The sequence below is a fragment of the Lissotriton vulgaris genome, chromosome 1_1, assembly GCF_964263255.1.
Source record: "Lissotriton vulgaris chromosome 1_1, aLisVul1.2, whole genome shotgun sequence".
NCBI classification, from domain to species: Eukaryota; Metazoa; Chordata; class Amphibia; order Caudata; family Salamandridae; genus Lissotriton; species Lissotriton vulgaris.
Genome location: NC_141685.1, coordinates 897,475,144 through 897,547,232, shown reverse-complemented (window position 1 = coordinate 897,547,232; position 72,089 = coordinate 897,475,144). Strand labels below are relative to the sequence as shown.

General features: G+C 44.6%; 1 long non-coding RNA gene across 1 annotated transcript; it reads right to left on the bottom strand.

Moving 5' to 3' along the window:
• Nucleotides 1-33,259: 33,259 nt before the first annotated feature.
• Nucleotides 33,260-66,221, bottom strand: LOC147748135 (uncharacterized). Its single transcript, XR_015308721.1, has 3 exons — nucleotides 66,093-66,221; nucleotides 64,898-65,002; nucleotides 33,260-33,798 (listed from the first exon to the last, which is right to left on the bottom strand). It is a non-coding gene; the product is annotated as an uncharacterized LOC147748135 (long non-coding RNA).
• Between the last annotated feature and the right edge of the window lie 5,868 nt (nucleotides 66,222-72,089).

Here is a 72,089-nt window from a genome sequence, read left to right as displayed (position 1 = left end):
GGGAACCTGCCGCCATGACCCTGGTCTGTCTAGGGGAGAGGGACATGGTCCCGCGGGCGCCCATCCCCGCCAACACGCAGAAATACGGCCAGTGGGTCGCCATCAATGGACGCCGGGCTGAAGCCCTCCGGGACACAGGGGCCAGTGTGACCACAGTCCACGGCCATCTGGTGACCCCTGACCAGATCCTACCAAATGTACTTTGTCCAGTGCGGTCGGCAGACAACTCCGAAAGCCTGTGCCAGATGGCCCGCGTCCCCTTCGACTGGGGAGGGGTGTCCGGCATGCTAAAAGTAACTGTCCGCGACGATGCCCCGGTAGACTGCCTTCTAGGGAACGACCTCGAGAGCTCCCCCTGGGCAGCCGTTGAGTGGAGGGAGCACCTGGGGATGCTTGGTCTCCCTGAGTGGGTCTGTGTAACGACCCGATCCATGGCCGCCCGCGCCATCTCCAGCCCAGAAGAACAGGAGTGGCCCGAACCTCCTCCGCCGATCGCCACAGAAGAAGCCACCCCTGAGCCTGGGCCTCCGGGGGCCGGCAACGAAGAACAGGATCCACTACAAGAACTCCCGGGGCTGGCCCCGTGGCGCCAAGAAGGTGGCCCCACGCAGGAACAGTTCCGCCGGGAACAAAGAGCGTGTCCCTCCCTCGAGGGACTCCGACAACAAGCCATAGCCCAGAGCGCAGGGGATGCCTCGGGGGCCCACTGGATCTACTGGGACAACAAGCTGCTCTACAGTGAGCAAAAGATTGCCGAGCTGGGGGCCATCCGGGTGCTGGTGGCCCCCCTCCGATTCAGAGACTTCCTATTGAACTTGGCCCACGATGTGCCTCTTGCCGGGCACCTGGGGCAGGACAAGACGTACAGCCGCCTGGTGACCCACTTCTATTGGCCGAAGATGCGGAACGATGTAGCGAAACATTGCCGGGCCTGTCCCACCTGCCAGGCCAGCGGGAAAAGCGGCCGAAAGCTAAAAGTCCCCCTGCAACCCTTTCCCATCATCACCACTCCCTTTGAGCGGGTGGGAATAGATGTTGTGGGGCCCCTGGAGCCCCGGACAGCGCAGGGACACCGGTTCATCCTCGTCCTGGTGGACCATGCCACCCGCTATCCCGAAGCCATACCACTCCGGACCGTGACGGCGCCCGTGGTGGGCCGAGCCCTGATGGGGATCTTCTCGCGGGTGGGCTTCCCCCGAGAAGTTGTCAGTGACAGAGGCACGAACTTTATCTCCAGGTACATGAAGTCCCTATGGCAACAGTGCGGGGTCACCTACAAATTCACGACCCCCTATCACCCGCAAGGGAACGGACTAGTGGAACGATTTAACCGCACCCTCAAGGGGATGATCATGGGCCTGGACGAGCCCCTACGCCGCCAATGGGACGTGCTGCTCCCGTGCCTCCTATTCGCTTACAGGGAGGTCCCCCAGAAATCCCTGGGCTTCAGTCCGTTCGAACTCTTGTATGGACACCCCGTCCGGGGCCCCCTCAGCCTGGTCAAAGAAGGGTGGGAGGTGGCCCCTCAGAAGACTCCCCCTGATGTATACAATTACCTCCTGACCCTCCGTAACCAGACCCGGCGGTTCAGGGAACTTGCCAAGGCCAAACTCGAAGCCAGCCAAGAAGACATGAAGCGCTGGTACGATCAAAATGCCTCGTCCATCGAGTTCGAGCCGGGACAACAGGTCTGGGTGATGTCCCCGGTTGAACCTTGCGCCCTCCAGGACAAATGGACGGAACCCTTCAAAGTGGTGGAGCGCAAGGGCCCCGTCACCTACCTGGTAGACCTGGAGTCCCCCCGAAACCCCCTACGAGTCCTCCACGCCAACAGACTCAAGCCCCACTTTGTGCGCTCTGAACTTAGCCTCCTGATGGCTACCGACAGTGGGGCTGAAGAAGACTCCGAGCTTCTCCCCGATCTCCTGAAAACGCTCGAGAAAGACGGCTCCGTGGAGGGAGTCCACCTCTCTGATGCCCTGTCCCCAGCACAACGCCAAGACTGCCAAGAACTGCTAACACAATTTGCTGACCTATTCTCCCTCATCCCTGGGGTCACCCCCTGGTGCCTCCACGACGTTGACACCGGGGATAGCCCCCCTATCCGACACCGGGCGTACCGGGTGCCTGATCGAGTACGCACCTGCATCCAGGCGGAAGTCTCCAAGATGCTAGCTCTGGGAGTGATCGAGCCGTCCGACAGCCCCTGGGCCAGCCAGGTCGTGCTGGTCCCCAAGGCCGCCGCCCCGGGCGTCGCCCCCGAGATCAGGTTCTGTGTAGACTATCGAGGTCTGAACGCCGTCACCAGGACCGACGCTCATCCCATCCCCCGGGCGGATGAACTGATCGACCGCATGGGGGCCGCCCGCTACCTGAGCATCTTCAATTTGACGGCGGGCTATTGGCAGATCGGCCTCACCCCCGGTGCCCAGGAGCGGTCCGCCTTCTCTACCCCGGATGGCCACTACCACTTCAAGGTGATGCCATTCGGCATGAAAAACGCACCCGCCACATTCCAGAGACTCGTGAACAAGGTGCTGGCGGGGCTCGAAGATTTCAGCGCCGCCTACCTGGACGATATTGCTGTGTACAGCCGCCACTGGCCAGAACACCTCCACCACCTCCAGGAGGTCCTGAACGCCCTCCGGCAGGCCGGGCTGACCTTCAAGGCCAGCAAGTACCAGATCGGCCAAGGGTCCGTGACCTACCTGGGACACCAGGTGGGAAGTGGCCTGGTGGCCCCCTCCAGCTAAAGATTGCCGCCATCCAGGCCTGGGAGCCCCCGGTCACCCAGACAGAGGTTCGAGCCTTCCTGGGGCTCACCGGGTACTACCGGCGCTTCGTAAAAGACTATGGCAGCATTGTGGGGCCCCTCACAGAACTAACGTCCAAAAACAGCCCCAAAAGAGTCAACTGGACTCCCGAATGTCAGGCGGCCTTTGAAAAGCTGAAGTCCGCCATGTGCACCGCCCCCGTGCTCCAGGCCCCCGACTACAGCCGGGAATTCATTGTACAGATGGACGCCTCAGATCATGGCGTTGGGGCCGTCCTCTCCCAACTCAATACCCAAGGAGTCGATCAGCCAGTGCCCTTCATCAGCAGACGCCTGCTGGCCCGAGAACAGCGCTGGAGCACCATCGAGCGGGAGGCCTTCGCCGTAGTGTGGGCCCTCAAGAAGCTCCGGCCCTATCTCTTCGGCACCCACTTCCGGGTGCAAACAGATCACCGACCCCTGCAATGGCTGATGCAGATGCGGGGCGAAAACCTGAAGCCGTTGTGTTGGTCCATCTCCCTGCAGGGGATGGATTTTACTGTGGAGCATCGCCCTGGGCAAGACCACGCCAATGCAGACGGCCTGTCCCGCTTCTTCCGCCTCGGCGAGGAGAGTACCCAAGAGGATGGGTGACTCTCCCTGCCTTCAGCTGGGGGGGACGCGTGTTGGACAGGCCTCGTGGCCGGACCGTCCCCTCCCCGCATGGCGGGTCTCGGACCCCTGCTCCTCCTGTTCCCCGGACAAGAACCCCTCCGGCAACCCGCCGGGGCAACCCCCGGCCCTTCCCCGACGGAACCCTGGCTCCTGAACACCACCGCATCGGCTGGCCCGGTTCCCTTCCAGAACCCCGGTCGCCGGCCCAGCCGCCATTTTGGACACTACACGACCAGGCCTCGTGGCCTCTGGACGACCCCGGCCTCGGGCCCAGCCAGGCCCCGACATCGAGGCACCACCATCCACCCAGGGGGTGAAGAGACCACTTGGCAGGTCAATGGGAGAAGGAGTGTCGAGGGCTCCCCTCCACCAGGTGTCGATCGCCCCCAGCCTCCCCGGGCGCTGGCTCCACCCCCCTGCTGGGTGTCTGGACTCCCTCATCCCGGACCTCCCGACCTCCAAGTGCGAGGGTCCGGACATCAAAGGACGCCAGACCTATAACTGGGGCAGCTCCAGAGCAGGAGGGCAGTTGTATCCTGGAGTCGAGAGACACCGAGACAAACTCATCCTTGGAGGCCTGCTGGCGCTGCCGCGGCCCCTCTTCGTGAACCATCTTCCAGGCCTGCTGGCGCTGCCGCGGCCCTCCTCGTCGTGAACCATCTTCAAGGCCTGCTGGCGCTGCCGCGGCCCTCCTCGTCGTGAACCATCTTCAAGGCCTGCTGGCGCTGCCGCGGCCCTCCTCCTCGTGAACCATCTTCAAGGCCTGCTGGCGCTGCCGCTGCCCTCCTCCTCGTGAACCATCTTCAAGGCCTGCTGGCGCTGCTGCGGCCCTCCTCGTCGTAAACCATCTTCAAGGCCTGCTGGCGCTGCCGCGGCCCTCCTCGTAGTAAACCATCCTCAAGGCCTGCTGGCGCTGCCGCGGCCCTCCTTGCGAACCATACAGCTCGAGGATTGTGAGCTCGCCCTCTACTGCCTCGGTACCGGACCGGTACTAAGACTGTCCCGCTACCCTTTTCCCTAAAGAGACTAGAATCAACAGGACCCTCGCATCCTGGTCCTACTGTATGCCGTAATGCGTGGCTTGGTACTACGTACCCGTCGGATACCAAAGTAGCAGTTGGCGCAACCTCATACGTATATGATGTTATGCGGGACGCGGTGCCACGAACTCGTCGGATACGAAATGTGCATAATTTATGAGTTTAGCTCTGTGGGATAGGATTCGCATGGTGATGGAGCTTGGTACACTACCGCTACGGGACTCCAGTTTTCTCAAAATGTTTTGGGGAAGATATAAAACATTACATTATTTTTTAAGTTAAAAAGAGAAGGATAATAGAGTTTTTAACATTAAAATATGAAATTAACATTTAAAAAACCTTCAAAATTCACAAAAAAAACCTATAGGTTTCAGGGACTGTTGGACAGGCCTCGTGGCCGGCCCGTCCCCTCCCCGCATGGCGGGTCTCGGACCCCTGCTCCTCCTGTTCCCCGGACAAGAACCCCTCCGGCAACCCGCCGGGGCAACCCCCGGCCCTTCCCCGACGGAACCCTGGCTCCTGAACACCACCGCATCGGCTGGCCCGGGTCCCTTCCAGAACCCCGGTCGCCGGCCCAGCCGCCATTTTGGACACTTAACGACCAGGCCTCGTGGCCTGGGGTCGACCCCGGCCTCGGGCCCAGCCAGGCCCCGACATCGAGGCACCACCATCCACCCAGGGGGTGAAGAGACCACTTGGCAGGTCAATGGGAGAAGGAGTGTCGAGGGCTCCCCTCCACCAGGTGTCGATCGCCCCCAGCCTCCCCGGGTGCTGGCTCCACCCCCCTGCTGGGTGTCTGGACTCCCTCATCCCGGACCTCCCGACCTCCAAGTGCGAGGGTCCAGACATCAAAGGACGCCAGACCTATAACTGGGGCAGCTCCAGAGCAGGAGGGCAGTTGTATCCTGGAGTCGAGAGACACCGAGACAAACTCATCCTTGGAGGCCTGCTGGCGCTGCCGCGGCCCCTCCCCTCTTCGTGAACCATCTTCCAGGCCTGCTGGCGCTGCCGCGGCCCTCCTCGTCGTGAACCATCTTCAAGGCCTGCTGGCGCTGCCGCGGCCCTCCTCGTCGTGAACCATCTTCAAGGCCTGCTGGCGCTGCCGCGGCCCTCCTCCTCGTGAACCATCTTCAAGGCCTGCTGGCGCTGCCGCGGCCCTCCTCCTCGTGAACCATCTTCAAGGCCTGCTGGCGCTGCCGCGGCCCTCCTCGTCGTAAACCATCTTCAAGGCCTGCTGGCGCTGCCGCGGCCCTCCTCGTAGTAAACCATCCTCAAGGCCTGCTGGCGCTGCCGCTGCCCTCCTTGCGAACCATACAGCTCGAGGATTGTGAGCTCGCCCTCTACTGCCTCGGTACCGGACCGGTACTAAGACTGTCCCGCTACCCTTTTCCCTAAAGAGACTAGAATCAACAGGACCCTCGCATCCTGGTCCTACTGTATGCCGTAATGCGTGGCTTGGTACTACGTACCCGTCGGATACCAAAGTAGCAGTTGGCGCAACCTCATACGTATATGATGTTATGCGGGACGCGGTGCCACGAACTCGTCGGATACGAAATGTGCATAATTTATGAGTTTAGCTCTGTGGGATAGGATTCGCGTGGTGATGGAGCTTGGTACACTACCGGTACGGGACTCCAGTTTTCTCAAAATGTTTTGGGGAAGATATAAAACATTACATTATTTTTTAAGTTAAAAAGAGAAGGATAATAGAGTTTTTAACATTAAAATATGAAATTAACATTTAAAAAACCTTCAAAATTCACAAAAAAAACCTATAGGTTTCAGGGACTGTTGGACAGGCCTTGTGGCCGGCCCGTCCCCTCCCCGCATGGCGGGTCTCGGACCCCTGCTCCTCCTGTTCCCCGGACAAGAACCCCTCCGGCAACCCTCCGGGGCAACCCCCGGCCCTTCCCCGACGGAACCCTGGCTCCTGAACACCACCGCAACGGCTGGCCCGGGTCCCTTCCAGAACCCCGGTCGCCGGCCCAGCCGCCATTTTGGACACTACACGACCAGGCCTCGTGGCCTGGGGTCGACCCCGGCCTCGGGCCCAGCCAGGCCCCGACATCGAGGCACCACCATCCACCCAGGGGGTGAAGAGACCACTTGGCAGGTCAATGGGAGAAGGAGTGTCGAGGGCTCCCCTCCACCAGGTGTCGATCGCCCCCAGCCTCCCCGGGCGCTGGCTCCACCCCCCTGCTGGGTGTCTGGACTCCCTCATCCCGGACCTCCCGACCTCCAAGTGCGAGGGTCCGGACATCAAAGGGCAGTTGTATCCTGGAGTCGAGAGACACCGAGACAAACTCATCCTTGGAGGCCTGCTGGCGCTGCCGCGGCCCCTCTTCGTGAACCATCTTCCAGGCCTGCTGGCGCTGCCGCGGCCCTCCTCGTCGTGAACCATCTTCAAGGCCTGCTGGCGCTGCCGCGGCCCTCCTCCTCATGAACCATCTTCAAGGCCTGCTGGCGCTGCCGCGGCCCTCCTCCTCGTGAACCATCTTCAAGGCCTGCTGGCGCTGCCACGGCCCTCCTCGTCGTAAACCATCTTCAAGGCCTGCTGGCGCTGCCGCGGCCCTCCTCGTAGTAAACCATCCTCAAGGCCTGCTGGCGCTGCCGCGGCCCTCATTGCGAACCATACAGCTCGAGGATTGTGAGCTCGCCCTCTACTGCCTCGGTACCGGACCGGTACTAAGACTGTCCCGCTACCCTTTTCCCTAAAGAGACTAGAATCAACAGGACCCTCGCATCCTGGTCCTACTGTATCGTCAGTTACCTTGCCTAAAAGAGATACATAAAAGTGTGCAGAACTCATCTCTGTGTGGCGTCTATCTGTGGGGGGGGGGTTACTTGTCTGTACGATTCCCGGAGAGGGCCCTCACCGGAGGCCTCTCCCCCTGTACTCGGCCGACCCTCCGGGTCCCGGTCTAACAGGGACATTATAGTTAGTTGGACATTTGACTCATATAAAACCAGAGAAATGTGCCTGTTATAGTTAGTTGAGCTAACTATTACTTGTGCGCCTGCAATGCACTGCTGATGATGTCACATATTACATCACTCATGACATGGTCAGTGACATCACCGATGATATCTCAAATGACATCACTCGTGACTGGATTGTGAGGGGCCTGGACGCTTTTATTCCGGTTAAATGGACTAAGGGGCGTAGGTCCATTTCCAATCCATGGTACAGTGAGGCTTTGAGAGCACTGAGGAGGGACTATAACGAGGGGGATAAAGCAATTTATTTGACTAAAATAAAGCAAGAGCTAAAGAGCTCCAGAACCAGGGTATCTAATTTAACTTCTACACAGCAGTGCGAAGAATTGGCTACTTTCTTTGTTGAAAAAGTGCATAAGATCTACAAGACTTTTTCGCAGCACTCCCCTGGTCCTCATGTCCCCGCCGACACTAGGGCTGGGGGCCCCCCTTAGCAACTATACCAGAGATCTCTAGTGAAGAGCTAGCTAAACTATGCAGGAAAGTGAAATCGGGATCTCCATCGGACCCTATGAGGCCGGTACAGTTTATGGAGTCCCTGATGCCCCTTCAACAGCCGCTTGGCGCTATACTCAACCTGTCCTTTTCCACAGCCAAAGTTCCTAGGGCCTGGAAACAGGCGTGGGTATCCCCCATCATCAAGAAGCCCTTATTGGTTCCGTCTAAACCGGAAAACTTCAGGCCCATCTCCCTCCTCCGTGGGTGGCCAAGATAGCTGAGGCCCATGTGAACAATGTACTATCTCAATATCTGAGCCATAATGACATTCTGGATCCGTCTCAAAACTTGTTCAGGCCTGGCCATAGCACTGAGTCCGCCTTTCTTACCACAACTGAACATTTAAGGATGATCCTCGACGCCGGTCAGAGTGCAGCGCTGATTTTGTTAGATCTCAGAGCTGCCTTTGATACGGTGTCGCATGATATTCTTCTGTATCGGCTGGAGGCCGTAGGTATCACGGGATCCGCCTTAGATTCATTTCTAGAGGAAAGATCTTTTCGGGTTTCAGCACCACCGTACATCTCTCAGTCTCATTCTATCGGTCAGGGGGTTCTGCAAGGCTCTGCACTTAGCCCGTCTTTGTTCAATCTCTATGTGCAACCTCTTGCAGCTGTGGCAAAGGAGTGGGACCTAACGCTGGTATCATATGCGGATTATACCCAGCTGGTTATTACCCTAGCTGAAGGGCCTTCTGCATCAGCCACTAGGTTTAGAGATGGAATGGCAGCTGTTTCCCAGTGGATGGCAGACATTTGTCTGCAGCTCAATGCTAGCAAAACAGAGGTCTTGCTCGTAGGGAAGAACATCGCCCTTTGGAATGAGCATTGGTGGCCGACCTCGTTGGGCACAACGCCAACACCAACGCCTCTAGTTAAGAACTTAGGAGTCTGGATGGACTCCTCACTTAGCTTTCAGACCCACACTAAGAGAGTCGCAGCTACTTGTGTGGGCCTGCTGAGAGGCCTTAAACCCGTCCTGAAGTACTTTGAGTCAACAGTACGTTAGCTCATTGTTCAAACCATGATCATTTCACGTTGGGACTATGCCAGGGTGCTGCTCCTGGCTGCTAACAAAGCTGAGGTCCTGCGACTCCAACGGGTTCAAAACTTGGCAGCCAGAACTTTGATTGGACTCCCCCATCAGGTGCTCTGCCAGAGCAACGATTGGAAGGCTGCATTGGCTCCCGATCGTATCTCGGATCCAGTTTAAAGCTCTTGTCATGGCGTTTAAGATCCTTAAAATCAGGAGTCCGGTTTTACTGCGCCCTCTGTTGTCCCCGTATGTTCCCCGGCGTAGCCTGCACTCACTGGGACAACATAAGGTGAGTGTTCCACGAACTAAATTATGCCGCATGGGTGGTCGCTCCTTTCATGTCTTGGCGGCTAAACTATGGAATTCCTTGCCGGTCCACATTCGTGGTATGGAGAACCTGCTGGCTTTTCGGAAAGCCATTAAAACCTTTCTTTTTCCACCATTATAGGTTTCTTCTGTCTATGATTGGCTAGCCCTGAGTATCTGTCTCTTTTGATCTAGCAGCGCCGGGACGCCTCTTTGCTGGGGCAGCTGTTGCGCTTATAAAACTCTTAACATAACATAACATAACATCATCCACGTGATAATCCGTTGCACATACTGATGCCCTAATATAAACTTTGATACACCCATTCTAAAATGCAGACTAATATTTTTGAAACCATACACCCAAGAATGCCATATACTACATACCACTCACTATTTCCTAGGTCTACACACACACATCCAGTGACTTTTAAATGTAGTTACTCATCAACACAGGACTATAATAAGCACTCGTACATCTATACATGCAGTCACACTCTGCCACTCATCCATAAAGTAACTCACATACCTAGTCAGTAATGCAAAGAATCAATCACATACCCATTTACTCACGTATACACTTTTACACACCAACTCCGTTATTTATAGACATACCACATCACTTGTTTATCCAGATACTAACACATATTTACTGTCTTATACAATCACTGATAGAAGCAGTCACTTATTTATACACCCACTCTTCAAATAACTTAGTCTCACATATAGTCATTTATATACTCTAACACTCACATATAGTGCCTTAAAACATATGTAGTTAGTCACAGATATACCACTGAGACATTCATTCACTCACCAACACACCAATACACATACTAACTCACCCATACAGTCCTTCCCAGATGCACTTTTTAATCCATTAACCCACTCAGACATTTATGCACAGACTCATACACCCCCCACCCACCCACACAGACACTCAGGGACCCATACAGATACTCAGACAACAACTCAATAACCCATATAGACACTCATGTAGCTATTCAGCAACCCATGCAGTTGCTTACACACCAACTGAGAGACTAATACAGACTTTCACACAGTTTAGTCACTAACCCATGCATTCAGTAAGACATGTTCAATCACTCACTTATACAGTCAGTCACGCACCTACTAAATAATACCTTTAGGCACTTGTAAATGCATTCATTCTTCAATACACCTTGGCATAGATATATATGAAAAATATTTAAACTTTACAGGAACACACATTCACTGGATGATGTCATGAGTGATGTCATCAGTGATATCATTTGAGACGTCATCAGTGATGTCATCAAGTATGTCACTGACCATGTCATGAGTGATGTAATGTGTGACATCATCTGCAGTGCATTGCGGGCGCACAAGATATAGTTAGCTCAACAAACTAAAACAGGCGAATTTCTCTGATTTTATATGAGTCAAATGGCCAACTAACTATAACGTCCCTGAAACCTATGTTTTTTTTAGTGAATTTCAAAGGTTTTTTAGATGCTAATTCCTAACTATAACGTCTGTAAAACCTATGTTTTTTTCAGTGAAGATATATATATATATATATATTTATATTGAAAACCATTCCAAACTTCTTATTCAAGAAAGGCGCTGACTCCGTGAATTAATGATCCAAAGAAGATTTATTATTCTCAGTTGCTGCTCAGACGCGTTTTGGCGGTTAGCTCCCGCCTAGTTCATTTATATATGTATATATATCTATGTATTACAAATATATACGTATATGTACATGTATGTATGTATTAGGATTAGGCGGAAGCCGCGTAATCCAGTGTCGCACAATCAAAGAGAATTACCCAATACATTTTAGCCACGAATATGATCATTTCGTATTTCATGGTTTTATCAACTTTTATAAACAAGTTGCAGTGTGTTTGTTGCAGCCCCCAGATGCTTGAAGCTCCTCCTCAGAAGAAGAAGGACAAAGGTTTGGCCGAAATGCATCAGGAGCAGTGGAGCTTGCAAAGAGGAAATAAAATCTTTTAAATTCACCGCAATGTGTGCGGCTCACATTTTTTCCTTTGTGAAGAGGCTGTGGTAATATAATGCGGTTCGGTCTCACCGCGGAGCAATGCACCACCACTTAAAGCACGCCTACAACTGCCTCAAATAGACCCTCCTGTGACTCTGCTGAAAGGCATTAGGGCAGTGGCAGCCAGCAGGGACTGACCCCTGGCTTGGAACCTCGCATGCTTGAAAATGGCATGAAAGGGAATTGCGGAAGAAACCTTGTTGCAGAATTATGCAGGCATCGCACACTGAAGGAAAAAAATTATGAGGCGGGCAAACTCACTACAAGAACCAGAAGGCTCCACACTGCACTCCATCGCGACGCCCAATAGAGGGCAATCACAGACATATATGAGCCATGACTTGGTTCCGGTGTGTTTGCTGCAGCCCCCAGATGCTTGAAGCTCCTCCTCCTCAGAAGAAGGCCAAAGTTTGGCCGAAATGCATCAGGAACAGCGGAGCGTGCAAAGAGGAAATAAAATCTTTTAAATTCACCGCGATGTGTGCGGCTCATTCTTTCCTTTGTGGAGAGGCTGTGGTAATATATTTATATATGTATATATGTATGTATTACATATACATACGTATATGTATGTATGTATTAGGATTAGGCGGAAGCCGCGTAATCCGGTGTCACACAATCAAAGAGAATTACCCAATAAATTTTAGCCACTAATATGATCATTTCGTATTTCATGGTTTTATCAACTTTTATAAACATGCTTTTTACTATTCATTCATAGAGTGAAATGCACTAATTTAAAATGTTACTATGATGCATTTATAATTTACAAATATTATTAAATATGTTGTTTACAACTCCATATATCGCTTGAAACCAAGATTATGTAATACATTGTGTATTTTATGCCACAAATACCGACAGTCATGTATTGTCCAAATCAAATTGAGATATGTAACAAAAGGAAAGCAGACTTATCACTATGCAGAACGCTGTGCTAGTGTGTTTTTTATGCCTGTACACCACGTGGTTGAGTGACACAGCATATTTAAAAAAGATGGCGAATTGCGTTTTCTGATATGTCATCAAGGACAAGTGTGTCCGAAACACCTCATATCTCAGGAACAATGAAGAACAGTGCCATAATTTCCAGTGGTTTGTGTTTCTCTGTTCGCCTGACGGAAGTGCGGAGAATCCATGAGGTCTTTTGGATATATATGTATAGTATAGTTAGGATTTTTTTCAATGTTAAATCTCAAAATTCTATTTGGAATAACTTTGGCGCCGGTTGACAAATCTGCATGAACATTTCCTCAAAATGGCCTCTTTGAGCTCCAGTCCTTCCCTGAAAGTTTGGGGGGATGCGTCAAGCGGGGGCCGAGATAAAAGGGGGGTCCCAAAACGCGTTTTCCCCATGTTAATTTCCATAGGGCGGTCGACCTCACTTTTAGCCCGAACGGCTGAATGGATTTCCACCAATCTTGGCAAAATTGTAGGGACTGGTAGCCCGATGTGCCTTTGCTATGTCTCAAGATATGTGCTCCAGTGGATTTTGAGTAATTTAGGTTCAAAAAAATATATATATCTATAAGCGCGCCCCGGTACGCGCAACGGGGAGCGCACCGGGCGCGCCACGCGACTTGCGCGCGGAAAGCTGATTGGCTGTCGGGTGTCTGTAAACATTCTAAACAGTCCAGAGCGGCCGCCATCTTGTGTCTCGGTAGGATCGAGACACAAGAGGTGGCAAAAAACAAAGGGGCAAATGACCATAAGGGAGCAGAGTAGACCCCCCCTGACCCCCTAGGATTGATGTGGGGGCCATAAAAGGGCCCCGCTGGGCAACACTTTTTTTTTTTTTTTCGATTTGCGCGGGGGGAGTGACCGGTGCGCGCACCGGGGAGCGGACCGGTGAGCGTACTATGAGGAAAAAAGAATGACAGTTTTTAAAAAATGAAGCCTTTTGTTGTAAGTTGGAGGTAGTTCTAAAAAGAACTGTTTTTTTATTCTTTTTGTTGTTTTATATTTTTTGGGGGGTTTTTTTAACATTTTTTGCTTTTTTTGGTTTTTCTGAACATTTTTTGTTTTTTTTTGTATTTTTTAAGGGGAGAAACAAAAACAGGCATTTCAAAAGGGCTCAACAGGAGAAAAAAAAGTGCAACAAATTAATATTTCCTTTGGCACTTGTGGTTATCCCAAGCACGATTAATAAGTGTGATGCATTGCTCACCGTAGCAAATTGTTTGACCACAAAATTTACAAACCATTTTAAAATTTGAAAAGTTGGTTTGTATGATGGAGCATGTCTCCCTAACTTCCGGTCCTGATGGGGTGGAAACAGTAGTTTGGGAGGTGCTGGCAGAAGATTGAACAGGGTTTTGGCAAGTTCCCTGACCTCTGCCCTAGAATAGTTATTGGGATGCTTTCTAAGCATATGCCTAATCATTGTGTGGTTGCCGAAGGAGTATTTCTTGTTGGGATTCCCCCTTGACAGCTCCTGATGACAGATTAAGCAGGTTGCTTTAGGTGCATTTACTTTTTTTTGTCACTCGGGATAGAAAAAAATTGCCATATGATGTGCTCTTTTGGTTTGTAGGTTATGTTGTCCTCTCGGACGAATCTACTCTCCTCTTCGTCCTCATCCTCCTCCTGTTCTTGATCTCCACCACTGTGAAGTTGTGGAGGTCCTTGTGGTGGTGGTGGTGTTCCAGAAGATCCAGCAGCTGCAGCTAATGTAGCCATTTTCGACAGATATAAGTACAGGTCTTCCTCTCTCAAAGCAAAAAGGTAGAATAAGGAAAAAAGGTGGGGGCTTTCATCATTTGGAAAAAAAAAATATCCTGAACCAATGAAAAGTGTTAATTTTAGGTCACATGACCAGGGGTTTCATCATTATGAAACCAAAACTTTTATGAACCAATGGAAAGTGTTATTTTCAGGTCAAATGAACCGACGCGCTTACGCTACGCGCCCCGGGGCGCGTCCCGGGGCGCGCCCCGGGTCGCGTCACGTAAGCGCGTCGGAAGATTACGCTGCGCGATCGTATTCGCTCGAGTGCTTCCGGGTGCGCTTATGCCGTGCGTATCACGCGGACGCGGCTACGCGATACGTCACGATCATGTTTTCGTTCGCAAAAATGGCGCTTACGGGATGCTCCCCGGGGTGCTTCATAATAGTACGCTTTCCGTTGCGCTCCCCGGGGCGCGCACCGGGAGCGCTCCGATGCAAAAAAAAAAATGTATATATATATAAAAATTGAAGGGACTGGTAGCCCGATGTGCCTTTGCTATGTCTCAAGATATATGCTCAAGTGGTTTTTAAGAAAATGAACTTTAAAAAAATATATATTGGGCCACATTGGGCTATATATATGTTAAAGCCCAAATGTAGCCCAAATGTAGTCCAATGTAGCCCAATGTAGCCCAATGTATTTATAAAGTGAGACTTATAGTTAGGAATTAGCATTTAAAAAATCTATTAAATTCACTGTAAAAACCATAGGTTTCACACCAGTTATAGTTACCTGGAAATTTTACTGACATAAAACCATTGAAATTCCCACGTTATAGTTAGTTGGACTCACTATAACTTGCGCGTGCAATGCACTGCTGATGACGTCACACATTACATCACTCATGACATGGTCAGTGACATCACTCATGACATCACTGATGATACCATCCTTGTGACAGAGTGACAGACCTCCTTTCACTGTAATGTAACCCTTGAAACACATATTCAAAAATACAAACTAAAATTTTCAAAACAATGCAGATACCCATACCAGTTACAACAACCAAATCTATAATTCCAGCATCTATATACACATCCACTCATTCACCAACAGTTCTATATAGTCACTCATACATATACTCACTCATCATATGTAGTGATATACCTATACATCCTGTTACACACCGACAGTCATCCAAAAGTTACTTACACATACTCACACATGCAAATATACTATTGAACATCCATTTATTTGCATATACAACTATACACACACTACCACCTTACTTCTAAGGAAACTTACACATACTTACTCTCTTAAACAATCACTTATAGAAACACATACATATTCAAACAGGAACTCTTACAATCTCTCACTCTCACTTATACTCACTTATATACATTAATACTCACATATACTGGATTAAAACATATGTAGTTACTCATAAAGACACTAGTGAGGCAGGCATTCACTCACTAACACACACATATACACACTCATCCACCCATACAGTCCTGCACATATGCTGTCTTCAAAACACATACAAACAGTGAGTCAGTCATTGATGCATCTATGTGCTAAGTAATACCCCCACCAAACCATACAGACACACATACTGATACTAAAAAAACATCTAATAACCCATATACACACACATGTAGCTACTCACCAACCCATGCAGCCACTTATACACAAAGTGAAACACTGATACATATATTTAAGTATTTAAACATTACTCGCTAATATATGTATTCACTAAGATACACTTAATAAGCCAGTTAACCAATCAATTTTTTTTTTAAAAACCATCCTTTTAGACACCTATTTAAACATGTATTCTTCCATCGACCTTTACATATACATATATAAAACATATTTATTTTTTAGAAAGACACACATTCAATGGATGGTGTCATCAGTGATGTCATGAGTGATGTCACTGACCATGTCATGAGTGATGTAATATGTGACGTCATCAGCAGTGCATTGCACGCACAAGTTATAGTGAGTCCAACTAACTATAACGTGGGAATTTCAATGGTTTTATGTCAGTAAAATTTCCAGGTAACTATAACTGGTGTGAAACCTATGTTTTTTTCAGTGAATTTAATAGGTTTTTTTAAATGCTAATTCCTAACTATAACTGGTGTGAAACCTATGTTTTTTTTCAGTGAATATATATATATATATATATATGATAAGCAGTTTTAACCCAGATTGGTGTCGGCGCTCTGTTGATGGCGTGGTGCAGTTTTCTACGACTGGGTTAGTCGTTGTAATATCGCTCAGGGTTCCCAGCAGGGAAATGAAAACGCACTCTCTTGTCACAGTTTAGTATAAGTGGTTTATTTCAGCAACCAGTACCCAACGCGTTTCGCTTCCTATAAAGCTTTCTCACGTGAGCAAGCTTTGTAGGAAGCGAAACGCGTTGTGACGAGAAAGTGCGTTTTCATTTCCCTGCTGGGAACCCTGAGCGATATATATATATATATATTATATATATATATATATACACACACACATACATTCGTCTTGGCGCTCCTGCAATCCCCCCGTGAACAAATGAGAGCCGACCCAAAAGGTGCAGGTGAGTGATATATTCAAAATTTCAGCAGCCTGCCCGCATTACGCGTTTCAGCCTACACAGAGGCCTTGATCACATGACGCCCAGTGAGAAACATACTGCAAGGTGCAAAAAAACCTAAAACACGATTGGTTGCCATTAAAACCAGAAGTATAGGCACAGAGAAAATACTTACAGGTTACAAGTGTGTCTTTAAAACCCAGAGGTTGTAAGTATAAAAGCACAATCAAAAAGGTCATATAAAAAGCAGATGAACTTTTAAGAATATATTAACAAGCCACAATGCAAGTAAAAACAAATATGGGTAAAAATATATGTTGAATATGACGGGAAACAACCTTTACCACTACTCTTTAACAACGAGGGGCCTGAACCACGATCCCTCAACCACTACTGCATTTACAACTACCTAGTCTGAACAACGACCTGTCTAAACAACGACCTGCATGAAGAGATTAGTTGTTTCTTTTGTTATAGTAAGTTAAATCAGTCTGATTTGTTTTTTTCATAGAGTGTAACATTGTGTAAAAATAATTAACAGTTTTAAATTTTCTACGTTTATTTTTGCAATCTTACTAATTAATGTATGTTGTTTAAATTGACCTTCTGGGACCAGTAGGTGGCACTCTTGGATTGTTCATGACATATATAGTGGCAAGTGTATCACAAGTATGAGCTTTTGGGTGGCAGGGTATTTTTAGCGTTATTGTGTGTGGGGGTTTTTGGGTGGCAAGTGTATTCTTTACATTTCGAGTGGGAATGGGTTTTTGGGCGGCACAGGTAATGTTAGGGTGGGTATTGGTTTTTGGGTGGCAAGTGTATTTTTAGGGTTAAGGGTGGGTATGGGTTTTTAGGTGGAAAGGGTAATGTGAGTGTTTATGCTAGGTATGGTTTTTGAGTGGCAAGGATAATTTTAGGATTTCGGGTGGGTGTGGGTTTTTGGGATTGAAAGGGTATTTTTAGGGTTTAAGGTGGATGTGGGTGTTTGGGTGGCAAGGGTAATTTTAGGGTTTTGGATGGGTATGGGTGTTTGGGTGGCAAGGGTAATTTTATGGTGGGTATGGGTTTTTGGGCGGCAAATGTATTTTTAGGGTTAAAGGTGGACATGGGCTTTTGGGTGGCAAGGGTAATTTTAGGGTGGATGTGGGTTTTTTGGTGGCAAGGGTAATTTTAGGGTAGGTATTGATTTTTGGGATTGCAAAGGTATTTACAGGGTTTAGGGTGGGTGTGGGATTTTGGGTGGAAAGGGAATTTTTAGGGTTTAGGGTGGGTATAGGTTTTTGGGTGGAAAGGAAATTTATAACATTAACAGTGAGTATTGGGGTGTGTGTGTATGTATATATACAAACATACATATATATGTGTGTGTGTATGTATTGTGTTAATACTGATCAATATTACATTTACAACGCATATGTCTTTAGATTGCATGCCTTTACCACGAAATGTAAGATTTTTACAGGTACATACAAATCCATCACACATACACACTATATATACATATACATGTATACACACACATACATATAGGTTTATACTTACCCAGAAAATAGATACATTAATGGGGTAAAGGCAATCCTGGTAAAGGCATAGTAGTTGTTAAAACTTTAGTGGTTTAGACTAAGTAGTGATTATGGAGTCGTTGTTTAGACTGTAGTTGTTCATGTGGTAGTTGTTCCATCATACAACTGAATATGACAAATGGAGATACAAATTGATAAAATATTACAATTTATCACCTACATGTGCAAAATGTATGTGATTGTGCAAAATGAACAAAGACAGAATAAAACCCAAGCGGGTAAATGTTCATTGCGCCGCCCTACCAGAGCCTTAAACCTGGAAAATATTCAAACGGCTGTGCCTATCTGGTTAATGAGTGCAAAAAAGTGAAATGTGCAAATGTGCAAAATGCTAATAAGAGAGGGAGGGGGGCAAAAGGGGGAGAGGGGGGAAAACATCAGATTGTGTAAAAGGGTATATTAAAAAAATGTAACATTGGGAGGAATGGGACAGCACCATAATTATGCCCAATATATGATGGACAAAAATCAATGGGTAAAATTCAAGATATTTTTTCTCGAAATAGTGCAGGTGTGCAGGGGGTCCAACCTAAAGACAAGTGTAAAAATCCTCATTGGAATTAAGACCCAATATATATATATATTACCTACTGGCGTTTCCCAGGAGGTAGGTATAGTTGGCACCTAGTTTCCATAGGACAAGCGTTTTTTGTATTTCCAGTGACTTGGGCGCCGGTTGACGAATCTTCGTGAAATTTTCAAAACTAGTAATCAGCTCGGGTCAGCTACTGTCTTGAAAGTTTCAGGTTGATTCACCAAGCGGGGGGCCGAGAAAAAAGGGAGGTCCCAAAATGCGTATTCCCTATGTTATTTTCCATAGGAAACTTTAGACATGGCTTCAGCCAGAACTGTTGAACGGAATTACACCAACTTTGGCAACAAGGCAGCCCTCGGATTAGAAAGAGTCCTTTTTGTTAAATGGTGTAAATCCGTTCAGTAGTTCCTGAGAAATTAAAAAAATAAAAGGTGGATAATCAATTTTCTGAGAACCGAGTCATAAGAAAACAGTGAAACAAAAGTGAAAAACAAGAAATGGGGTAGCATAGAAACACTGTGACCCCCTAGGCCTGCTCAGGGCCAAAAAAAGCATTTTTTGTAATAATTTCAGTGGAATTCACGCTGGGGTCGTGAATCTCACCGAAATTATTTAAAAAAATGAAGCACTGGTTCCCTCGCTTCATTTAAATGAGGCCCCCGGGTGGGCCAGGTCCCGGGGGCATTGCCCAATTTATACTTTATAATTCCGGGGGCCCCCACCTCCCTGGGGCTATGTTAATGTTATGCGGGAGGGCATGTGACCCTCCCACAGCCCCAGGGACCGCCACCCCCTGGGGCTTGTTTTTTAATTTGTGGGGTCTCCAAGTCCCCCCAACTACCAGAGACAGCCACCCTAGGGATTTTTGTAAATGTTGGTGGGGGGCACATGGCTCCCCCCGCTGCCCTGGGGACCACCACCCCTGGGGATCTTTAAAAAAAAAATCAAACCTGTGTGGGGGGGATTGAGCCCCCCGCATGCCCCGGGGACCACCACCTCCCCAGGGCTTTAAACACATTGGGAGGGGGGCTGCGTGGCCTCCCTCCTGGAGCCCTTGATGGCCCTAGAGACCGCCACCACCCAGGGCCGGCTCTTGCAGTGTCCCGGCGTGCCCACCCATGGGACGAATGTCTGACAAAATATCGAAATCAAAAATATCGAAATACAAAAATATCGGAACAAAAATATCGAAGTCAAAAATATAGGAATCCTATCCCTAACAAGGTAAGTACAAAAATATCGAAAAATTAATATCGTAGTACAAAAATATCGAAATTAAAAATATCGTTTTTTTAAATGTATTAATAATAATGTAAAAATAATTATAAAATACATATAATGTTACAAATATTAAATAAAAATATTAAAACATAATTAAAAAATTAAAACTAATACATATACATTTAAAATAAATTAAAAACTTAATAATTTAATGTAATTTTATATTTTTTAATTTCATTTAATTGATTTAATTTAAATTTATTTTATTTTTACCCTGTACGGCTGTACCCCCAAAACCCAAAACTGACCCTGAACCCTAAAAATACCCCTTTACCCAAAAACCCAAAACTGACCCTGAACCCTAAAAATACCCCTTTACCCAAAAACTGAAAACTGAACCTGAACCCTAAAAATACCCCTTTACCCAAAAACTGAAAAATGACCCTGAACCCTAAAATACCCCTTTACCCAAAAACTGAAAACTGTCCCTGAACCCTAAAAATACCCCTTTACCCAAAAACTGAAAACTGACCCTGAACCCAAAAAATACCCCTTTACCCAAAAACTGAAAACTGACCCTGAACCCTAAAAATACCCCTTTACCCAAAAAATGAAAACTGACCCTGAACCCTAAAAATACCCCTTTACCCAAAAACTGAAAACTGACCCTGAACCCTAAAAATACCCCTTTACCCAAGAACTGAAAACTGACCCTGAACCCCTAAAATACCCCTTTACCCAAAAACCCAAAACTGACCCTGAACCCTAAAAATACCCCTTTACCCAAAAACCCAAAACTGACCCTGAACCCTAAAAATACCCCTTTACCCAAAAACCCAAAACTGACCCTGAACCCTAAAAATACTCCTTTACCCAAAATTAATTAATATTATTTAATTACCAATTAATTAATAATTAACAATAACAATAAAGTAAATATATTAGCACATTAGCTGTAATTATTTAAATTTAATAATTAATACTATTTTTTCCCAATTAATTAATTAACAATAACAAAAAATTATATATATAAAAAAATTACTTTAATTAATGTAATTAACTAATTAATATTAATTAATTACCAATTAATTATTAATTAAAAATATGTACAAAATTATATTAATGAATTAACTAATTAATATTAATTAATTACCAATTAATTATTAATTAAAAATATTTACAAACATATATTAATTAATTGATTATTATTAAATTACTTCCCACCCTATTCCCCTATAAACCCACAACCCGCTACAGTACTAAAAGACAATATTTAATTAAATTACATTAAAAATTGCATAATAAAACATAATAAATACATTATAATATACACAAAATGTATTTAAAAATCGATATTAGTAACATCGAAATTATTGATTTCGATATCATTGACATCGATATTTCAAACTTCAAAATTACTGATATCATACTAATATCGATATTAAGACTGTCGATATTACTTACCTTCTATATTATGTCCCATCGATATTTAAACTTCGATATAATTGTATTTCGAAATTTAAATCTCGATATTTTGTCTGTGTACCCCATGGGACACTGCTGTTTGCTATCGCAAGGTGGGAGCATGGCTCCCGCCCTGCCATAGCAAAATCTGCTTTGGATTTTGGAAGCGAGAGCAGGTTTCCTGCTCTCTCTTCCAAAATCCAAAGCAGATTGGTTTTCCACAAGGAGAGCTGCATGTCAGCAGCTCCCTGTGTGGAAAAGCAATGCCGGCTCCCGCAGGAGGCAGGGAGCGAGTGGGACCGTGGGGGCATTGGGGCTCCCCTCACGGTCCCCAAACATGAGGCCAGGTTCCAGGGGATGGGGGCTCCGGGGCCCAAAATGGCCGGTGAGGGGGTGGTAGTCCCCCCTCCTCTGTTTAAAAGAAAAGGATATTTGGTCATGCCCCAGGGGATGGTGTCCCCACGGTGAATATAAATTAATGAAAGTGTATGTTTTTTAAAAAAGAACAATTTGGAGTCGCGACCCTAGCACGGCTCTCAGCGCGGCCCACTGGTGTGAACGCAGGGGGTACACGGCTACCATTGTGGCCCCCTGGTCTGAACGCAAGGGCTGCGTGGCTTCCAGTGCGGTGCCTGGTGTGAACGTGAGGGGTGGGCAGCACTCAGCGCAGCCCCCAAGTGTGAACGTGATGGGTGTGCAGCTCTAAGTCACGCTGGGTGCGCCACTCCAAGCAAAAATAATTAAGATTTTCTTCTATAAACCTAGAAGGGCCCTTCTGTTTATTATGAGTTTGTTGCAGCTACATCTAAGTGCGGATGCAGAGCTTTAGGTTGTTGAGAAACACTCTGTTCCCTTCATCAGTGAAGTGTACTCCGTCACTCCTGTAGATGCCTTCCACATGGAAACGTAGATTGTTGTAATATATGGAACCCATTCTATGTTCTCTGAGGTAAGCAGAAGCAGCTTTATTTATATTCATTTTTTCTAGCTTTCTCAATCTGAGGACAAAATTGATTGGACCACTTCCATTTCTGTCTTTGGCATATGTTAGAGTATACAAAGTCAGTTTTGGGGAAAAGCAACATCTATTGTGCAAAGGTGTACTTAATTAGCAATTCCAGACCTACCCCAGTCAATGTGCCTAGGTCATTGACACCACAGTACACAATCATGAGGTCAGGGGGTTGGAGATGAAAAAAGGTTTTAACCAAAGACATCAATTGGTGCCAATTTAATCCTCTCTGTCCAATCCATTTAATGTCTACATTTTGCAAAGCTAGGTCTTTGTCAATACCTCTGTGTTCAGCTTACCTTTTGCAACAGAAAACATAGCTGTGCCCAACAATCCACAATGAAAGCATCTTGAAGTGATGACTGAAGGTAATGAAAAGATTTCTGTAGCTGAGGTAGTCAGTTAGTAGAATGAGAAATATCTAAAATGGAGGACAATATTCTGTTTTAAAGAAAAGGAGATTTGATTGGCTGTTTAACAACATTGTACTTTCAAAAATAGGATGCATTTTACTTTGTTTAAAATGCATGTTTCTTATTGGTTGGTAAAAAATGTTTGAAAGGTACAGCAGAAAGGATAAGGTCATATTTTTCAAAGCCAACCACACCTGCTGTTTGCATTTGCAACATTATGTGGTGTACTTGAAAATATGGTGAACTTGTGACCTGTCAGTTAAGTTGAATGTTGCATGAGCTGTTGCTATGGAACCTGCCATTAAGCAGAAGGGGTGAAGAAGTCAGCTGAAAAGGGTTATTATCTATGACCAATGGAAATGTGTTTTATAATTTAAAAATCACTGGGAAGCAATGGCATTTGTTGCGTATATGTATTTGTATGGAAAAAGAGAGGGAAACCTTGCCAGTACTGGTTTCACCTTGCAGAGTCTGGTGATTTATATTGACTGTGTGTAAAAGAAAATCCTTTCAGAGTGTGTGAGATTTTTCATTCAACAGATTTATTTGCAAGGTGAGATATATTTTTGAGGTTTATTTAAAAAAGATTTAACATTATTCTAAAACTGTGTTGTTTGAAATATATTATTAAATGTATAGATGTATATTAGAATTAGTTTTATTGAACTTGTAGTTTGTTTAAAAAAGTCTGTACAGTAATATAAATATTTTTAAGTCTGTTCAAAGGTATAGCTGAATGATGCCTCACATTTTTAGATAGTTGCTTGAACATGCACTACAAATGTGTATTTTGAACGATGTTCATATAAGGTGTAGTTTATTAGGCATCATTTTGTCTTCTCTCTACAAAGGTATAGTTTCATGATACTACAGAATTATAGATAGTTTGGTAAAAAGCAGCACAACTGTGCTGTTTGAAAGATGATCATATAAGGTGTTAATAATTACGGTTCTGTTATTAGTTTGTACAGAAGGTAAAGTTAAATGAGCCATATGTTTTAAGATAGAATGGTGAAATAAGGTGTTGTTGATTATGCTTCTTTTTGTAGTCTGAGCAAAGGTATAGTTGAACGATGCCACATAATTTTAGATACAATGGTGAGGATGTATAATAAAAGTGTGGTTTTAGAAATGCTCCTAGAAGGTGTTGTTAATTAGTCTTCTTTCTTAAGTCTGTTGAGAGGTATAGTTTGATGATGTTGCATATTTCTAGATTTAATGGTTAAGATAAACCATCACATATTACTCTTTCTGGTATGTTGTACATATCTATTTAACCAGATAGTATGTAATCGTGTAACCAACTATTGATTCACTCCTCCAATTACCTAAGTAGTACCCATGCAGACCAGCAATCACACTGAAACTCCCTGTGCACGCCTCCAATCCCCCAGCCACTACCATGTACTAATCCAATTACTCCACCAAAACAAAAGCAGTAAGAAATGTACTATGCACTCTCCTTGAAGTACTCTAATTATCCAGTCAGTACCCATAAACTAATGCAACTACCCAGGCACTAACCCATGCAATTCTACAATCCTTTAAGTGCTACCTATACAGTTTAGTTATCTCCCTGTTACTAGCTATGCACTCTTCCAATTACTCAGCCAGTCACATGCCCTTAAATAATCACTCCACCAAAACACAAGCAGTTAGAAATTTACCTTACACTCTCCTTGTAGTACTCTAATCATCCAGTCAGTACCCATTTACTTATGGAATTACCCAAGCACTAACTTATGCACTTCTACAATCCTTTAAGTGCTACCTATACAGTTTAGTAATCTCCCTGTTACTAACTATGCACTCCTCCAATTACCCAGCTAGTCCTATGTCCTTATCCAATCACTCTGACAAAACCAAAGCACTTAAAAATTCACTGTGCACTCTCCTTGCAGCACTCTAAGTGTCTTGTCACCATCCATGTACTCATGCAATGACCCAGGCACTTAAACATGCAGTGCTACAATCACATGTGCTCTATCCATGCAGTCCTGTAACGAGCTAATGATTCACTCCTCCAATTACCCAGGTAGTACCCATGCAGTCCAGCAATCTCACTGTCACTCTCAATGCACTCCTCCAATCACCGAGCCAGTACTATGTACTAATCCAATCACTCCGCCAAAACACAAGCACTTATAAATTCACCATGCACTCTCCGTGCAGTACTCTAATCATCCAGTCAGTACCCATGTACTCATGCATTTACCCAGGCACTAGCTCATGCACTTCTACAATCCTTTGAATGCTACCTATATAGATTAGTAATCTCCCTATAACTACCTATGAACTCTTCCAATTACCCAGCCAGTTCTATGTCATTGTCCAATCACTCTGCCAAAACACAAGCAGTTAGAAATTCACCATGCACTCTCCTTGCAGTACTCTAATAATCCAGTCAGTGCCCATGTACTTATGGAATTACCCAGGCACTAACTCATGCACTTCTACAATCCTTTAAGTGCTACCTTTACAATTTAGTAATCTCCCTGTTACTAGCTATGCACTCCTTCAATTACCCAGCCAGTCCTATGTCCTTATCCAATCACTCTGCCAAAACCGAAGCACTTATAAATTCATTATGCCCTCTCCTTGCAACACTGTAAGTGTCCTGTCGCTATACATGTACTCATGCAATGACCCAGGCACTTAAACAGGCAGTGCTACAATCACATGTGCACTATCCATGCAGTCCTGTAACCACCTACACACTGCTGATTTCCTCCTCCAATTGTCCAGGTAGTACCCATGCAGTCCTCCAATCACCCAGCCAGTACCATGTACTAATCCAATCACTCCGCCTAAACACAAGCACTTATAAATTCACCATGCACTCTCCTTGCAGTACTCTAATCATCCAGTCAGTACCCATGTACTCATGCAATTACCCAGGCACTAACTCATACACTTCTACAATCATTTCAGTGCTACCTACACAGTTTACTAATCTCCCTGTTACTACCTATGCACTCCTCCAATTAGTCAGCCACTCCCATGTCCTTATCCAATCACTCTGCCACAATCCAAGCATTCATAAGCGCATCGTCGTCCTACCAGGATTTCACTTGATACGGGCCAGCAAGTGCAACATATGGGGGTCGATTCCAATTTGGGAAAAACAGCTCCGAATAGCCGTTCAGAGCGTTTTTCCCGTACGAATCGTACCCTGCAACGTCCCCCCTGCGTACGATGAAGTACGATTCGTACCAGGAGCTGTACTCCGTACGAATCGTACAGAGACCGTACAAATCAAATCCCCATACGAATCTCCCTCGGAACCCGCTGTACACGACATCTGTACGGTTCGCGGCTGCTTTTTCCGACCCGGCAAGTACGATTCATGTCGGGTACGCACCGTACGACCCTTTTTCTACGGGAGCTGAAAACAGCCGTAAAAGCAGAGTTCGCCCCGAAACAGGTACGGAACGCCCCACCCGGGTACGGTGCGTACACCCCATGATCGCAGGGGTACGGTGCGTACACCCCATGATCGCAGGGGTACGGTGCGTACCCCTGCGATCACGGGGTGTACGCACCGTACCCCTGCTATCATGGGGTGTACGCACCATACGGTGTGTAAGTGATTGTGTGCTTTTCCGTACGAATCGCCCTTACCTGACGTGGACCGTACGAATTGCGTCCTCATACCCCGGTCCGGATTGTACTCGTCGGGTCGTACGGCATGTGTACGAGTCGTACGGTTCACTGTTTCAGCCTTGCAATACGTACGGATCGCGGCGATTCGGACGGATTGATGGAATACGGATCATACTACGCGACTCGGAGGGACGGGTACAAATCGTACGGCGATGGCTCCGGATGAAAATCGTACAGACGTTTTTTGATCGGAATCGGCCCCATAGTGTGAGTTTTTTGGGTATTGCGCCTCACGATATTTTAATGTTGTCAGTCACCACTAACCATTACAATTAATAGTTATGTTTTGTTATACCTCATAGATAGTTGCTTGTGGCCAAAGGGCAAAGGTTTTGAACTCTCAGTCTGATGGTTGCAGGTTTCTTGTCCACTAAGGTAATAGCCATGTATCACTTTACTTACAAAACGTTTTCGGCTTCTCTGAAATGAAAGAAACCTTCGTAGTTTCTATTACAGCAACATATTTTGTTTTTAATGGGAGAAAAGAGAATGCGTAAGGTGAGCCTTATTTTAATGATAAGCAAATACTTTTGTTGGTAATATGCCAGAAACTTTTTTTAATACATCATGCCCAAAAGAACAAATTAACTTATCTCTCCATCTCACTCTCTTGTCATGTATACAACCGATTATTTAAATGAGTTAGCTGTCCGTGATCAGTCACCTATGGAACTAAAATTGAAATATATTTGTGGCTCGAATATCATAGTTATGTTTTCATTCAGCACAATTGACAGTCCCTACTAGTGTCCTAGTGGTCAGTTTATTAACTGATAAATCTTCCCTCCCACGGAGCTCGTCTTCATCAAAGGAGTGTTTTAGGAGTGGGGGTGAATCTGCTTCCAAGTGTGGAATTTGGGGTTGGTAAATCGGGGGGGAGGGGTCCGGATTGTTAACAATCAGCATCAGGGGATAAAAGGTGGGAGGGGATTGTGCATTGTGGAGTACTGTTTCCCGTGTTCCAGAAGCTATAACATTGTAGGAAGGAGTGGGAGAAAGTGTGGCCCACCCTGTTGGAAAGCCAGCGGAGGTCATTAAGCGGAACTGGGGAAAAAGATTGTTCTACCTGCGCCCATGGCTTGTTTTCGGGATTGTGATTCCACTCCAAGGATGGGCATAGTTGGGCTGCTAGTGTGTTATATGATAGGTCGGGGAATCCTAGACCTCCCTAATCCATGGGGTGTGAGAGAGCTGAGCCTGCCACCCGTAGGGAATTGCTGTGCCATAAAAAATTAAGCATTTTCCACTGTATTGTTGCCAGGGTTGTCTTGGGGAGAACGAGTGGCAGTGTTTGCAGTGGGTATAGTAAGCGTGGCATGAAGTTTATTTTGAGAAGATTCAACCTGCCCAGGCAGAAAATTTCGAGCTTGCCCCAACAATATAAATACTTGAAAATGGGTTGGGGGGTGTAGTATTGCACATATAGATAGCTCTGGACTGTGATGGGATATTGATTTCCAGATATCTTACTGCCGACTCTGACCATGAGAACCCCGCTCATTGGAGTGACTCTCACAAGGGATTGTAAGGATCTGCTACTCCTACACCTTGCGACTTTGAATAGTTAATTTTGAATCCTGATACCAATGTAAACCAATGTATTTCCTCATGAAGTAATGTTATCAACTTTTCTTGGTTGATTATAAAGCAGAGGATGTCATTGGCGAATAGTTTGTGTTCCTAATTTTGCACCCACAGTCCTTGGATGTCAGGGTTATTCTGAATGTTGACTACCAAGGGTTCCACGAATAATGCAAATATTAGTGGGGAAAGGGGCAGTCCTGTCTCTTACCCCTTGCTATATGTATGTCCGGTGTATGATCCCCTTTGATTTTAATTTTAGTAGTTGATCTTTGGTAGTTGGTCTGAATACATTTTCTCATATTCAGGCCAATAAGGGCTTTATCAAGGAGCTTTGATGGGAACAGCAAGTCCACTCTAGCAAAGGCATTCTCTGCCCCTAGGGAGAGAAGGGCCAATGGTTGCTTTTGGGGTTCAGCAACTTCCATGAGCATTCCTGCCAATCTTCTATTGCAGTTTGCCTGTCAATGTCTGATAAAGCCAGACTGTTGGATAGAGATAAGGCAGGGCCATGCCTGATGCAATCTAGCCACTGATGTTGACCTAAATAGTTCAACATTGCAGTTTCACAGGTTGATCGGCCAGTTGGACGTACAGAGTAGTGGTTGTTTATCAGGTTTCTTCAGGATGATAACATGCGAGACCAGTATTGTATCAGTTACCATTCTGAGTGTTGAGAAGTATCTACAGATGTTTGTGAGGGGCTCAGCTAGTAAGGAGGCCAAAGTCTTGTAGAATGAGGCCATAAAGACATCTGGGCCTGAGCACTTCCAGGATGGCAATCATTGGATGGCCTCTCACACCTTCTCTACTGAGCTATCCTCCCCTAAGAGGGCTTGTGTTTGGTGTTAGAGCCATCAAGTGAGGGCTGTTGTTGTATTATAGTCTCCCCATATTATGACTTCCCCCTCAGTGATATATTCAAAACACCATGAACGTGCTCGCTGCCAACTTAACAATTTTAGTGACAGTCTCTTGCTTCATATATGGTGAACAAATAGGAATCCTATTTTTTTTTTTAATAGCCCTCACTCACCAACCTAGTTGGTGACATGCTTCATCACTGGGTATTCCCACCCTGGGTGCTGAATGCCTCCAGGGTGTGCTTCAATTTTTTAGATTTACTGTGGAACTGGATTTTATTTTTAACAGAGTGAAAAAAGAGCAAGTGATTTAAAATTGACTCAAGGCCATCCACCATGTCAGGTACTTTATTAATGGTGGTCTTCACCAAGTTTAAAAACAGTGAGGAATGTCTTGAAGACTACAATGGTCCTGTGCATCCCTTTTTCATATGGCCAACATGCTTCAGCCATTCACCACTAAGTGCCCATAAGGGTCAATATGGCTTTTACCAGGATCATAATGTGTGATGCACATGCACCCTAAGACCTGCGCTGCGAGCTTGTTTTTCAAACTTACACACACACACAATGAACAGCCTCTTGTGACTGTTCCTGTTGTGCAGTCTTTCTTAACATGGTGACTCCGAGGGGGGATCCATATTGTCATACTTTCATCAAGTTTCACCCTTTGATACACCTCCGTTGTCCACTCTTGAACCTTGTATCTCCCCCAACAGTGACACAAGAGGTTCTGGGGTAAAGGGCAGAGTTGAAGGATTATTTGTTCTCGTTGGGTCCATACAGAGAGACAAGGGTTATCGGGATGAGCCTAATGATGAGCCTCTTATCCTCACCTCATGGCCCATACAAACCATATATGTGCTACCTATTTGGAAGGACATGTATGAGGATGGCAAACCCCTGTGTTTTTCATGTGTATGAGGGGTGGATTTGCACCGCTATGTCCATTTCTTTTTGTTTGAGCCAGACCAGGAGAGCTTTGTATATTACGTGAGACTATCTTTAGGGGTGTCATGCTGTTTGATGGGTGGTATGCTAAGTTGTTTATATCATGGCAAACGTGATATCCGGCTGTCATTAACCCAGCAGCTATTCTCAGTGTGTGTGTCATTGTGTGTGAGTAGAATTGGAATAGGACTAAGCAACATACTGTAAACAACAATAAGGTGTTCCAAAAACTGTGAACGACCCAGTGTGGGGTTGAAGTCTATAGTTCTCCAAAAGTGTCTACAGTGGGTAGCATTGTGGTACTAGGAGAGCGTTCGGAAATAGTGAGGGCTGGCTCCAAGAACTAGAGAAGGAGCCCCTAACCCTGTTCACATGATGACATACAACATTTATCATCAGTGGCAACAGTGTCCATTGCAGCATGATACTTTTATGGGTTTTCATGTTTTTTGGCTCTTGTGGAGGACCTCACAATCCTATTTTACCCCTTCCGTCAAGATGGAGGCTAATATGAGCTTTCTTATGGGCATAGCGGTTGGGCTGAAAATATTATCTGCCTCCATGATCTGTCAAGAGGGAGCACATTGGTTCACTTATTTGGTCTGGGAGGAGTTCAAAGGGAGGCCTAGGATCTCTCACACATCAAACTGGCTTCTCGTCACAAATCTTTATATGTGAAGGGAAGTCAAAGAGAAATCCTTCCGTCTCGCTAGTGTCTTGGCCAGGACATTCTGGAATAAAAGAACTGTGTCCCTTTGGAAAACTATTGGTTCTAGCTGACGGGCCCTTTTCAGGATGTCTTCTTTGACATGGAAGCAGTGCACTTGAGTAAGACCTCTACAGAAAGATTTTTTTGTTTCTGATAGGCAGGTAAATCCATGGGTGCGGTCCAGGATGATTTGGTTCATCTTCCTGTTGTTGAAGTATCTGGGCAGAGAAGGCCTGGAAACGGGCTTCCAGGTCTGCTAACAAGATATTTCATGTAATGCCCCTGATATTATTTCTCCTGGATCGGTTTTCTAGATCATCGAGTTTATCCTGCAATGCGGGATGTTCCTATTTCAGCTTTTCCAGACATGTAGTGTGGTCTATGCTGCCATGGGCTTGATCCACCACTGTATGCTCGACCCATTCCAGACGAGAGTCAGTTTGGCATAGAGATTAGTCGAGGTTCGACTAAACTCTGTTGAAGTCATGGCAGAGGGATGTGGTATCTTTACAGAATTCCACCAGGAGTATTAGAATGTCCTCTATAACTGGCACCTGAGGGTAAGGGATCACTTGAGCTATGGTTGTGGGGATTGAGGGCGTTAAAGCTGTTTGTTGAGGGGTCAGATGTCTGAAGAAAATCTCTGCTGGAGAAAGAACGTGGAGTTTTACCTTGCTTGTTGTTATTGCTCACAGTGTTTGAGCAACATGGGGGTACAAGGCAGCGCCTCCTTCGAAGGATATGGGAGTATGGGCTGAACTTCTACTTCTCTTTGTTGTAGGGTCGAGATCTTCTATATATTCTGGGGAAGGCACAATTTTCCTCTAATGTTAGTCAAAGAGCTGCTCCTCCAAGAGTGTTTAGGGACCAATTGGGATTCTCCCCAATCACTAGGAGAGCCGCAAGAGTCGGGCGGAGCTTGTTTCGACCTTGGAAGCTTCTTGCACAGAGGAAATCTTGCTTGGGAAGAACTCTTTACCAGAGTCAAACCCACTCCTGTGGCTTCTGGGCCTGTGTAATGTCCACAGAGAATTTTGCAGGGACTCCACTTTGTATGGAAAGCTGGCTATGGCGAAGGAGCATGGTTAACCTCAGCAGGACCACTACGCTTGGGCCACTGGAATGAAGTCCACAATGTGGGGGTGGCCTGTGTAGTGCGTGGAAGCTGCTCGCCGTGCTGCCGCGTCCAGTCTGAAGACCCAGGTAGGTTGTGCTGTCATGCTCATACACCTGAAGCTGGTCGTTGGAACCAGCGCATGTGCAGCGTTTGCGCCATGGTGACTCATGTCGCTCAGCTCCCTGACGCTGACCCAACAAACACCACCTCAATCAATCTAGGTGGTTGCCATGGGACCACCATGTTCCCCCGTAGCGTTCTGTCCAGGGCAGTGACTCGGGTTTCAGAAAAGCCGTTGAGACTGCAGCCACCATCTTAGAGCCATATCACTAAAAAGGTGCACTTTCCTTATATGATCAAAGCCACCTTTAAGCAGGTGCGACAGTTGCAAACAGGGAAAGTACACTCTATTATAATGAATGCACACCCCTCAGGGCAGCTACATACTCGCGTTGCCCCCAGGGCAGCGCATTCAAGAGAAATACAGAGCAGCTTTTTAAAAGCTGCTCTGTGTTGCTCTGTGCAGGCAGCAACCCGCCTTCAGTTTCAAAAGAAATTTGAGATTCCCTTGCAGGAGAGGGCAGTGAGAGACTGCATCTGCCTGCAGGGCCCTCGAGAGGGCCCTCAAGAGAGTGCACTGACAGTGCGCTATCATTTTGTGGCACACTTTCAGTGCACCTCCTAATGGCATGTTTGCCTCTGAAACCACGTTGTTAGACAGCGTGGGCGCAGAGTCAAAGTGATTTCCTTATTCACATGAGGCCATGCCCCCATGCAAATTTGGGAATGCTCTCTCTCAATAGTGCTGGCACTACATGTGTGCCAATTGTCTGTGGCCCCTTCTGTAATACCAAAGTGCCCTTGGGGCATGCAAAGTGGGCGCAAACGTCCATTGGCCCCTTGGGCCCTTTCTGTAATACGCCCAGTTTCTTGATCGCGCGGTCAGTCAGGTGGTGAAGATTACCAGAGGAGCACTACCCCATAGCCACTAATGTTCCCTCCCTCACTTGTAGCGTGTGCTGAGGGGCCCGTTTTCGACAATTGCACCAGTGATGCACACCATTTATGGGGTACTAACGGGCTCCTTTGCGGAGCTTAGGGGAGAATCCTCTTGGCTACTTTCCTCCCTGTCCACGCCACGTCTGTTGGCATTCTTTCTGAAATTTGGTTTTAAAATATGGCATGCCCCCAAAAAATGTACCTTCTAGGTCTCTATCTTGCTTTCAAAAGTGTTTTCTACTTGAACCACTACACGCCATCAGTGTCATCTTGCAATAGGGCTTCAGGTGTCAAACATTTACAAATTAGATCCTCTCTTATTTCCATAGCACATTTAATCACTCCAAAGCCACATTACCAATAAAGGGATTGTGCCTCATATTGCCATGTGATACAATTTCAATTGATCTTTTCAGAATTTCTATTAGAATTCTTTAATAAATAGTAATAAAGGCACCATTAATAAGAGTGGTTGCACTGCTGCACATGCGTGACCATTATGGAGCTCTGAATGTGACAAACAACAGGAAACTCACATGCATTTCATTCTCTTTTAATACAGTACCACAAGTTGAGACGTCCTCATTTCTGCCATCTTTCCCATTCAAATGAAATTAAGGTATGGTATTAGAAAAAGCGATGGATTTTTGAAGCAAGTGACATAGGAGATGAGGTAACGATATGCAAATATTCAAAACAGGAGAAGCAGGAATCCTGTGGTGGTCGTGCCTCGAAACAACAACAACGTACGGTGAGCAAAGACTATTTTCACACGTTTTAGCAGCACATTTTCCGAGGTGTGTGGTAATCAATAAATTGACGGTTCGAGAGGTCACATCTTAGTTTGTAGTGTTGTTGTAGGATGTAGTCTTCATCCACCGGGTGGGCCTTGAGCATGTGCATTATTTCCATCCTACTTGTGAGTAGTTAGTTGCATTTCTAAGGGACTCATCTTCAGCGCCCACCCCTCGGAATCTAATTGCATTTATTTGTCCCACAGCAGATAACTTTGTCTTCTGGGTTAGACTGAAGATCCCGGCACTTCTGTTTGTTAAGACATCCATGTGGTTTTCCTCCTAAGAAACAAATGGGGAAAACAAACATGAATGTAGAAGGTGAGATGGGCCAATGGAAGTTTAACATTTAGAAGGGGAAATGTGATACATTAAGGAATAGCAAGAAACACAAAATAAGCACAAAAATATACAAAAATCCTATATGTTTAAGGTGAGCAGTATTTTGAGGGGTGTCCTCACAAACTGGTATCTTTTTTTATTTCTGAACATCAGAGTACCGTGATTGGAGAGCTTTTATTATAGCCTTTAGGCCCTATGCGCATGTTTATCTATTGCCACCACTACCAGTATTTCCCAGTCTCATAAGGGAACAGCAGTCCCTACCAACTAAGGCCTCATTTCCAAGCTTTCGGTGAAGGGCTGCACTTCAAGCTTTCTTGCCTCGTTGCCATTTGTCAAAAGAAAAGGGAAGGAATGTGCTGTATCTATGAGGTACAGTGCATTCCTGTCCTCATCCCCAGTGCTGGCGTATAATTGGCTACCATGCGCCAATGTAGGCATCACGGGAAGGATTGGTCTTGTGCAGGAAGGGACACCTTCCTGCACAAAAACAATCAATGGAGGCGATTCTTCCTTCTATGTGTGCTGAATTCAGAGGAACAAACGAGGAGAAAAAGTTATTTCTCCGCGTTCCGCCACCCCTACTTCTCTCGTGGGAAGGCATAGGCTTTTGATGCATTCCTAGGTTTACAGTACTTTGTAATTCTGGGAATGTGTCAAATGCCATGGGTGTTACTTAGGACCACCCACTATAGTTATTGATTTATATAGCGCTGAATCACCCGTGAGGGTATCTCGGCGCTTAGGCTGTGGAACCCTTCCTGGCTCTCCCTGTGAGGGGCGGAGCCAGGCATCCCAGCGCTGGTGGGGCCGTTGTGTAGATTAAGCAAGCTATTGCCTAGAGTTGCAGCGTGGGGCCCATGATTAGAGAAGGCGCCGAAGCGAGAATTATCGAGTCCGCGGACATTGATCCTAGACCCTATCGCGTCGGGAATTGAACCCTGGTCCCGGGCCTGATCTCTGCTTTAGGGCCTGCTGCCTCTAACCAGTGAGCCACACTTCTCCACAACCCCTATGGCACACCTCCCAATTGCACTGTGAGTCAATGCAGCGACTTGCGCTGTGATGCCTCACACCATATCTACAAGGCCATGAAAATCCAAACAGGTGAGCTTTACGTGGCCTTGTAGATATGGTACTGCACTGTGCGCCGCCAGTACAGTTTCAGTTTTTAACGTCTTTATTTCGAATATTCTTCATAAAAGACAAAATATTTACATACATATGAATAATAACAATATTACATAATCAATGACATTATATGAAAATTAAGCGTAAAGAACAATAGAACAAAAAGAATTAAGAATTGATTAAAACCTCAATTAAATATGTGCATAAAGACGACAAGAGAAGATTATTATTGAACAAATGCATATAAAAAGACACAACATCAATACTGGTCGGAGACACAATCTAGTAAAGTAACGTACTATATGGGTTTTTCATGACGGTATGTTACAAACTGTCTTAGACCTTAATAACCAAGCCCATCCAAGGAATTTGGCCAATCCAATGGAAAGACATTCAGAGGTGTTAGTTCTTAGAATGAGCAAGGCTTCACTGCTCGACCGGGTCTTTAATCTATAGCATATAGGCTTTAGCCACTTGTGGCGTGGTTCACGGTAAGCATTACAAACAAACAAGAAATTACCTATTGTTTCTTTATGGTCAGTACAACATGGACAAAGTGAAGTCGCCGGCTTCTGCCAACCACTGGTGAAGGCCCGTAATGGCAATGTACCTAGACGGAACTGAAAGTAAAGTTTCCTATCTAAGGTTTTGACAATTACATCCCAAAAGCACTCGTTATGAGGGACTAATTTATGTAGCAGAAACAGACCGGTCAGGTTCGGTTTCTCTGAAAGAGCAACGTGTTCATCTTTAACCATAGACCAGAAGAGAGATTTAAAATCTTTCTTAGAGGGAAAGATGTGAGAGCCCGGCTCAAACCACAACTGGGGGAGGCCCATTCCGATAAGAGTGTTTCTAATTGACTTAAACCATGGAATTTCACCTGCCCCCTGTTGTGATCTAACATCCTGAAGCTCTTGGGCAAACATGGCAAGTTCCGGTGTGGACCATATGCGTCTCCATAACGCCACCATCCTGTACTGGGCTTGATGTTTAATTGAATGGAACCCCATATCCATCAATAGTGGTAGAGCGGGTGTTGATGGAGGAAGACTGACTAGGTTTCGGAAAAATTTGTTCTGTATCCTATCAAGGACAGCCAGGTCCACACAACCCCATATATCAGCCCCGTATAATATGGCAGAGCTGATTTTTGCACTATATATTTTAAGAGTGGGCAATACCCTTTTGGTCAGAGAACTCCGCTGCTCCTTCACCAGACAACCGGACAGACGCGTAAATTTCAAGCTAAGCGCCGCTATTTGCTCTTTCCAGCGTAATCTATAGTCCATTGTCACACCAAGATAGGTCATAACTCCAACCTGTTCCAGACTAGACCCGTTCATCGTAACATTGCCCCTCTGTGGTTTTTTCTTTGTGAAGACCATAAATTTGGTTTTGTTGATGTTAATTTCTAAATCGTTCTCATTGCAGAAATCCACAAATTTGTCTATAGCTACCTGCAGACCCTTCTGTGTTTTAGCCAATATGAGCGTGTCATCAGCAAAAATTAAAAGGGGGAATTTAGTCCCACCCAGTGATGGGGCATCGGTAGGGGTTTCTGAGAGAAACTTAACCACTTGATTAATAAAAAGTATGAAAAGGGTAGGGGCCAGGACGCAGCCCTGTCTCACTCCACGAGTCATGGGGAAGGGTTCTGTGACCTGGCCCTGGCGGCCCCACCTAACTCTAGCAAAATTTCCCTCGTGCATCCTGATGGTAAATTCTAGGAGCGCAGAAGGAACTCCCATCTTTCTTAATGCAGCCCACATCTTTCCTCTGGGGACCAAATCAAACGCTGATTTGAGGTCCACAAATGCAGCGTATATCGTGCCACCTCTCAAAAACACAGTTTTCCAGTAGATCATAACAAATCTTAAGATCTGATCTACAGTACTAATGTGAGCCCTAAAGCCAGCTTGTAATGGAGAGAGAATGTCAGCTTCGGTCATCCAGGTGTCGATTTTTCCTAAAAGTATTCTAGCCACTACCTTTTGTAGGGCATCAATAAGACTGATGGGTCGGTAGTTTCCTGCATCAGTTTTGTCCCCTTTTTTATACACGGGCAGGATCTCTGCCCCTTTCCATGAATTTGGGATCCTGGTCCCTCTAGCTATCGCATTTGCTAGGGTAGTTATGTACGGAACCCAATGCACCTGGTCATACTTAAAAAGGTCCGCTGGGACACATGCCATACCGGGGGCCTTACCGTTCTGGACTTGTTTAAGAGCAACTACAGTTTCTGTTTCTGTGAAGACAATGTGGTCAAGTATGGGCACCGCAGTCTGTACACTGGCATCTTCCCAAGTGTGGGAGATCCGTTCCGTGTTACTAAACTGCGTCGCGTAGTGCTTGACCCATTGTTCTGCAGGCACATGGTTAACAGGGACTTTCAAGACCCCAGTCCCACCCCACCTCACAACCTCCCAGAATTTTTGTTGGTTAGATGAGGTGCTTGCTTGGTATAAATCTAACCAGCGCTGTTCATCCCAGTTGGTTTTTGCCTCTTTAAGTACTTTCTTGTAATTAACCCTAGCTAGCCTAATATCATTGGCTGACTTGGATTTAATAGCAGCTATTAGGGTGCTATGGGCAAGACGACAAGATTTATCATACCATTTGGTCCTAGTTGGTACTGGACCATTATTCCTTCCTTTTGTGGGTTCATTAAAAAAAGTTTTAATCTTATTAAACAGAGACTCATGGATCGACCCTATTTCTTCCAGGGAAGTGCCTTCATTAACTATGGGTACCATCGAATTGGTGGCTGCTGAGACCTCCACCGCAACCCTTTCTAATACGGTAGGGTTGTCTATAAGCCTAGTCCAGCGTACCCTTCTACAGTCATTCGTGAGAACAGCCTCGGCTGTAACGGTAGTGGATGCAGAATCTAATCTGAGACCCTCATTCAGTAGTAATTTAATTGCCAGGGGATTATGGTCACTTTCAGGTCTTTGGACTACTTCCATATCCTCTAGGATTTTCCAAAACTCTATCTTTATTAAGAAGTAGTCAATACGGCTCGAATGCTGGGAATTGTCAAAAGTGACCTTTCCCATCGAATCTGATTTAGTCCTACCGTTAGCTGCGCGCAGATCCCATTCAAGGCAGAGGCCTAACCACTGCATTGCGGCCTCGGTAACTTTTTTAATTGGAGGTATGGTTAATGGTGGAATATTCCAAATTTGATCGATTTCCCCATATCCTTCTTTGTCAAGACTAGGAAAAGGTTCAAAAGAACAATTAAAATCACCTGCCACCATTATACATTTGTCGCTAGTAATATTGTTTAATAGGGAATCTAAATCGCTAGCTGCTCTCGCAGGCTTCCCACCAGGTTGCCCTCTTGCATATATGTTAATCAGAAAAAAGTCCTCGTTATTTTTACCAGACAATTTCAAGGCAAGAATATCACTACTTAAGGTAGGAATGTCTATAATTTGAAAGGCTAGGGATTGTCTGATCCAAATAACCAGACCACCTGAAGGACGACCTTTAGGTCCTTTACAGGCTGGTTTATAGTAGTTAAGATAGCCAACCCAAAAGATGGCATCAGTTGACCAGCTTTCCTGTAAAATGATAACATCAAAAGAGTCCACATAAGAGCCCCAGTCATCCTCAGACATTTTCCCTTTTAATCCCGCTATATTCCAAGACAAGACTGTGAGGGTATTACTTGTTTCTTTCGGCAAGTTGTTAAATGGATTCACAGTCTCCTCAGGGACCAGGGGTCTATATGTGGGATTTGGAAGTTTTACCCTTTCTACCTCCCCTTGGGAATTACCACTCAGCCCTGTTACAATCTCAGCCCTGGGAGATGGAGTAGGGTTATGGGAACTCAGTACAACTTCACTCGGCCCGGGAATCGGTAGTAGATTGTCAAGTCAATCCACACCTTCCAAGCCGGATAGCGGAGCAAACCGGTTTGTGAGGTGTGGGTGAAACAAAGGGTAGACTGGGGTATCAAAGTGAAATCTCCCTCTTGGCCTGTCTCTTCTAGAATGTTGAAATGGGGTGTGGGGTCTACTTGTATATAAAGCAGGATAGAAATAATTCAACAATAATGTTTGCACATCCCCAACTCTTCCGAATCTAGGTTCCCTGCTGATAAATTCAGCCACCCATGGCTCTCTGAAACTTATAACCACACAGTCCCCCTCAAGATCTTTCTTACCATAACCTATCCAATCCACCCTTCTTACATTAAGAATTTCAGGATTCATGTTGGGTGGAAGCAGGCGATTTTTATTAAGCCAGAATGTTACTTTATTGTAGAGGTCCTTGTGTGTTTCTCTTTTACCATCTACTAAAGGAGCCACGCCAGTTAAGATGATGGTGTAAGGCTGTGACTCTGGGGGGAGATTAACACATTGTTTCCTCGGGATAGGTTTGATATAGGGCCGGATGTTTTGGTCGTGACTACTAAGAGTTTTCTTGGCCTGGGGTTGCTTTGCGGCCTTCTGTCTAGGTGCGCCCTCAGAGCTAACTGTTTTCTTGGGGGCCGATACAGTTGTTGGCTGCGGGGCTTTTAACGTAGTGGGTCCCGCTTTTGAACTTGAGGCCCCTGCTTTGTTATTCACCAGAGTAGACTTCGATGATGACAGGGCAGTGGGGGGCAAGCCTTTGGGGGCTAAACTGGCAAGAGTTCTGTTTGTAGATGCTATATTATCTTTAACCAACATATCCAAGGAATCCATTTTTGTATTCAATAGTCTTGTCCTTTCGAATAGTGGTAAGAGCAGGGATTTCATTAGTAACTCTATCTTAGCCAGAAGTATGCCTTCTGCAATACTAACTGTGGTGTTATGGTCTTCAAGTTGAACCACCACATTAGTATTAGGCAACTGTATGGGTGAGTCAATAGTACTTCCCGCCCCCTCAATATGTTCATCTAAGTCGGGAGAGTCTAACCTTTTACGTTTCCCAGGGTTCTGTGAGGGTAGAAGTTGTGAAAGGGGAGGGGAATTCACTTGCTCCTTACTGATATTAAGATTAGGTGAGTCCGAGAGACCTGATTTCTCTCCAGGCTGGTCTAAAAAAATAGTAGTCCCTCCATTTAGCATATTATCATGTGCAGTGGTATATGAGCTATCTTGACCCGTCCCCGCTAACTCCACAGTTTGGGTCTCAGGAACAGTTACAAGCACTAAATCTGTATTAACATCATTGCTATCAGTGTCTAAAAGGGAAAGCGGAATGGGGGAGGCTGCCTCATTAATTTTCCCAAGAGAGGATCGCTTGCCTGTAATTATATCTAGTGAAAGACGTTTTTCAACTAGAGCGATTTCTTTCTCCAGTATGGCAGTAGAGCGTTTAAAAAACTGGTCAATTGTATCCGTAAGAGTGCCATTAGAGGTGGAGACCTGGACTTGCCTCTCTTTGCCAGATCTTAGGGTCATCTTTAGATATACAAGTAACCAAATTAACACCAACCTCAGACCTCAAATTATGTACAATAATGGGCAAAGTTAGGTCAAAGCGGTTATACTAACAATGAGGACACAAGCCTGGTTATGGTCAGATGCAATGTTTACAAAATAAACATTTAAAACGTCTGCTAGGTGATACCATGAGATGTTATAAATATTGAGTGGTAAATGTTAGGAAGGTGGCCCGGCCCGGCCTCACTCGGCCTCTGACGGCCACAGACGGTCCCGCCCTTGTCCCGGGCTTCTCCCGGCGAGCTCCCGCGCAGCGGTATTCACACGTTAATATATGGCTCTTACGGTGATCACCCGGTCGTTGGGGGCGGGGCGGGGAGGGAGAGCAGCCCAGGTGGAAGGGGCGGGGTTACTGGGACTCCTGGGAAATGTAGTCCCAGCCCTCTTGCTCGCAGCCCTCAGCCCCTGTCTTACCCCAGCAGCAGCTAACAGCCCACGAAGGAGAGCGCCCCTCTGCGAAGCGGGACCCGCGCAGCGGGTTCCGCGAGGCGTTGGTGGAGATGCAGGGAATCCACGGGCAATCCAAACAGCAAGGCAGGTTTGTCAAGGTGTCCCACGAAGTGCAGGGCAAGCCGGTATTTGATCACCCGGTCGTTGGGGGCGGGGCGGGGAGGGAGAGCAGCCCAGGTGGAACGGGCGGGGTTACTGGGACTCCTGGGAAATGTAGTCCCAGCCCTCTTGCTCGCAGCCCTCAGCCCTGTCTTACCCCAGCAGCAGCTAACAGCCCACGAAGGAGAGCGCCCCTCTGCGAAGCGGGACCCGCGCAGCGGGTTCCGCGAGGCGTTGGTGGAGATGCAGGGAATCCACGGGCAATCCAAACAGCAAGGCAGGTTTGTCAAGGTGTCCCACGAAGTGCAGGGCAAGCCGGTATTTGATCACCCGGTCGTTGGGGGCGGGGCGGGGAGGGAGAGCAGCCCAGGTGGAACGGGCGGGGTTACTGGAACTCCTGGGAAATGTAGTCCCAGCCCTCTTGCTCGCAGCCCTCAGCCCCTGTCTTACCCCAGCAGCAGCTAACAGCCCACGAAGGAGAGCACCCCTCTGCGCAGCGGGACCCGCGCAGCGGGTTCCGCGAGGCGTTGGTGGAGATGCAGGGAATCCACGGGCAATCCAAACAGCAAGGCAGGTTTGTCAAGGTGTCCCACGAAGTGCAGGGCAAGCCGGTATTTGATCACCCGGTCGTTGGGGGCGGGGCGGGGAGGGAGAGCAGCCCAGGTGGAACGGGCGGGGTTACTGGGACTCCTGGGAAATGTAGTCCCAGCCCTCTTGCTCGCAGCCCTCAGCCCCTGTCTTACCCCAGCAGCAGCTAACAGCCCATGAAGGAGAGCGCCCCTCTGCGAAGCGGGACCCGCGCAGCGGGTTCCGCGAGACGTTGGTGGAGATGCAGGGAATCCACGGGCAATCCAAACAGCAAGGCAGGTTTGTCAAGGCGCCGCCGGTACATCAATGAAAGTGTCGTTCTGGTAGCGCACAGGGACTTGTAAATGAGGCCCTCAATGAGTTGTTGCCCTTGGTGTGTCCCTCCAGGTCACTGAGCCCAGCTGTGGATATCAGTCCATGTTTTCTGGCCTTCGGCGTACCTGCATGATTCTCATGTTTCTGAAGCACAAATCATAAAAAGTCGTAGAAACTTCCTTGAGGTAAATTATGGCAGGGGAGCAGGCTCCTTTGAGTCCTGCTCATCTCCTTTGATGAGTATGCTCGTCTCATTTGAGTGTACTCGTCTCCTTTGAGGGTGCTTGTCTTCTTTGAGTATTCTTGTCCCGACAAGTGCAAAGACCAGGGGTTATGGCCAAATAGTGTAGGCCAGGAATATCGAAACCAAAATATTAATGGGTGAAAATATCATGACCACAATATCGATAGACAAAATATAGAATTGTAAGTTTCTACACATTTTCCTTATCGAACCCTACTTATATGTACCTTGGTGATATGTATATATAACTATACGGTAAGTAGATGTGGAGGTAAGAATCATTTCCTCACTCTGCACACTAACCTGTTCCATATTGTGGTCACAATATTGTGACTAGTCAATATTTCGGATTTGCTATTTCCTTGTGCAATCTGGCCAAAGGCCCTCGCAGGCCACAGTAGACCCAAACTTGGAAGGCACACAGGAAGAGAACCTGAACACCACCCTGTGTCTAGATTCTTTACTGTATGCAAACAAAGCTATACAGTCCCATATTCAAACAATGCCAAGGTGAGAGAGAGAAAATTAAACCATTAGGTGGAAAACATGCAAAGTGTGCATGACAGTTTGGACGGCTCGCGACGGCTAGCCAAACAGTCATGCACACTTTACGTGCATGACTGGATGCTCCTCTGCCTTAGTGTGGAGCCATCTGAGACTGAGAAATTGGGCATCCACCAATATTTGGCAAAAGCCACACACACACCAAGCACAACATTTCTCGTAGCATTTGTTCCTTCAATCTTTGACACAGGAAGGTATGGCCTTGCTTCCTCTAGATGATGGAGTTCATCTGTTGATGATGATGATGGTAGACTCTTTGTCTTGCTCAAACTCATATGATAGCACCCAGGGTGCGCACAAGTCATAGATCCTGTAACTTAATAGCCCCTATTTTCTGGAACTCAGAGGCAATGTATTAACTGAAGTCACAAACCAGTTGATGTGCCTTGCACACTGTTGTCTCGCGAGCTAATTTTCATTCTGTGCTGTGACTAATGTAGTAATCAGTCACAACACAAAATTCCAATTTGCAGGGGGTCACCCGAAACGTCTGCCTCCATAAAAGTCAAGGGGCAGGAGTGTCTTGGGATTCTCTGCCAATGATGCAAAGGCGGGGACGGAGTCCTGGGCAGAAGAGCAGACCTCCATCCCTGCATATGTATACCCAGAATGCTGATTTAAATAAAAATAAAATAAGTAGCCATCTATCTCTTGAAGGGACAAGTTCTGCTTCTAAAAATAATAGTCATCATTTAGGGTATGGCATGTTGTCCCATGGACCACTGTACAATCCTCAGGTGCTGCAGTCACTGTTCAGAATGTGCAGTCATTGAGTGTGCATTGCACATGGCAATTTTTATTACGATTCAATACATTTTGTGCACATAGTCATACAGCTGCATGAACCCGGTCAAATTCTGTTTGACTATTCATAATAAAATTCAATGAATATGTTAAAAACAAGCTACAAGATGAACATTTATATGCATTTTACAATTATTAAACGAATACATATTTCTGTGCGCTTTTGATGAGTACTTCGTCTGAATGATTGTTATCTCTTCCATCACACAGGAGGTCTAGATGTTAGACTGATGTCCCTACCATTTACCAGGTGGATCTCTGCTACTGTTTAAGAGTCCATGACATAGGTTCAGTGAGCTCAGGCTGGGGGATTGCACGAGTTGCACATAAGAACTCAGGCTGGGGCATCACACGAGTTACACAAAAGAGATCAGCCTGGGGATCACATGAGTTGCACATAAGAACTCAGGCTGGGGCATCACACGAGTTGCACATAAAAGCTCAGGCTGGGGATCACACAAGTTGCTCATAAGAACTTAGGCTGGGGGATCACATGAGTTACACATAAGAACTCAGGCTGGGGCATCACACGAGTTACACAAAAGAGATCAGCCTGGGGATCACATGAGTTGCACATAAGAACTCAGGCTGGGGATCACAAGTTGCACATAAGAACTTAGGCTGGGGGATCACATGAGTTACACATAAGAGCTCAGGCTGGGAGATCATTTGAGCTACACATAACAACTAAGGCTGGGGGATTTACACATAAGAGCTCAGGCTGGGGATCACACAAGTTGCACATAAGAACTCAGGCTGGGGATCACAAGTTGCACATAAGAACTCAGACTGGGGCATCACACGAGTCACACAAAAGAGATCAGCCTGGGGATCACACGAGTTGCACATAAGAACTCAGGCTGGGGATCACAAGTTGCACATAAGAACTTAGGCTGGGGGATCACATGAGTTACACATAAGAGCTCAGGCTGGGAGATCATTTGATCTACACATAAGAACTCAGGCTGGGGGATTTAAACATAAGAGCTCAGGTTGAGGATCACACGAGTTGCACATAAAATCTTTGGGGTTTATTTAGGGTTTTTGTGGACGAGATATGCTGTCACAAATGTGACAGACAGCCTGTTGGCCATATTTTAGGTTCCATCGGCCATTATGCACTTTTAATACAGTGGACGAGACACCCACCACATATTTAAGGAGAATCCCCTCTGCCAAAGTCTAAATACAACTCTTATTGAGGTTTACACAAAGTATCACTCCGAGTGCATCATTTAAACACTAAGCATGTCATCAGGAACGCCAGTGGTGATAGCAGAGGATATTATATTGTAGAACATATTTCAACTGATATACGAGTAAAGTCTAAGCATTCATAATTTGAATTATGTGCACAATGGCATTTATTAATATTGCTTTGCTAACTAAACAGGCACTATCACTGCGTTGGAGAATTTGGCCCAGATTAACGCAAACCCAACACTAAGCCTGTTTTGGGATTAACAAACTAATGCAAATTGGCATTTCCGTTGGTTTGTTTGAAAAAGTAATACAAAGCAGCATGAAACGCTGCTTTGCATTACGTTGCATCACAGGAGAATTACATGGGTGGTACTTGGTGTTCCCATTCCACCATCCATGCTTTTAGACATTAAACCCCATCTACTAACATTGGCAGACAGGATTTAGTGCCAAAAATGTACGCTGCTGGAAAGCAGGCGGTAAAATGAGAAATAGTTTTGATAGAGCGAGCTTTAGAAAATATTTTATTCTGGCTCGTGATGTCATACTCTCATAATTTGAAATAATATATTAATGAGTGTTTGCATGATTTGTTTGATTAAACCAACCTAGATTAAGTTAGCACCACACATGAACACGCGGGAAACTAATTACATGTGCTCTTGTCGCATTTGCAAGTCTGTTTTTGTAACACATTATTAATATTGTCCTGTTTGTTATGTCTGTCCTATTGTCTTTGTCACTATTAATATGCAGCTGATCATTCATGGCATGTGCCTTTATATGTGCTTACATGTATGTCCTATGTTGTGCTTGTCTGTCTGTGTATCATTTAATCATCTTTTTATTCTTTCAGAAACATAAAGCTGGACTACATGAAGAATGGTAGTTATTATATGTGTTGCTTTATTTTTTTGCTTTTGCTAAATGTCTTTTATTAATGGGTTAATTACTAGCAGGGAAAGGGTGGGTAACAGAAGGATTTATTTTACCTGAATTAATTATTCTTTTGTGTTTGTTTAAATAATAGTTTTCTGAAAAAGTGATGCAAGCTGAAAGTGGCGTAGTGACGCAATCAGAAGTGGCGCAGAAAAGGCCTGCTGATGTTGACAGAAAAGGTCTGCAGATGTTGAAAGCCACATGGGAAAGCCATATTTTGAAGTGGATGATAAACTTTTATTTTGAAATCACATTAAAAATGAACTGCTAAAGTCAACTCTGTGGAGTGGGTTTGGATGTGCCATGGAAGGCTCAGAACCGACAGGCTCAAGGCTGAAAGGAAGAGACGTGACAAGATTTTGTATTGCTTGAACATTTTTGCTACAAAATGTAGCAGATTAAGGAACTGTCGCCAGGATTCTGTGCATGAACAATGACTCTGTGTAAAGCCTGGTCTCGTGGTGGAAGATGTCATAGTTTACTGTGGCATGAGGTGATTCAGCCAATGGAGAGCCAGAATTCAGCTGTTGGAATGTGAAAAATAGTTAGCTCAGCTTATTTTAGGGTATAAGAATGGGCTTTAGCTGCAAACTTTTGGCTTACGCTCTTGATTCCAGAAGGACGTGTTCTGCTGTCCGTTGATTACACGTAAGAAATGTAACTTTTTAAGACTTTGTTTTCAGGCGATGAGGGTAGAGACAGAATAGTTAGTTAGGTTTTGGAAATGCTCTTCCTTTTCACTTATTTCTGCTAATTAATAATATTATCTTGAATTAAGCTCTTTTTATAAAATGCTGAATAAAACTTATATGACTTTTTCTAATGCTTGCTTAATAAAGTTCCAAACCTAAGTTTTTCTAAATATGTTTTAATAAACTTTTTAAAAATGACAAGCTGGTTTTGTTTTTTGAAAAGAGTTCAATTACAACATATAGTATCCATTCACCTCACTCTCTATGTTTATGGGCCTGGTATTGATTGGTAAGTGTGATAGTGGATTGTGACATCATTTATAAAGAATTTTAGTTTCTGGGCTCTATCAATTTGGTAGCATCAGACGGTTTATATGTTGTTTTTGACATGCATGTTACATGTGTCGTAATTGGCCCGTTTGGATTAGCGATTAGCTGAACCTACACGTTGTCCTCCTTAACTTGGCTATATACGATAAACGCCATTTTGAATGTTGCAGCGGCCATCTTAGACCATGAGCGGCCTCGTGGCCGACGTGCCCTTTAGTCCTTTGTCCGTTCCACTGACCACTCTCATCTGCCCAGCAACAGGCTATTTTTAGTACTGGTCAAGCCACACATGCGCAGTTCTCACTGACCCGTAAACCTTCAGGAATGTGCCGCTAACTGACCAGTGGGTTTGATACTCTCCAATGAGCTGGCAGTATCCCAAAACATGACCATATATGTCTCTAAAACTGTGTCTTAACTTGTGCCGCCTATCTTTTATTGCCCCAAAAATGTATATAAACGGGGTCACACCGGTGTTCGGTGTGATACCTCTTGCATTACCGAAGGGTGCTGTTTGAGTGTACCACCACCCCATGGGGTTTTAATAAACTTGTTCTTTGCATTTTACAGTTTCCGTGCCAACAGTTCTTGTGTGTAAGTGGGTAATCTCTGGAGCGTGTAGGCCTTGGGAACCCCGAAATACTTCAATTGGCGACCACGAAGGGACTCATCGGCGACTCGGATGCCCGAAGGAGAGGTCGTGACGAAGGCTTGGAAATCCGCCATGGGCGCGCGCTGCCACGAGTGACCCGAGTCTTGGCTGCCACGGTGTTTTTTCCTTTCCTTCCGATCTGACCTTCCAGGTGGCGCCGGTCTCCGACTGAGTTTTCGAAGTGTCCGCATCGCTGAGAAAGTGCCGTTTGGCTGATTTGGCTTACAAGACCTTGGCAGTTGGAACCTGGACCTTTGGGAATTTGGTAAGCTTTGTGTTCGGTAAGGTAGTCTTCGGACGCTTACTGAAGTACTACGAATTGTGTTCGGTAAGGTAGTCTTCGGACGCTTACTGAAAATCTGTGCTTTGTGATCGGTGAGGACGCTTGCCGAATTCTATGAACTTTGATTTGAGTTAGCTAACATTGTGAATTTGTGATCTTTGAACTTATATGTGTAGTGCACTTCACATAGGCAGGCATGTAGAGATGTTTCTCTAACTTTGTTTTTTCCCTTTGAGCGGCACAAACGTGTGGAGAACTGTAAGTGCCATTTGGTCTGGTGTCACGCTTTTGTGATACTTTTTGAACATGCCTGTTTTTAGCACACTCCGAGGAATGTGTTGTCTTGGAGATGGTACCTCAATTAGGTTAGCGGAATCACAGCCGGCTCCCCCAGAGGGGACTCCAAATAGGGAAATGTATATCAAGTTTGGCCTTCCACCTATTATGTACAGTAAATTGTGGCATAAATACACCAAGGCCGATCCCGAATTGCAATGGCCCCTACACGGGTCGTACGATTTGAGTAAAATCCAATTTGTAGAGCAATGTATGTTTCAACGTAGGTCTAGACAAAACATGTTTGATTGTGTGCGAATGTGGGAGAAAGCGGCGCGTGAGCGAATGAAGCGTGAGGTTGCCTTGGCGGACAAAGAGCAGCGCAAGGCTGCTCGGGATAAGGCTTTACAGCTTGAGGAAAAGGAGGCTCAGGAGAGGAAAGAAAGGGAGGAACGGGAACGTAATTTGCAAACTACTGGTCAGTTTCCTATTCGTCGACCACTTTACCCTGTCCTTAATAATGAAATTGATGATTTTTCTTTGTTAGATCGGTCACCGCCTCCGTACGTTACGCCGACGGCTCCAGCTGTGGATTCTGATGATGACGGACAGGATAAATCGGGCAAGAAGGGTGTATCCGCTCTCAGGTTTACTGCGGAGAGGTCCGCTCATCTACGTAGTTGGGCTCGCAAAGTGAATACGCGTACCGTTACTCAGGATCAATTGGTATCAGAAAAAACAGGGTGGACGGATCTTGAATTGATGTATTTTTTGTCTTCCTTGGCTGATGAGGTTGTGAGCGCATATCGTGATCTTTCTGATACGTTAGAGCCTAAAGCGTTGTCAGTATATCGTGAAAATTTGACTAAAGGTGATTTTGATCTTTCAGATGTTGATGACCTGTTTACGCAATTGATCAAGCTGCGGGATGAGACAACTCGATTGCGGGAGGAGCGGAAAAGGAAACTAAAGGAGTCTGAATCGGAGCATGATGGGCAGGCCAGAGGGTGTTCTCTCCGTGGTTCAGATAAGAGTTCTGCGTTGCATGTTATGCCTATGCGTGAAGCTGCGCCTTTGTATGTTCCGCCAAAAGGGGAAGGTACGGATGACGATAAGTTGTCGAAGGATGCGAAAGGGTATTTTGTGTATAATTGGGTATATACGCCATGGAATAGAGCGGATGTGATGGCCTTGAAAAATTCTTTACCTGATCTTCGGAAGAATCCGGCGGCATTTTATGAAGGGGTGGAGGGGGCTATATCGTCTTGTGTGATGACTCTTGTAGATATAGATTTGTTTTTTGGGCTAATTTTACCACCTGATATGTGGAGGCAAATTCGTAAAACTAATGATGAAACGATTTTGGGGGGGACATGGAAAGAAATAAATGCTGCAGATTTAAATAGAGAACCAGCATGTAAGCCTTGTCAGCTAATCCTAGATCTCCCGGCAGCTATCTTACATAAATTAAAAACGCTTGTTCCCTCCAAAAAGATTGATTGGACCATGTTAACGTCGTGCAAGCAGAAACCCGATGAAACGGTCTCAGATTTCTTTACACGCTTCGAGGAGGCGTTTCATGATTACAGTGGTCAATCTTTAACTGACGATACGGGTCGGCATTTGTTTGTAGATAAGTATGTGGCTAATCTCCTACCAGAGATTGCAAAGCGATTGAAGTCAAGTGAGAGTTCCTGGGCCACGGCGACCCCTGCGTCCTTGTTAACTATGGCTCAGTATTATGAGCGGCAGGAAGTGGAGGCTAAAGAAAGTGTAGAGAAAAAGACGAAGGAATTGAAAACGAAGGTGATGTTGGCGCAGGTTCGGGGAACACAGGGTAGAGGGAATGAGAGAGGTAGACGTGGTGGAGGTAACGCATCGTATGGTCGTACGGACATTGCGGAGGATCAGTGTGCTTATTGTAAGGAGTTTGGGCATTGGGCCGAAGATTGTCCGGTACTTCGTGAACAGCGTAGTCAGCGTGGTAGGGGCAGTGGAAGGTCAAGAGGAGGTTATACGGGAACAAGAGGTGGCGGAGGTGATCGTAGACAGGTTGAGGAGAGGGGCCGTGGCCAGGACGAACGAAATACGTTTGATAGACGGAACCAATACCAGATTTTGGAAGGAGAGAATGTGGAACATCAGGATTATGTGCATGCATAGGATTGCGTAGGATGGGGTAAGGAATCAGTTGAAGTGCCAGTAGATCAGCAAGGTCCATATGTAACAGCGGGTATTTTGGGTTCTACTGATCAATTTCTTGTCGACACTGGAGCTACTCGTAGCGCTCTGTCGAAAAACTTGGTTCCGAGGGCTCCCCTGTCTGGCGAAATGATTACGTGTGTAGGGTTTGATGGCACACCCTCCCCCAGCCCATTGTCCAAGCCCCTTGCACTATGCATTGACAAATACTTTAGTTTTGGCCAATTTTTGTTATCGCCTCATACCCCAGATAATATCTTGGGCATTGACTTGCTTAAATATTTTCGAGCAACAATACGCTGCGCTCCAGAGGGAGTGCGGGTTATTCTGAATGACAACTACCCTGACCCTGAGGATTGCCCTGACCCTGACAGATTTTATGCCATTCTGGACATCCCTGCTTTGGCCTCTCTGCCGCACACGTTGTGGGCGACATCAGATACGGATGTGGGAGAGATGCGCATTCCACCAATACACATTACTGTTAAGGAGGGGGCCCCTCTACCACGAGTGCCACAGTATAAGATCTCGAAGGAAGGCGAAATTGCACTGACACACATTGTCCAGGATTTGATTTCTGCAGGGGTAGTGGAGGAGGTCCCTTATAATGTCTGTAACAGCCCTATTCTACCGATTCTTAAGAGAGACTCAGATGGCAAGATCTACCGATTTATTATTGATTTGCGTGAAATAAATAAAATTGTCATTCCCCAATACCCAGTGGTGTCCGATATCACGACTCTGCTTACTCTGATTCCACCGACGGCCACCACTTTTAGTGTTATTGACTTGAAGAATGCGTTCTTTTCCATCCCTGTGCACCCAGATAGCAGATATTTGTTTGGTTTTACGCTCAATAATAAATCGTATAGATTTTGCCGTGTTCCCCAAGGATATACTGAAAGCCCTAGCATCTACAGTCAGGCTTTGAAACGACAACTAGATTCTTTTCAATTGCAGTCTGGCGTTGCGCTCATCCAGTATGTGGATGACCTTTTGCTTGCCGCCGACTCCTATGCACAATGTGAACAGAGTACGCTTGCATTACTTTCCTTTTTGGCACAACACAATCACAAGGTTTCCAAGAAAAAGCTTCAATACTGTAGACCCCAGGTGACCTACCTCGGTCATCTGTTGTCTAAGGAGGGGCGGGCATTAACATCTGATCGAATTCAGGCAATTTTGGACACACCAGTCCCCCGCACGCAGAGAGATGTGCGTGCCTTCATAGGGTTGACATCTTTTTGTAGACAATGGATCATGGGTTTTTCACATATCATAAAACCTTTGCTAGCATTATTGTCCAAAACTACACCGATGCCTCTTGAGTGGACAGACGAATGTCAGAAAGCCTTTGAGCAGTTGAGACAGGCCCTTTGTTCCGCACCCGTGTTAGGAACACCAGACTACACAAAACTTTTCACATTATACGTGCACGAGAATGATGGGTGTGCGTTGTCAGTGTTAGTACAGTTACACGGGGATAAGCAGAGACCATGTGCATACTTCTCTGCCATTTTGGACCCTGTAGCGCGAGGGCTGCCTGGGTGTTTTCGAGCAGTAGCGGCAACAGCAGTAGCCATACGACAGAGTGAGGGCATAGTGTTATCACACAAATTGTTGGTGTTAGTTCCACATGCGGTAGATGCCTTGTTAAACCAAACAAAGACCCAATACCTCACGAGTGCACGACTTACAGGATACGAGCTGACACTCTTAGCGCCACACATAACATTGAAAAGATGCGCTACTTTGAACCCCGCCACTTTATTGCCCTATCCGGCTGAGGAGGGTCAGGAAGAAAAACATCACGACTGTGTTTTCCTGACTGAGGAACAGACAAAGGGTTGTGTTGACTTACAGGATGTGCCACTTCCTGATGTGGATGGGGAACTATGGGTTGACGGGTCGTGTTTGAGGCTACCAGATGGTACGACTTCCGCAGCATATGCGATCACGACTCTTAAGACAGTGGTAGAAACAGCTAGAATACCACAAAAATCGGCTCAGGCAGCAGAGTTGATAGCGTTAACAAGAGCCTGCGAATTGAGTGCTGGCCTATGTGTGAACATATACACGGACAGCCGGTATGCCTTTGGAGTGGCCCATGACTTCGGGCTCCTCTGGAGGGAACGTGGGTTTCTGACGTCACACGGGGAGCACATTATGCACGGAGAGTTAGTGCGTGATCTCCTAAACGCGTTGCTTTGCCCCAAGAAAGTAGCGATAGTGAAGTGCAGTGCCCATAAAAAGATCACGGATAAAGTGGGTCGAGGAAATGCCTTTGCAGACAGCATAGCAAGGCAGACGGCTATGTCCCGAACTAGCTCCCCTATGTACGTGGTACAATCACAGGCTGAGAGATGGAGTGATGCTAGAGCAGAGATACGGGATATTCAAAAATCAGCTACAGAATCTGAACTTGCGGCTTGGGCAGTAGATGGGGTACTAGATGACGAAGGTTGTTGGAGAAGCGAAGACATGGAGAAGTGGAAATTGCCTGCGGCTTACTTACAGGCGATGGTCCAGATGACACATGGACTGGCCCATGTCGGAGCTCTTGCAATCACTCGGCTTTTAGCACGAGTTTGGGAACATTCTGAGATTGCAAATACTGCAAAGAGAGTAGTGCAGACCTGCCTGGTATGCTTGCAACACAATCCTAGGAAGGGGACCCATACTCCGAAAGGAGGGTTCGTTCCACCTTCAGCACCGTTTGAAGTGCTTCAAATGGATTACATCCAACTCGAGCGCTGCAATAACCTGAAGTACGTCCTAGTGGTGGTGTGTGCTTTTAGCAAATGGGTTGAGGCCTACCCCACTAAAGACAATACGGCTTTGACAACAGCTAAGGTGTTGCTTAAGGAGTTCTTTCCTCGCTTTGGAGTTTGCAAATTTCTGTGGAGCGATAATGGGCCCCATTTTGTTGGAAAGATTGTGGAATATGTACTGAAGGGGTTGGGGATTCAGCAAAAGTTCCACGCTGTATTCCACCCCCAGTCAGCAGGTTTGGTCGAGCGGTACAATGCAACGTTGAAACTTAAGCTGGCCAAGATTGTGGCGTCTACATCGTTGAAGTGGCCAGATGCGTTGCCGCTAGCACTGCTCTCTCTTAGATCAGTACCCCACTCACGAACTGGCCTTACGCCCTATGAGGTGGTGTTTGGCCGCCCTATGAATATCTGGGGGGTGCCCAAGCCGCGATTAATACATGATGTGCCTTGTGTTATGATGAATGATTATTTGGCACGATTAACAAATGATTTGCTCTCTATTCATCAACAGGTTCGAGAAGCGCTCCCTGATAACTCCACTGGAGAGGGCCACGATCTTCGTCCTGGGGACCACGTGATGATCCGCTCGTTTGAGAGAGCAAGCAGTTTGGAGCCCAGGTGGAAAGGCCCCGAGCAGGTCCTCTTGGCGACCCGCACCGCAGTACGAGTGACGAACAGGAAGCGGTGGGTGCATTCGACACATTGTCGCCGTGTCTCTCCGGATCTGGTGACTCCTGCTGTGCTGACTGACTATAAGGAGATCTTGGAGAAAGAAAAGAGCCCAGCTGTGACGTCGGCCGAAGTGGAGGGAGCCTTCCCGGACCAATCTGCTACCGGAAGAGAGCGCTACAATCTACGCCCACGATAAGAAGATTTTTGTTCTTTTTTTATGACTGGTTGGTTACCGCTCCAGGTTTGTGAAACGGAAACCGGGAATTCCAAGGGGGGGGATCAGTTCTGCCAGAGTAGCGACACCCGTCTTGGCCCGGAGAACAAAACAACGGCTACCTCGGAGTTCAGCACCGCATTTTTTCTTTTTTAGGTATACACGCACGTGTATCTGGGACAATTTGCGAACAATTTGTGAACAATTTGTGCCACTTGAGACTCTGCACAAACTTTCTTGAACTATGGCATCAACGGCATCTCGTGACAAGAAAATATTGTGTGCCTTTCTCTTCGTTCTAACCATTGTGGTGATAGCTGTTATAGCCTGGGTAGTCGAACTCGTGGTGCCTGTACGAGAACATTTGTTGCCGACTACCCCGGCGCCGTCTGAACATTTCCATTTTACATTGCCATTCCATGAAGAACGCCATCGCCAAACGTACTTAAATAACAGCTTCATTTAGATTCTTCACCACACGCATAATATGACCAATACCTCTAACTGCTGGGTGTGTGGAATGTTGCCCGGGCACCAGAAGAGAGGGGGCACCCCACTTATTCCACTCCCGTTTTCGCACAATGGGTCATGCAATGCCTGGTACACCCTCCTCTTTACTTTGAGATGGCCAACAAAAGGGGGGGGGGGTGCTTTTCCGTTTGAATAAAGTATGTTCCCATGACAAGGATGGGTTTCCCCGGGCTGAGGGTACACGTTTTGAATGGGAGGAATACAGGCCTGATAATGTATCTGCTCCACGCATATATAGCAATCAGCGAAATGTGAATGTGTCCAGTGCTCATGTTATAAATGTTATTGCCACAAAAGCCGATTTATGCATCAGAAACAAGGGCACGATTGCAGTGGGGAAAAGCGAATGTAATATTACTCTCACGTTTGATAGCCCGAATGGCATTTCATTTGTTGCATCTCGAAACACCTACTTCATCTGTGGAACGAAGGGGTACCATCAGCTTCCAGTGGGGTGGTTGGGCACATGCTATGTATCGTTTGTGCTACCTCCTGTATTCATTGCCCCTCCGATGTATCACAATGACTACACTCTGTACCATGATTTCGTTTTGAACAGAGTTAAGCGAACTGTTGCCCTAGAGGACATTGATCAAACGGACACTGCATTACAACAGTATGTGGATTTCAATCTGGGACTATTCTCCTTTGTGGGGGCTGCATTGAACAGCCGGAAAATCAGACGGCTGACACGCGTTGTCGAGGCTGTTGCGAATGACACTGCTATTGCCCTGGGGAATATCACCGAAGAGCTGCAGATTTCTAGAATTGTCACCCTCCAAAACCGGATGGTGTTGGACGTTGTTTTAGCTGATCGTGGGGGGGCATGTAGAATTATCGGAAGCAGCTGTTGTGTTTACGTACCTGACAATTCTCCATCTGTGTATGATGCTATTTCCAAGCTGCATAAAATAGCTGCCGAAATACACCCGGACAATGGAACTTGGACACTGTCAGGATGGTTCTGGTCCATGATTGCAACTTGGGGCTGGAAACTGTTGACAATTCTTTGTATACTTGTGGGAGCAATGTTCTTTATATGCTTGTGTATCCAATGTGGCCCTGCCTTATGTTCGATGTGTCTATCAGCTTGCTTACCATCGAGGCGAGCTCTTGCCCATGACAAAATGATGCTACACAAAGAAGTGACACAAATTATGTTAATAGATATCGAGGACGAACATCCAGAGTATGTTCATTATGAGGTAGATTCAGCTAAACGCTAAAAGGGTCGTCTGTCGTAATTGGCCCGTTTGGATTAGCGATTAGCTGAACCTACACGTTGTCCTCCTTAACTTGGCTATATACGATAAACGCCATTTTGAATGTTGCAGCGGCCATCTTAGACCATGAGCGGCCTCGTGGCCGACGTGCCCTTTAGTCCTTTGTCCGTTCCACTGACCACTCTCATCTGCCCAGCAACAGGCTATTTTTAGTACTGGTCAAGCCACACATGCGCAGTTCTCACTGACCCGTAAACCTTCAGGAATGTGCCGCTAACTGACCAGTGGGTTTGATACTCTCCAATGAGCTGGCAGTATCCCAAAACATGACCATATATGTCTCTAAAACTGTGTCTTAACTTGTGCCGCCTATCTTTTATTGCCCCAAAAATGTATATAAACGGGGTCACACCGGTGTTCGGTGTGATACCTCTTGCATTACCGAAGGGTGCTGTTTGAGTGTACCACCACCCCATGGGGTTTTAATAAACTTGTTCTTTGCATTTTACAGTTTCCGTGCCAACAGTTCTTGTGTGTAAGTGGGTAATCTCTGGAGCGTGTAGGCCTTGGGAACCCCGAAATACTTCACATGTATGTTGCATATATGTTGGTATAGTCATAGGATTGATGTTTAACAAATGTTAAGTTTTTGATTTTGTCAGATTGTTATATGTAGTCTTAAGGAATTTTTTCCAGTAGTGTGAAAAATTCCTGGTATGCCATGGCAAGAGTAGTGTAGCTAGAAGAGTTACACAGTGCATTTGTTCTGTTTCAAAATTGTGGTATAGCATATATCACGTGTTGTGGGCGTACAACACAAGTTTAGGGACCTTAGATTGAATGGTTGAATGTATAGTGAGGATTGCCTATGAAATTGTAGCTTTAAGCAGAGGGACCTGGTGAGCCTGTTTTAAAACTTTCTGTGAAGAGAGTAATAGATATATCCAAGCTTGTGTGAAGGGTAAGGGTTGTTTTCTCTTCCAAGGTTAGAGTCCTAGGAAGACAAAAATAAGCGTTGATTTCTCTTCCAAGGTTAGAGTCCTGAGGAAGGAAATAAGCGTCGTCTATTCTTATCAACGCTTGACGTTTTCTGTGGTTGGTTCAAGTCCTGCCAAGAATTTGTGTGTGTATGATCAGGGTTTTCTGTGTGAAGGTGCGTGAATGATTTGTAATGTCAACTGGGTTGAGTTTGAACTTGCTGGATCTAGGTGTCTGCTTTTAAATGAGACTCTTTTGATTATTACCTGTTAGAAGGGTAGGGTAAGAATTGCCTTACTAGTGAATGAAACTATTCTGTGAGAATAGCGTCGTCTATTCCACGCTGAGAATACTTGAATGAATGAGTAAAACTATCTCTTTGTTTAGAGAAGCAGACAAATGGTTTCCTTTATGTTGTTGTTAATTGCGTTTTAAAAAGATAATAGGAAAGCGTTTTTAAGCCTTCATGGTAAAGAATGCACTATTTTAAAATATTGTAAAGCGCTCTGAAGCCTTTTGGTAAAGTCTGCGCTGTTTAAATGCATTGTAAGGTGTTCTGCGCGATTTTAATGTATAAAAAGTGTTCAGCATAGTTGAAATGTACAAAAGGGTGATCTGTGCTATTTTAATGCATTTAGGAGCATTTAGGAGTGTTCTGAGTTAATTAGGTTATAATTAAGGTATTCCACGTTGTTAAAAGTATTTTAAAGAATTCTGTGCTATTTTATGAGCATTTTAGGGTCCCGATCGAAAATTCTGAAGGGAGGGGCTGTTTACCGAGTGAGGAGTGAAAGGGGAGAGCTGCCAGCTGCAGCAGCTGTCTACGTCACAGCTGCTGCGCTCTCATTCGTCAGGGTGCTGCAGTGTCATAGCAGGGCAGCGCCCTGATTGGTTAATGTGCCGTAGTGTCACAGCAGAGCTGTGCTGTGGTTCGTTGTGGCTCCCATAGTGTCACAGCAAGATCGTGCTGTGAATGGCTTGGTGTGTGTGTTGCATCTGACTGCCGAGTTCTTTATTTACATTATGAGTGTCTTGGCTTTGATTTAAACTACATTGCTGCAATTGCGCTATAGTTTTAAAACAAGTATTACATATCTGATGTGTGTTGGCATTGCAGTAGGCAGCCGGTGAGTGTTGTAACACCGGTGTGCTTAATTAAATAAACATTAGCTGATTGGCTGAGGTGTCACACACAGAGATGAAGGGAATTGCCTCGTGGTTGCTCTCGTGTTGATTTTAAAGGATTTCAATGATGTTAGCTTTCATGGTGGATAATAAATCACTGTGCTTTTTCATGGCTCCTTTCACGCTTTGCTGAAAATATTAGGCTTTAGTTGCTAGCTGACTGTTGAAAGTGATTTTATCACTGCAAGGATCTTTAAAAGTAAACAATGCATTCAGCCGAGTGTGGAGAGAGGCTCGTGCTGAAATACATGCTGTGCCACTAATGAAAAGTAAACATCGTGCAGAGAGCGTGAAGGAAAGCTTTTGCTGAAACCTTCTGTTCTATAATTAGAAAATATAGATCGTGTATGTCAGGAACTTCTCAAGGCATTGTGTGAATGTATTTCTCTTGAACACAGTTTGCATAGTGCATGGTATCTAAATAAACACTGCAACGAAGGAAAAAATAAATAATTTCAATGCTGTTTCTTTTCCCTTTTAAAAAGTGCTTGTTACAGCTGACTCATGTTGCAGCAGCCAGCAAGTGTTGTGACATAAATGGAATTAGTGATTAATGGGGTTTAAATAAGTTCAAGGGAAACTAATTTGATGCTGGTTGACAGAGGGGAAAAACTGAGGATCTGCAGCAGTGTGTTTAAATAAAATGGTACAAATCTTTCTCCACAAGTGGTAGTGCATGAATATGTGCAAACAAGCATTCCTAAATACTTAATCATTTTTAAGGGTTTCTGCTTTTGTTAAAATAAGGTATTTTTATTGTTGTCTTTTACCAAATATATTTACCTGTGTATTCAATTTTATTCACAGTAAGGTGTGTAAGTGCAAATAAAATACATTTTAAACATACCCAATAACATTTAGGTGTTTGTTGTTGCAAAATAAATGTTTTACATTGCTGTTTTGTAAATGCAAATTTTTTTCCTAGGTTTATTAAAATTAGTGATGCAGGTAAATTAGGAGTTGTATTATTTTGAGCAGGGTATAAAATGTTATTTCACCTGTCCTTGATAAATTAATTAATTAATTGATCAGTAAACACTATTAGGCCAATTAAGTGAACGTAATTACTTATTGTAATTATTTTAATTAATTTTAATAAAGGTAAGTATATTAAAACATGGATCAAAATTATTCAAAGAAGAACAAAACGTTTTTCTGCTATCAGAAAATTGAAAATATATTCAAACAGGTTAAAAGGGTTGTTGCTACATGTGAGAGCAAATTAATAATTCCCAAATCAGCAAAAATAAATAATAAATATGTCAGAGTAGAATTTATTGATCATTGTAAAAATTATGTTGTAAATAAAGAACAGGACAGGAATAAAAGTAGATCTCCAGAACAGATTAATGTGATGTCAGGAAAGCAGATTAATGTAAAGCCAAGAGTCCCAGTTCAGATTAATAGAGTCCCAGTCCAGACCCCTTCTCAATGTGTCACAACAGGTAGGTATAATGAGATGCCTAGTACTTCTGGAATTAATATTCCTGATCATGTAAATTCTACAAATGATTTAATTGAGCAGTTAACGTCAGACATGGAAGCAGTGACAGTTCCTGTGACAATTGAACCTGTTCCCAAGTACTTAGAAAATATGAAACTAGTCCCACAGCTTTAACGGTCCCATTGAATTGTGAAATTAAAAAGTTTGCTGAAAAACTTTATTCTAATGTACCTGAAAATAAGTTAATAATGATTCCAACTCAGCAAGAGAGAGTGATGACTCTAGTTTCACCTAGTGAAAACTCTGACCTGATTGACCTGACACAACCTGGTGAGTACAAATTACAGGATAATACAATGAGTACAGACAGATTAAAAAGATTACAGGATGATGAGGATATGGAAGGCTTGAACAATACAGGTAGGTTTGCCTCTGCCCATATAAAAGATTTAATTTGGGCTTTGAGAAAAAGGGGTAGTCTGAATAAATGGAAAACAAAATGGACGAAGAAAAAAGAGAAGGAAAAAGCGACTTTAGCTTTTGTAGGAGAGTGTAAAAATGCACAGATGCAAAATGAGATAAATAAGCAGCAACAGTTACTGAATCAACAGCTACAAATACAGCGACAGGTGGTGATTCAGCAGAATGAGATACCTTCGCCGCCATTTCTAAATTATATTAATGAACAGAAATACAATACAGATACAGGATTGGAAAACAGACCTGATCCAATTAAAATTGCAAACAAGCAGGGAAATTCATTTCCTAATGTTCCACACTACAAGATGAAATCAGAAACAATTCCTGTTATTGAAAATTTCATTAAGCAGGGTGTCCTAAAAGAGATTGAGAACAGTCTTTGTAATTCACTAGATATGGGAATTAGAAAGCCAGATGAAACGTACAAAATAGTACAGGACCTGAGAAAAGTTAACAAGATAGTTATCCCTTGTTGTACTATTGTGCCCAAACCAGTAGAGATCCTTTGTCAGATACCACATGATAATGAGTGGTATTGGGTCCGAATGCACCCAGAGAGTCAAATAATATTTGCTTTCAGGTTCCAAGAGAGAATTCCCAGACAGGTAACTATTGAGAGAATTAAAATGATTCAGGCAATGGAATCTCCAAAGACACAAAAACAAGTAAGAATGCTCCTAGTCATGGTTGGATACTGTTGTCAATGGATTAGTGCTTTCTCAGGATTTGCAAAACAATTGCACAGACTGACAAAAGCAGATATAAAAGACCAAATTGTCCTGACAGAAATTAAACTTGTAGTCATTGAGCAATTTAAAAAGAGTTTGAGTGAAGCTCCGGTTCAGGGCATGCCAGACTTCAACAAAGAATCTGAGCTTCTAGATCAAATAGCAGAGATAAAATGTGCTGGAGAGAAAAATGATCATGTCTCAAAAGGCGATGAGCACGCAGGTACCATTGTTAAATGTAGTGCTCAGGAGTGGGTTACAATCAAAGGGGAAAAATTCAATGAACATGTTTCAAGCATCCTCATACTAATGTTTGCAATTCAGACATGGCAAGAGTTAAAACAATTACAAGATGAGGGACATGTTGAGGAGAAAAACACATGGCTCAAAGAAGGTTGCAAACAGCGAGAAGAAGATGAAAGGGTTTACAAAGATGGCGGACCTGTTATGTCCAATTGCATGATTGCTGACATGACACAGATGTACCATGGTCCAGGTCATTTAGCAAGAGACACAATGATTCAACTGTTCAGGGAAATATATCTGACATGCCAGAAAAACAATCCAGATCAAAAGACATTTGGGAATTTGGGAACGATAGGCCGGGAGGGTGGTTCATTTGCAAAAATTCAAATAGATTTCTTTGAAATGCCCCAACAAAACAAACTGAGATATGTCCTAGTCATCATTTGTTTACTTTCAAAATGGGTGGAAGCTTTTCCAACAAGAAAAAATGACACAATTTCTGTATTCCATCAATTGGGAACACATGTGTTTGCAAAGGAAAAGGAGCAAGCTCATGATCTATTGCCAATAGACTTGGTCAGAACAAAGGTTCATCGGAGAAGAAACTGTCTAGTACCCTGGCAGAAAGCAAGTCAGGTGACAACAGATACTGGATGGATGCATATCAGTAATACCCTTTGTGTACCTGCACCTGATAACACTGATGAAGTTAGTGAAAAGACTACAACTGATTCAGACTCTGAAAAAGAAATTCCTGAAGAAAATCCAGATCTTGTAGATCGACAAGGTGGTCGACATCTGGATGATGATGTCAATGTGAATGAAACATTGAATGAAGAAGATCTAGAGATTGGGATTCTAGATTCAGAAAATGATGAAAATCTGCTAGAAAAAGAATCTCAAGAAAAAGAAGAAGATTCAGAAGCAGAAAATTCGGAGCAAGAAGATAATCTAGTCCAGGAGAGTATTGAAAAGCAGAAGAGTAGCTCTGAATGCGGGAACAAGAATCCTGAAACTGGGAAGCTGAAGGTGATCCCTGAAGAAGAGGAAGAATTACCAAGTACCAGCTGTAAGGATGATGTTTCTAATGGAGTGAAGCTGCTGAGTAAAGAAGTTCCTAGGTACAGATTTGAAGTCTCAGAAACAAAAAATACAGATGGGAGTGATGAAGAGTCTGAGATAAGAAAATTGAGAAAAAGGGCTTGGAAGAAAGCAAGCCTAAGAAGAAACTCTTGAGAAAAGGTGATGTCTGGCCTAAAGATTTAAAGTTCAAATATGAAGGGTCAAGTCAGAAGAGTGATTCAGACAAAAAAGAGCAAGCTGAAGAGAAAATTGAAATGATTACCAGGAAAAGTAAAAGACCATTGAGACCAAATGTAAAATACAAGTCTCCAGAATGGGTCTACATAACTATCTCTCCAATAGTTGAGGAGCGCAGTAGCAGTCAGGTGGTCTTGAAAGAAAATGGTGACAATGACTAAATTTAGTTTTCTTTAAGTTAAGGTTTATTTTTGGCATAAGGCTGAAGAAATTGTGTTAGTTTTCTTTAAGTTGAGATTTATTTTCGGCATAAGGCTGAAGAAATTTTGTTAGGGTGACACAAGGTCGAAGAAATTGTGTTAGCTGGAAACACTTTTATGTAAGACGCAAGGTCGAAGAAAACATGTTTAGAATTTGAAAAAAAAAAAAAAAAGAGGGGGTATATACTATGTACTCATTTTTCAAACATTTTCAAAAATTTACTTTTCAGACTCAGATTGATATTTGTTATGTTGGTGCAATTCAAAATGTAGATACGCAATTTAAAACTTAGTTTTTTTTAATAAATTCATTGGGGGGTTGGGGATTCAAAGGAAGGTGGAAAGGATCCAACTTAGCTGAATAAAGAAAGGGTAAAGGATACAGAATTAGTAAGATGTAAGACTCAATACTAATTATGAGATAGATGAAATTAGAGCTTAAGTACTAATCCAGAGTAAGCCTGAAACATGTTCAATAGATACAATTTTTAATTAAAATTTTTGGGTGTTGTTTGGTGATTTTGAAATCACCAGATGAGGGAGTTGATAGAGCGAGCTTTAGAAAATATTTTATTCTGGCTCGTGATGTCATACTCTCATAATTTGAAATAATATATTAATGAGTGTTTGCATGATTTGTTTGATTAAACCAACCTAGATTAAGTTAGCACCACACATGAACACGCGGGAAACTAATTACATGTGCTCTTGTCGCATTTGCAAGTCTGTTTTTGTAACACATTATTAATATTGTCCTGTTTGTTATGTCTGTCCTATTGTCTTTGTCACTATTAATATGCAGCTGATCATTCATGGCATGTGCCTTTATATGTGCTTACATGTATGTCCTATGTTGTGCTTGTCTGTCTGTGTATCATTTAATCATCTTTTTATTCTTTCAGAAACATAAAGCTGGACTACATGAAGAATGGTAGTTATTATATGTGTTGCTTTATTTTTTTGCTTTTGCTAAATGTCTTTTATTAATGGGTTAATTACTAGCAGGGAAAGGGTGGGTAACAGAAGGATTTATTTTACCTGAATTAAATATTCTTTTGTGTTTGTTTAAATAATAGTTTTCTGAAAAAGTGATGCAAGCTGAAAGTGGCGCAGTGACGCAATCAGAAGTGGCGCAGAAAAGGCCTGCTGATGTTGACAGAAAAGGTCTGCAGATGTTGAAAGCCACATGGGAAAGCCATATTTTGAAGTGGATGATAAACTTTTATTTTGAAATCACATTAAAAATGAACTGCTAAAGTCAACTCTGTGGAGTGGGTTTGGATGTGCCATGGAAGGCTCAGAACCAACAGGCTCAAGGCTGAAAAGAAGAGACGTGACAAGATTTTGTATTGCTTGAACATTTTTGCTACAAAATGTAGCAGATTAAGGAACTGTCGCCAGGATTCTGTGCATGAACAATGACTCTGTGTAAAGCCTGGTCTCGTGGTGGAAGATGTCACAGTTTACTGTGGCATGAGGTGATTCAGCCAATGGAGAGCCAGAATTCAGCTGTTGGAATGTGAAAAATAGTTAGCTCAGCTTATTTTAGGGTATAAGAATGGGCTGTAGCTGCAAACTTTTGGCTTACGCTCTTGATTCCAGAAGGACGTGTTCTGCTGTCCGTTGATTACACGTAAGAAATGTAACTTTTTAAGACTTTGTTTTCAGGCGATGAGGGTAGAGACAGAATAGTTAGTTAGGTTTTGGAAATGATCTTCCTTTTCACTTATTTCTGCTAATTAATAATATTATCTTGAATTAAGCTCTTTTTATAAAATGCTGAATAAAACTTATATGACTTTTTCTAATGCTTGCTTAATAAAGTTCCAAACCTAAGTTTTTCTAAATATGTTTTAATAAACTTTTTAAAAATGACAAGCTGGTTTTGTTTTTTGAAAAGAGTTCAATTACAACATATAGTATCCATTCACCTCACTCTCTATGTTTATGGGCCTGGTATTGATTGGTAAGGGTGATAGTGGATTGTGACATCATTTATAAAGAATTTTAGTTTCTGGGCTCTATCAGTTTCATTTCTCTTAGTTTTTCTGACTTTGCATGAATGCTGCACTGTGCAGCCCACACACAAAGTGGGAAAAGCTTTGAAGTGAGTCTGCGCATAGTATTTTGTACCGGAAGGGTACCTTTCCTGTACAAAACCAATGGTAGACTCAGGCATGCACCTTAGCGCAATGGAGCTAGGGTGTGTGCCTGGCTCACAGCAGCTGAAACCAGTGCATGTGCTAGGGAGAGGGGAGGGAAGTGCCTTAGCTCTGTAAAGATGGTGCTGTCCTGCTCTCTCCCTGTCTCGAAACGCAGCACAGTCTGTTTGGGTGCTGCGCTGCGTTGCCCGACAGCCACGAGGATCTGGGCACTAGTTTTCACAAATCTGGTTCCAGAAAATGGACACTGGTTAACCTGCCTTTAAGTAACCGATTCTAGAGATACTTGTTTAACAAGTAAGGTCACCAAAGCACTACAAGGATTTAAAGGGGTCTGGAATGCATGTTGGTAATGACTGCTAAAGATGCAGGACTGCAGAAAGGAAGCTGTATTTTTTTTCTTCACACTGATGGCCCCTGTAAGAGAAAGTAGGAACTATAAAGTTTGTGGTGCTATGATGCATTTTGTTGCTTCTATATTCTAAACTATGATCTTTTGTTTAATTTATGCACATGATCGGCGTCTTAGTTCCTCTTTTTTGTTACAATGATGTTTTTAGGTCAATTCTGCAATTGAGGAACAACTCTTACAACCAGACTATGTATGGATACAAATCCTCTTGTGTTCCCTAATGGTACAGCACCTTAATTTGATGATAACGGGCCTACCTTGGGAATAACAGACTTCGCCAGCCTGGCAGGTCATTTGCATAATCGGGCAAGGTGCTTGAACACATTCAACTGCAACATTGCATGTTAAAGCCACAGATTCACCTGGAAAACAAATAACACAAGTGTTACTGATGTAGTCTGTCCTTGATACTGTATGACTAATCACATCATGTTCACATACATACAATCAATTGTATTCCATAGGTGGTAAGCTTGGAGGCTAGCGGCCAGATTTACAAAGAGTTCATGCAACGCGGGGTAGCATGCAAGGTCGCTGCACTGGGTGAACTGGAGAGAGCAGAACTGTGCCACATGTACAAATAAATGGCTCAGCTCTGGACTCTCCACAAATCTGTGCACTTTATACAGACATGAGTCGATAGGGCCTTGCGTCAGACACCATTGATGGTTTTATGGGAATGCCCATGTATCACCCATGGAATGCCTCCTTGATGTAAAGTACCACGAAGCGCTGCTTTGGATACTGTCAGGCAAGGTACCAAAAAGTAAATAACAAATCAACGTTTTGCAACAGTTTGGGGTGTCACTTTGAGGGACTTTACACCAGTGCAAAGTGTTAATAAATCTGACCCAGTTTCTTTCAAAGTGCCATATCGCCTTTCCACTGTGCTTGTGCTACAGACGTCCTCAAGTAAAAAACATAATTTAAGAAAATAGTGACATGTCAAAATGTATGACATTGTTACAATGTAGTAACCATTTAAACGTTGGACTGAAACGTTGTAACAAAGTGTGCGTACAATAAAGTAGAGTTCTATAAGGGTGTGTGTGTCAAACTCCCATTTCTAGACATATGTCGCCTTTCTTGGTTTAATTTACAAAATGAAAACCCTTTCTACAGTAATATGTCGTATTTTTGCATAGTTTTCCATATAAAACCTGAAACAGGGGCTCCCTGCATACACCAATGTATGGCTGCAAGTTTATTGTTGCGACGAGTGAGGATATTTTGTTAGTAAACATGCATATTGCATTACAAAGCTTATTCACCCAAGCTGGCCTCAGAACTTTACTTCATAGGACCAATGAAAGGCAAGAGGCGAGCAAACACCTAAAATAGTTTTCATGCTAAATAGGGTGTAATGGTTTAAAAAAGAGGTGAACATAATAAAAATGTGCAGAAAGTTGGATGGAGAAATATGATAACAAGCTGATAGGATTCAAGCATTACCTGCAAGCACAGAGACCAGGAAGGCGAGCAGAATGAGGCCTGCGGTTTTCATCTTGAACTCTTGATTCCCTTCCGGTTTACAGCCTTTCTTCTGCTTCTCAGTATTAAAGGGGAGCAGGTGCTCCTTATATATCAAGAGTTAGCCCTCAGGCGATGACATCACAGGGTGTTTCTTATAGATATTGAGACATTGTGCATGATTACATAACTGTACGTTAGGAGTGGCTGTTTTGGCTGCAGTACAGGGTGCATTGTGAAACAAGGAACATTCTAAATGTTACAACAACACGGACCGCATTGTGACACCGCGTCCAAGCTCCCATCGGCAGTCTGGCTCACTCAATGTTATGCAATGTATGTTAGTAATGTGTCATAGTTTATTGAAAGGATGACATATACGCATAGATGCCAACAAATGTACGTAAAGGGACAGATCGAAAGACATAGCGCACAGACAACTAAAAGGCGAGCCCTGCGCCTGGAATCAAAGCGAAAAAACCTAAACGGAATCTTTTTTTTTTTTTACAAACCACAGGGCATATAATCAAAGAGGCGATAAAAAAACGTATCGCCGCTTTTGTGTCTGTTTTCGGACGAAAAGCGCTGATAATTTTATCGCCTAATCAGCATGGTCACGCTATCGCGTGAAAGCTTGCATTCGCGCATGTTTTCTGAACGCCCAGCTTTGCATCTCTAATGAGATGCAAAGTGGGTGTTCCTGCCCTGACATAACTGGGCAGGAACACACACTTTGTATAACTTCTTCCGGTGTGTCTGCAGAAGAGAGTCTTCTGCGGACACGCCAGAGGCAGTTCTGCTACTGAGTGACTGTTTCAACAGAGGAACAGGTGTGTTTTTTGTTTAAGATATGCTGTTGACATGTGCAGGTGGGACTGTTTTGATAAATCCATGTCTGACTTTTCAATTTTTCTGCCTAGGGTGTAAGCCAAGAATGCCATATGTTAATGAACATGTCACTCTTCTCCGCAACACTCACATCAATGCAGAAACAACAAATTTCCAATAGCCTGCAACCTCCAGGGAGGACCAATCCTTGTACAGGAAATTTGATTTTTTGCTGGTGACAGGGTGGACACTTTTAGTTAGATGTCTTTTGCAGTGTGCTTGTGGTGAGATAGTCCCTGTTGAACATCTTCATCTGAGTAATGTGAAACTGTGCATTGCTAAACACTATGGCCCATATTTACTACGCCTTTGATTGTCCTTATGTTGTGCAAGGAGACACAAGTACAACACAAAGGCTTCAGTAAGATTTACAAAGTCATGCAAGGGGCAATTTGTACGACCTAGTGTGACTGTGTGAAATGTGACAGAACAGAGTGGCTTGCACTGTGTTGCTCTACATTTCATAGTGATAGGTGTACCATGGGCAGAGCATGGGCATTCCCATGCATCATCCATGGAATCTGATGCAATCTCAGCGTAACTGAAATTAGTAAACCTGGGATGGCACCAAAATGATACACCACCCCAACCATGGGGCAATAACACATTTTCTCATTAGATAAGTAACTCTGTCAGTGCCCAAATTAAGAGCGTCAATGTCCAAGATCAGTACTGAGAGGCATATTACCAACAACTAGCGAAAATTATCACTATGTTGGTTTAGCGGCGATATTTTCATCGCCGAGCTGCGGCAATTTTTATCGCTTAGGAACCTTACTATTATCAAGGTTTATCTCCTAAGCGATAAAAATCGGCCGAAATGCATGAATATCGCTGAAAAGTCAGCAATATTCATGCATTACCGAGCTAATGCTCTTAGCCATGTTATCCACCTACCATTGGATAACATGGCTAAGAACAGCTCAGGGGCAGGTGTTAGCTTTTGGAGATATTCGCGCGTAGCGCGAATATCTCCAAAAGTTGATAATAGGAGATAGCGATGTTAGCGACTGTTTCCAGTCGCTAACATCTTGGCACGCCCACTTTGCATGTCATTAGTTACAAATATCACTGACATGCAAAGCGGGGCCCAAGATGGTCGCTATCTCCTACTAGCTGTCGCTAACTGGTGTTAGCGACAGCTAGGTAATAGGGAGATCATTTTATCTCCGCTTTGTTGGCTTTTAAAGCCAAAAAAGCTGAGATAAACTTCCTTGATAATATGCCCCTGAGTTTTTATGAGACTTTGGGAGCCTTCATAAGAAGTAGTCGAAGACTAATAAACAAACCTGCATAAGACAATATTACTAGGGTAAAACCTTATTGGCTTATTAAAAATATAATCATTACAAACAACAAAAAGTAGTCGATGATATCTGAATTCGCATCAACAAAATAAATCAATGTATAATTCTGAAAGAGGACCAAAATGAGGTCAATCTTTGCAGAAGTCTCTAGCAGAACTAAGTATGAAATCAGTAAACAGACTGACATAGAGTTTGCTCAGTTAAAAGGCTAGGAAAGCTGTGGCTCATCTCCAAATAATACAGCTTTTACAAGACTTCAGAGTACATAAACCACATGCGTTTCATGATATACGTCATGACAGCGTTGCACTAGCAATGTAGCACACACATAAACAAATCAATATTCTGATAAACAAGATACTTCAAGGGGCACCTACTTCCTAATAGATTCAACTGGTTAGACCATTTAGGCCATGCATAACAACATAGGAAACACATCGACATTTTATTTAGCAAAACCATGAAATGCTTCATTCAGCTAATGAATAACATACACAGAACATTGGCAGGAAACGTTGGGAAGTTACAAAATAAAGAAGCATCCTGGGCATTTGCTTCCTTGAGAGAGCACACATATAAAATAACAGACATCATGACTGAGGCTTCCTTTTCCATGATTTTCCTTAGATAGCAAAACCCACCAGCACAGTGAGAGAAAGATTTGCTGACATAAAATAAACGTGCACTATTATTCTGCAAATATGAATAGGTGTCAATGGAAGCTGACTGAGGCCTAGGCATGCTAACTGAACCATGTTTCAAGTAAGCATTATTTTCTAATTATTAAGAACTTGCTTACACCTTTTTTCAACCAACATTATTAAGTAGATGGCTGTTTTCCTTGTGAGTACATCCTTCATGTAAAACCAGTGCTGGAATTGGGAAAAATTTACTCTAGGAACTCATAAATTAGGTGTTAATGTGTTGTAGAGGATAGAGGGGTGGACTCACAAGTGTCTGAGCGTGAAAAGCAAAGTGTGGCACACAACTTATGCATTAATCAAAAAAGAAATCTGCTGCAAAGAAATTGGCAATAAGGACATATCTTACAATAAATCTGAGGTTGCATTTTATAATGTATTACAGGGATAAAACACCTGTTTCCAGAGATAAAGTGCCTAGGAAATTTGAGGTGATTATGATAGTGGTAAAATAACTCTGGTGGCTAACACCATTCTGGAAGAGTTTTGTGTCACAGTTTTGACTCAAAGTAGTCCAGAGGGTTAGTGTGCCTGCTGCAAAGCACATCAAGTAAAATTCAGATCACAAGTTTGTTTTTTTATCTGGATGGGTTGGTGGGCTACTGCTTTTGACACTGAGATCATTTTGTTACTTCCTGTTTATAAGTTGCAAGCCTTCTAATATAACACATTGATCTGTTTACCGGCATCAAAGAGCTGCATGCAAAGTGTAAGTCCTAATTTTAGATCAGTGCTTAATTTGTAAAAATAAAATAAGTGCCAGAGCTCTTGTCAGGATGGCAATTTATTTATTTATTTATTTATAATTCTTATAGCGCGCCTGAATCAGCCCCGAAGGGGTATCTCCACGCGTAGCTTCTGTATGAGTCGAAGGAACTTATTGAGGGGAGTGACAGTGTAGGGAGCAGAGGAGAATTAGTCTTGGGTGAATAGGTATGTTTTTAGTTTTTTCCTGAAGGAAAGCAGATTAGGGATGAGTCTCAGTTGTGGTGGGAGGGAGTTCCATAGCAAGGGGCCTTTGAGAGAGGGTGCACGGCCGCCCTGTCTCGCTCTGGTGACTTTGGGTACATGCATCAGCATGGTGTTGCTGGAGCACAGAGCACGTCCAGGAGAGTAGGGAACAAAAATGTCTTTTAGGTATTTGGGACCGGACCCATAAATGCATTTATGCATTATGCAGCAGAGTTTGAAATTGACCCGTTGTTGTACTGGGAGCCAGTGAAGGTGGGAAAGGAGAGGGCGTGACGGGGTACGAGGGGGGGCATTCAAGATGAGTCTTGCTGCGGTGTTCTGCACCACCTGCAGTCTGCAAAGTTGTTCTTGGTTGGCGGAGATGAGTAGACCATTGCAATAGTCTACCCGCCCGAGTACCAGTGCCTGTACCAGTGTTTTCCTGTGGATGTCTGGCAGGAAGGGGAAAATGCGCCGTAGAAGACCAATTATTCGAAAGCACGTTCCCGTGACTTGACTGACATGGTCTTTTAGAATCAGTGTTTGGTCCAGGCGTACTCCCAGGTTTTTAATGGTCTGTTTGGGTGCAGGAACAGGCCCTAGCTCAAGTGGCCACCAATCCGGAGACCAGAGCAGGGTGGCCCCTCCAAACAACATGACTTCGGTTTTAGTCACGTTGCACTGGAGGAAGTTCTGGGCCATCCAGCCTGCCACAGCTCTCATGCCATTTTGAAAGGATTGCATGACTGCAGGTGTGATAGTTTGGAAGGGAAACAACAGCTGGGTGTCGTCAGCGTAGGAGATTGGGGAGAACCCATAAGATCTTATAATCTCCGCTAAGGGGGCCACATATACGTTGAATAACGTGGGGCTCAAGCATGAGCCCTGTGGCACACCCTTAGTGAGCTTCCTACAGATAGATTTATGGGAGCCTAGTTTGACACCCTGTTGTCTATCTGCAAGAAAGCTTTCAATCCACGCAAGGGCGGTCCCTTTTACTCCCACTCCCTTCAAGCGGTCGAGAAGGATTTTATGCGACACCGTGTCGAAGGCAGCGGACAAATCCAATAGCACCAGAATTACTGAGCTCCCCCTGTCAAGTGACATTCTGATGTTATCTGTCACTGACAAGAGGACTGATTCGGTGCTATGGTTAGGCCTAAAACCAGATTGTAAGTGGTCTAGGCCGCCCGCTGCCTCGATGTAATGAGACAGGTGTGCATTGACATGTTTCTCGGCCAGCTTGCTGAGATACGGTAGGAGGGAGATGGGCCGGAGGTTGGAGAGCTCCGTCCAGGGGAGAGCCGCGTTCTTACGGATAGGGTTCACCACCGCTCTTTTCCATTCAATTGGAACATATCCCTTCTTCAGAGACTGATTAATTACACCTTGGATGTGTGGTCCCAACAAGGTACTGAGGGAGGTTAGGGTTTTAACAGGGATGAGGTCATCCGGAGACCCGGATTTTACATGGGTCATAAGTGTGGATAGCTCTTCATTATTGATAGGAGGAAATGTGGTCAGCGTGAGGTTAGTGTTTTCAATAGGGGGGAGAACAGTCAGAGTGTCATTGCCTATTTGAAATACTAAGATTTTGTCATAGATGGATTCTATTTTATTTTCAAAGTATGAAGAAACTTCTTCGCAGAGACTTTGTGAGAAGTCATCTGGACTCACGCAAGCCGTTGGCTTAACAAATGTTTCAAGGATCCTATAAAGTTCCTTAGCGGAATTGTCGGCTTCCGTGAGCTGTTGGGCAATGTTGTTTTTGCGGGCAGCTTTAATATGTTTGTAGTAGTTTATTTGGGCTGCACGGTGTGCCTTCTTGTTATCCTCTGAGTGTGATTTTCTCCATCTCTTCTCTATCCTCCTACATTCTTGCTTCTCTTTTCTGAGAGCCTCGGTGTACCATTTTTCCTGTTTGGCCATAGGGGATTGTTTAAAAGTTTTCAGAGGAGCAATTTGGTCAATGGCTACCGTAAGAGATTGCTGAAACATAGTTAAACTATGTTCTACTTCCCCAGTGTCTTTAATATCAGGTTTTTCCCAAACCTTTTGTAATGCCTCCAGTGTAAGTTTATACCACTGTCTGCGCATAGTGGGGGGTGAGGGTTTCTTATAGAAGCCTTTAT